The following is a 72,089-nucleotide window of genomic DNA, read 5'->3' as shown; positions in this document are numbered from 1 at the left end:
TCACAGCGGTAAGCTGAAGCAGGCTGTGTCCAGCCCGCAGCGGCCCCTTGTCTGCCGACCCGACGGCTGCCATCAAGATTTGTTATTGGCTGTCTCGTGTCACAGCCCAGGTGACTTGTTGAGACCTGACACACCGTATTCAGCCAGCGACATACTGCTCCAGGCGACAGCTGGGGGGCTACCGGCTGTCCGAGACAGCCAAGTACCTACTGACGCATGCACGAATTCGTGGGCAAGAAATTTGCGTAACATACGAGAAGCAATACAACCTGCCTGCTGCACGTGGATTTTCCTACCTAGAGTGGCAGCATTTTGATTTAACGTCACAGGATCATAATATATAATACTTCGTAGTTATACTTGCTAAGCTGCAGTGCCCTTCTAGTGAATCGACTAGTGCGGCCCGTCAGATTTAAGAAGCATGACTGCAAAACTATCAGAAATTACTGTTAAACATGTTCGCTCTAAGGGCATCAAAAGCACACCGGATATTAGAGTTAATGAACATTTCCCTGCAGTATACTAATTTCTGCTTTTTAATTTGAGGAGATGCGCAACAAATTATTTATCCTGTTTTTATCGCTGACTCAAAACACACTATAGCATAACTGATGGCGATGCGTGACACTCTCCTTGGTAATACAGAAGAAATAAAGAATGAATGGAAGAATGAAAAAACAGTGAAAAGAACAATTTCGGTTCTGTAAGACGAGAACATACGGCGACGGTGAACGGCTTACGGCAGCACGACGTCACGATCTCACTGGGACAACTGAACTCCCTCCCCGAGTCAGCCGTTTCTCGCCACAGCGCGGCCGACGCGCTCTCTGCCGTTGTCACTCGGCGGCTCATTTCCCAACTGCCGTCCCTCAGGCAAAACACGCGATACACTAATCGACAGCCAAGTCCCAGTCGATTATTCGAAGAATCGTGCCAAACGACACAACGCAAATCTGACCGGCATTGAATACTCGATCACATAAAATACAATACAAAAACTTGCAAGACAATAGCCCTGTTTAACCCGATGTGCACACTATTACTATCCTGAGCGCAGAAGGACAAGCGCACTATCTGCTGTTCTCTCGAGTACCTGACCTCGTCTGAAACATCCCAGTTTCCCAACTGCCTATGCTCTCTTTGGTAGCATGTTGTTTCTAATTTTACAATCACGCTGCTTCTAGCCTCTGCACCATTCTTCCCATCCCATTACCGCCTCCGTAGTGCACACTCCGATTTCTCCATGATCGTTACTAGGATTGACCCTTCTCGTAAACTCATCTTCTATCCCGTTTCCGTCATCTTTAGTTCTCCCTTCGGATACTATGGTTGGGAGAACATCCAGTTTCCTGGCTGCTGCCGCTTATTACTCCTATCCTGCTGCCCACTACATTGCCTGTTACTTCCCGCCGCCTCCTTGCTAGGCTAATTTCCACGGTTGAGGGAATTAGCCTGAAAATTATTAATATCACACTCGACTCACTCCCGGTCGGCTCTCTGCCAGCTCCTATCTTCTCTTCAATTCCTCTGTTCTGTTAGCAAGTTGCACCATCCATCCGTTCCACGTACTGAAGAAAGCTCTCCGTAGTTACCGTGCGACAATAGACCAAACGCCACAGAAATAGTTTATTTTGTGGCTTGTTATGAAACCGTAGTGCTTCCCTGACTGCTCAATGTGACCTCAACAAATGCCCTGGGCCGGTGCAGCGGCGACCGCGTGGGCTGCGCTTCCACGTGTTTGTCGGCGCGGCGCGCAGCTGCGGGTCTCACCCTGTAGTCCTCGCCTGCCGGTCTGGCTGGTCAGCAGACCAGGTCCCGGAACCGAGCCCGCCACTGCGACGGTGCGGGAAAATAATATTGCAAATGTCGTTGGGCAATATACAGAAATACTGTGGCTCTCACACCACATGCCTCTAATACTACATATGGGCGAAACACTGCAGGACACAGAACCACGCAGGCTAGTGAACGGCAAGCACGCGAATTGGACGTTGTTGAAGGAAACGCTTGATAGTCGTATTCCGGACACCTACGATATTATAAACACGCAACAGATTGGTGGTGAGGCAGTGGAGGCTCTTACTACTGCCGTCCAAGAAACAATGACTGACGCCATTCCACGTACAATACCAAAACACTCTACGGCCCTGCCCCAGCAAATCCTGGGCCTCATCTCAACGAGGAACCGCCTCAGGAGATACTGGCAGCGTACCAGGCGCCCGTTCTATAATGTCTGACTCCAGGGTATAATACGGGACAAAATACAAATATTTCGAAACAATGGAGACAAACTCGCAGATCTAGATGCCACACGTCCTGTTGTGTGGAAGCTAGCCACACGCTTCACCAGGAAGTAACATTACATTCCCACTCTACAAGGACCACACGGTCCAGCTTACTCCGCGACGGAGAAGGCAGAGCTTATGGCCACAACACGAGCAGCGTCTTTGATGCCGAATCTGGCTTCTTCCGATCCAATATTCACAGTTGAAACGGACCAGGAGGTTACACGACTCTTAGCCCCGCCCACGCGTGACGAAATTACACGCACTAGCACAAATGAAATTACACTGGTTATCAAGCATACCAACGCTAGGAAAGCGTGTGTTCTGATGGCATTCAAAACCGTAGCCTCCAGGAGTTCACGGATAGAGCCGTAGAATACCTTGCACACAACGAATGCCATCCTGAAACACCAACTCTTCCCTGACTTTTCGAAGGCGGCCAAGGTCCTGATGTTGAAGAAGCCAAGGAAAGACCACTCCCTCCCACAAAATTACCGACTCATCAGTCTGCTGTGCTCGCTCAGCAAGATTGTTAAGAATGTAGCATTAAAACATCACCAGGCACTGCATCGCCAATGACACCCTAAGACCGGAGCAATTCGGTTCTAGGAATCCCCACTCAACACACCTCCTCCGCGTATTCGAACGTATACCACACGGCTACAACGCGAACAAAGCCACAGGGGCCGTGTTCCAGGACGTCGAAAAAGCTTTCCACCGTCTTTGGCACAAAGGATATGCGCAAACTAAGCAAAGCTGGTTTCCCGGACGGACTCATACCACTCATATCTCACGAACAGGTGTTTCAACGCAGACGCGCAGGGCAAACAAACGACAACACTATATCCAAGCTGGAGTACCCCAGGGAAGCATCCTAGGGCCCATCTTGTTCAACTTGTACGTTAACGACTTCCCAGCAACGTTACCCATCTACGCGGATGGCACAGCCATCCTTGCGCAAGATTAGAAATAGTCGAACATTAATGCACAAATACAGACGGTGCTCAGAATGCCGAGCCGTGGTTGGAACTAGGGCGTATTAAAGTAAACGCCGACAAGCGTGAAGCAGTTCCTTTCACACGCAGACCGAAACTACAGTGCAAACAACACTGTAGACATAACACTACATACTCTCCTAATACGTTTCCGAGAGAAAGATACCTCTGTCTGGCTGGACCGGAAACTTACATGGGTGGACCACATCGAATTCGTTGGCAACGGAGCGCACTCGAGGCTCAAACAAATGTACTCAATGCTCAACAGGGAATGTACACTGAATAGGAGGGTGTCGAGGTCCATATACACGACTCTGATTTGACCTATGATGTACGCAGCTCCGTCTGGGGATAGGCAGCTCCTACACATCTGCGCCGCCTGCATATCTTTCAGAACAAAGTGCTACGCATCATTAGCAAAGCTCCACGCTACACACGCACCGTGGATCTTCACAAAAATACCACCTTGGAATCCTCAAGGAAGTATTTAAAAAAAACACGCCCTACGAGTATACAAGAACTCTAGCTGTTTTATCCTTACTCTGGGAAACTATGATCACAACCATAGGTGGAAGCATAAGCGGCCAAATCTAGGGCATAACCACCTATGTCAAGGTAACTACACCAACAAGCGACTAACGTCCGGAAGCCCCTGCATATCAGCAACGTCGACTGGATATGACAGCTGCCACTGAATCCGACCAACTGGCTACAGCAGAGAAACCGACGAGCTCACCCACTGACGCACAAACAAATAGCCAACATCGCCCTACACTCTGAATCTGATATATGACCTATCGGACACAAAACGGTAATGAACCTAACTGTTACAGATATGCTGACGCTGACCGAGAGATCAACACCGGCACCCAGCGGCAGCCGCCGAGTAACAGCACCGCACAACGTCACAGGTATCGACATGCATGATACCCACTACTAACAAAGTCTACCCTTGCATGACCGAGATTTTTTCCCTTGGCTCTTGCCTTGGCCTTTACCTTTCCTCTGCCCTTCAAACCGCTACCCTTCGTTCGATCCAATCTGTCTCCAGATGAACGCATACAAATGGTTAACCTCAACCAGACGTACCCAAACATCGCAGTACCCACATCCTGCGACACCTCACTTTAGTGGAAACTAATTCTTCTGCAGAGATGGCAGGTTGACCAATCGCTTTTCACATTACAGACGAACTGCCTGCCAAAATGGAATTTTCTCAGGGCGTCTTCCTCTGCACAAACGGGATATAGCGAAGGTAAATTTGAAATTACTAAACTGCAAGAGCATCCAAATGAATGTCCCATTATTAGGATCGCTTGACGAAGATAATTATGTTCAGATAGTTTTAGCAACAGGAGTTACTTGATACCAAATGTGAAAAGCAGCGACATCCCAGGTTCACGTGGAACATCTATGTGGTCGTTCCTCGTTTCTAGCCGTAAACCACTTCATAATATCTATCCTGACCATCACAGACCCCGGACATGAACTTTAGCAGGGGCAGGACTTTTAGTGTTAGATCGCTTCAGGAAATATTGTTTAATACCGTTATCGATTTTCCTAATTATGCTGTTGTAATGGGGTGGTAGTCGCTTCCACTTCAAGGCACAGATGGGGAGAGTGGTGGCATCAAAACTGCTACCGGAGACAGGGATTCATATCGAACTATCTTGAGCATCTTGCACAAAAATTTCCTTGCACAGGTAAGTAGAGAAGTAACCCGTGAAGGTAATGTCTTAGACCTAGCAACGAACAGACCCAAACCAATCAATTAACGTAGAGGGCGGTATCAGTGATCATAAAGCTAGGACTACGGGTTTTGCAAAGGATGTTAAGAAGGATAGGAAGAAATCTTTGCTCCGCAGGAGAGACAAGATACAAATAGTGGTGTATCTCAGCACGCAGCACCTATATTCAATGATGAGCACCAAGATCTGGATAAAGGTAGGAATCCGAAAGAATCTTCCAAGGACTTCAGGCACAAGAGACAATCACCGCCTTTTAATATTCGTGACAGTGAAGTGCCCTTGAACGAAGAGAGCATCTGCGATTCGAGAAAAGTCAAACCCTACCTGACAAAATCGGAACAAATCCAAAACCACGTTAAGGAGAGCAATGGGAGAAGCAGTCTATCTTGAAACTAAAAATTTCAAGAGATGATCCAAGAAGAAACCCTAAGACATTTTGGTACTACATAATGTAAGTAAGCGGTACCAAATTGTTCACACCCACAGTGGCCACAAAGACAACCAAACGGATTGCTTACACGGCGCCTGAGTATTGCATAGATACTCGAATATCTCCACGGCAGATGTTACAGGAGAGGCGGTGTGCACCAAGCAGCACCCTGTTACTGAAATTCCGAGGAAGCACCGTCCGGGAAAAGTCCGTCAAAACGTACTACCTCCCCCACATACAGGTTGCGTCGAAGACAGCGACGTGAAAATTCCAGGAAATACAGCAACCAGTTCAGCTTACCGTAATCATCGTGCACGCCAATCGCTAGTGGAACAGGGTGAGGTGGAATCACTGCGATTTACGTAGTGCCTTCCGTCGAAAACTATTAGGTGGTTTGCGGAAAATTTTTTAGGTTTCGATGATTGCCATAGAACGCACTTTTAGGATTCCACCGATTTACTTCAACGTTACAGATCTCGAAGCTACAATCACCTAACATTTAATATTGTATATGCACTGAAGGGAATAGCGATTTACATCACATCCGAATGTTTGCAGCAGCACTACGCACAATATCACGAGATATCAATTCACATAACATGTTCACGGTATCAGAACTTGGGAAGTGAACACGCTCATCCATACTAATTCTGAAAGTAGCAAATATTGTAGTAAAAAGAAAGATATATAATCAATCGCTGCAGCAACTATTTCAGCACTATTCACAAAATATAAGGAAAGGCAATCACATGTACATACCGTTCGTCACAGGACAATGACGTGATATATCCAAAGCGCCACACTAACGATACAAGATTGATGATACGCGTCAACGACAAACCATTCACACCACTAGCAGAAACTTCCTACGAAACACAATGCATACCCTTACAGTCCACGAAGTAAATTTACGATCGCCGCTGGAACTACAACAACGTAAATCAAGATAAAATTTGCTTGACTTTATTCTACGATTAACCGTTGGCAATGTAGCCATATATGCACCGCGAAACTCGCTGACCACGTAGAGCGGACCAACGTATCATCCAAGCAATGTTTGCGATCACAGTGTCCAAATCTAAAAAAAGCAAGGCTTACATTTACGCATTTCAAGACGAAAATTACAATCACGCTGTAATTATTTTTCCAAAATGTCCTGGGATCCAGAGGAACGCCACATATATGGCCCCCAAGTGGAGCATTGTAAGTTAATCACGGAGACCTCAGAATTGTGGTTAATATTACATCTTTCTGTGCCACACTCTGAAGATGGTGGGAGGGTGAAGGGGTGTTACAATGTGGCAATACATGCCTTTACCCTTGCTTCATGGAGCTTCGGATACAGCCCATCTACACGGTGGACGAGTTTTGTGTGTGTGTCTGTGTGTGTGTGTGTGCATTTCCTTAATTTTACATTGTTTTAGAAGCACAATGACAGTGATTAGGAATTAACTGCGAGAAGTAATTAGAACAGCGTTTTTCCTGTGAACAGTATTTCTATGGAAGAGAGATAGTTACCGAGTAATGCCATAACAGAGCCAAAAGTCAGCGAACGTGGAATGGTTAGCAAGATGGAAGATAATCGTGAAGTACAGATAAATGAGAACATTTCAATGAATTCTGAAATTGCTAGGCTGGAAAGTGACCCAGAAAAAAGAAACAGTGGAATTAGTGGAGAGTCGACTATGTACACGTCGGTGATCAGAGGTCATCATGAACTAATAATAGATGATAATGGTCACGGAAACACATTGGAAATTCTACATCCTGTTGAAGGTAGTAAGCGTTACTAACCATAAATTTGACAATAATCGTTGCAAACTGAGCTAGTGTCATTGTAAGTTAAGCAATTTAATTCAACAGGTGAAAACAATGTGAGAGTTTCCTCGTGGGAGTTCTTACGATTTTTAAGATAGAACATCGAGGATTGTTTAGAGGAATACACAAAAAGGATAAGCTATAGGGAACATAAGTATAATGATGAGCAAGACGTATGGCCAAAGGTTTATTTGACACGTGGAGAAGTGTCATGGAAACGCTGAATAATCCCAAGTATATGAAACGTCCCCTTAGAAAAATTAATGAATTACTGTGCTGATAAACCTCTTACATTATTTGATTTTCAAACAGTTGAGCAGAACTGAACGTACTCAGACAATTTGCTCTTTACCTATTCTGATCAACACTAAACTGACACACAATATTTTTAGCACAACGCAATCTCACTTTCAATAATCTCTACAAGAGAATGGCCCTGACCAACATTAACCTATGCCTTTCACAAATCATTTACTTCACAAAAATCTTCGTTAATCGAACTACTGCAACAAAGTGAGCGCCAATACTGCCAGCTAAATAAAGGATTCTAACTACTGAAGGAACTAACTACTGATAGGAATAGTTAGCAAATGAAAGATTTTGATACAGAACAAACAATGTATTTATCTTAATATTGTTCAAAAGTCATAATATATATAGCAGTTCATGACATCCATTCTTACAAATGTACTGTTTCTGATGGACGCACGTCCAGATCATCCGCTCTCAAAAACACTATCAGTCCCTACTTCTCATATATTGTCCATATACTATGACCAACAAAAACGTGTGCAGTGAAATGTAACTTACAAGTTAATAATTTGATGAACTGGTGTCAATTACCATTTTATAACGTAATACAGTAACAAAAGTACAAAATACATCGTTAAAGAACATAACAATACAGATAACATTTGAAGTAGTACAGGCTTTACAAAAGAATAGAAATAAACAGATACATCAGTGTTACAGGATTTATGACATAAGTAAATAAAATAATGAGAATAGATTCGAAACATTAATATCACACATGAGCATTAAAACAAAACAGAATAAACAATGTCTAAACATCTTCACAAAGTAAATAACATAGTATTAGAAAATTTCTATAACATAACTGTTATCAGCTAAACATATAGAGGCAGGAAGAACACAAATACACAAGGGTACACAAACACATAGTGGAATGACACAAAAGGACAGGACAGGTTTGTTTTCAGTGTGACATTTGGTACTGCAGTCCATCCCAAAACTTCATTCCATATATCTTTCCTCTTATTTCAACATTTGTTTCCACCAACAAAATCCTATCCAAGCATGCTTTCTGTATTTATATGTTCATATTTTTCTTACCTCATTATTTATTATCTTACTTCATCATTTATTTCCAAGAAAATCCTCCCTACACCTGTTGTCCGCATTCCCCACATTTTTGTTCATATCCTCTTTCAAAATCCTTTTTGGCCAAACCATTTTCTTATAGATTCTCAATGCATTTCTTCCAATTCATCACAACTCGTTCTCTTATATAGCCTACCCCATCTTAAGCTAACTTACATCTACTGAGCTGAGATGCTAAACTAAGGGACGAGGCAATGCAGCAGCACAAAACAATTAACACAAACAACAATGACAAAAAATGGAAATTGGCAAAGCAAGCAGCAATATATATAAATTAGCAGAGCAATTGCAATATTAAAACTAATATAAGGCGATGTGCAGCAAACAAGAAAAATAAATCAGTAGTAAAACTGGCTTAAAAGAGTAATACAAAGTCAAATTCAGTAACATTATGCCTGGCAAACAGCAACAGCAAATGCTATAACTTACACCTAAGCATGACAAACCCACAAGCAGAAAAAATATTACAGTAAAGATGGCCATGTCTAATACCTATGTCACATCTTAGTGTCTATGTAATTAAAGTGGTGCACCACAACAACTTATTGTAAAAAAAATATTACCATGTACTTGAAAAGAAAATTATGTATGCAGTTACTGTTACTAGTCCCTTCTTATTGTTCTTTCCATTCCAAATGCTCCTTTTTTGAATAATGTGGATCATAAAATTATTATTTAGCAGATATGTTGACAGAAAGTTTTCACATTAGCAAATGCGTTTAATTTTATTCTATAAAACCAATGCTGTAACAGCTAGAAAACAGATATCAAATGAAATAAGCAACTATGAAAAGCGAAACATAAAAATATCATTCAATAGTCATATTGCATTTCATAAGTTAGTAGAAATTCTCTCAACTCTCATTGAAAGACACTTGTCATAATCAGGTGTGCAGATGTAAGAATATCTCCCATCAATTCATAAGCATTTCAGTAAGTAGCACAAAGTACGTGCTCCACAGTATAATCATATGTTTCCAAGTAATAGCGTGTCATATTTGCGATGCTTTCTACAAAGGAATGTTAACAGTGAGGTTAATGGCCTCTTTCTTCTCCACTCATGGCTTTTTCTCAAGGCGGCTGGCACACCTGGCCGCTCACAACGCATTATGTCACAGTCACTTCCATTTCTTGCCGAAATATTTACGACAGCAGTTTCCGCTACAGTGACAGTTTGATACAAATAAGATTTCGCAGATCGAAACATTTGCGTTACAGATCTGTAGAAACAAAATCTTATAAATATAACAGTGTCCAAAAAATTTTCGCCGGCACTGTGATACATTCACGCATTTACACACATTTCTTTACTCTTAAAGTACGATTCTTGGTTTGCAATATCCTTTATCACAAACCAGAGTCCCTAACCACTACTCATTATTCCTTACCTTATTACACATACACCTATTCGTCGACACTTCAATATTTCATCATAAAAAATACATAGCATAATCAAATTCCTCATATAGCATCAGCTTATTGATCATGAACATACCTCAACAGCATAATACACATTGTCATCGTAACAATAACATCATAAAAACTCAGCCAAATCTCAAAAACGTCGTAGCTTTCTGCAATAATTTCAAAACCCAATGAAAATTCTCTGCTCATTTCAATAGTGTCATCTACCTAAAACGTACTTTAAAAATCATGATCCCATACCAAATACATCATTCAAAGCTCTCACAGTATCACAATGGTTACGAAAAAGTATGAACAGTTCACACAGTACAGACAAAATACAGTTTCATTAGTGCGAAGTTATCCAACTGTGTAATTGCGTAAACATGTGTCACTGATGTAGTAAAAACAATGTTTGTCTCTCAGTTAAATGATCAGATAGCTGTGTAATTTGTGTGTTAGAGAAATATGGTACCGATGTGTAAAGTTGTATAAGCAAATGCCATATTAGCTAGGGCTCCTTGTGCTTGCCAAACACATGGTACACAAAGTAAGCGTGTACCCCCCTGAGGATTAATGTAATTATACCCTCAGGTGTTACAGATTACAACGATGGAATGAAATGTATCACGAAAAACTTTCTTTGTAATTAAAAAATCTTCAAAAATAAATGTTTTAAGTACAAGATTAATCACTCAAATGCGTGTCCTATAGCGCTAAATTGTGCGTCATGTTGTATCATAATCTCTGTCATTACTTAAGGGTAAAAAATGTGCCAAGTTTCGTAATTATCGTCGTCCGTAAGCGAAGTTCTGTGGAAGTCAATGTACTTACCTCGTAATAAACAAAAGCGAAATGCTATGCGCATAGATATCGTTGTTATTACGTACAGTACCGTGATCAAGAAAGTACTGCACTGTAACATATTGTTGTGCTACAAAAAAGGTTGTCTTATTGTAGCTATACCACAAAAATGCTACTAAAACATGTTTTACTTTCCAGAAGAATTCAGAAAAACTGTGCAGATATAAAGCAGATACAGCACAAAAGCAACAATGTAAATTGTGTCACACATTAGTAGCGTCGTGATATAATCGTGTAGCTGTCAAAGAAACCTAATGCTAAGTCATCTTTAATCCCACAGAAAGTACTTCAGATAAAGAATGTCTTTTCAAGTAAACCAAAACGTTGCATGAAAATCTCATTAGCAGTGTCGGTATATGTTCTAAGTATGTGAGCCTTATAGTCGTTACGTGATCGTGCAACTAACAAGCAACAGTGTACAAATCACAACACTGTGTCGTCTGTTCACTATAACAATGCATTCGTAATTTCTGTTTGAACAAGTTCTCTTGGTTCTTGACTGCATATTTAACTTCAAACATTGCAGATTATCTTTCAATAAACGGTTTTACATGTGAAATGTGGTGTAAAGCTTTACTCTTCCTAGTACGCAGAGTTTCAACTTCAACACAATTATCATGTGGTATACGTCGGATTCTGTAAGGTCCATTGTAAACTAAAAGAATTTGTGACTCAAGTGTTTCTTCTTACGTGACAGTGAATGAGCTTTCATGAGAACTTTCTAACCAATATACAATTTCTTTGCATTTGATTTACCGTGTATTTTTCTTCTTTTGTCTGATGCAGATTTTATATTTTTACTAGCCAAATCAATTATGTTTTTGTGTCGAAGTTTACGTGTATTCGGAAAAGGTACAAGCTCTCAGATTCTGTTCGGTGGTTCTTCATTCTTTAGTACAAGAATAGGTGGTAGAGCAGTGGAGTCATGAGGCATTTCATTCAGCACGGTTTGAAATAAGTGTAAATATCTGTCCCAGTGCTGATGCTTTCTGTGACAAAGTCTGCAAAGCTTATTGATTTCTTTCATAATCCGTTCAGACGGGTTACAATGTGGTGAGTACAATGAAATAAAAACAGGTTTGATTTTATGATTCTGAAGCATGCGTGACCAAACAGCAGATCTGAATTGCGGTCCATCATCTGAAATTACTTTACTAACGTGTCCAACTTCACGTAAGAAATTTTTAACAAAGGCGTTGGATACAGACCGTCAAGTGGCTTTACATAACGGAGTGAAAGAAACAAATTTTGAAGTCAGTTCAACAGCGACTAGAACTTACGAAAATCCATTCGATGTTCTGACAAGGGGTCCCAAGAGATCAACAGCAGCAAATTCTTTTAATTTAGAAGGAATGATAGGAAACAACAGAGCACTATGTGAGATAGTAGATGGTTTAGCATTTTGACAAAGTTTTCAAATAGACAAGACTCTTCGAATTCTCTTTTCCATATTGTTAAAATAACAAGTCGTTCGAAAAATATGATAACATTTTCGTGGACCAAAATGTGCATAGCTGAAATAAATGTACCAAATGAGCTTATTAACAAAATCGTCTTGAATGCAAAGTACCCATAGCTTGTCATCAACAGTGCAGCGTTTGAAGAGTATGTTGATTCTAACCAGTGCCGAATCTGAGTGTGTCTTTTTTCATGCCATTTACTTTTGGTGTCTTTCCAAATCGGATCTTTATCTTGTTCATGAGCAATGTCCTTTAAAGATGTGGTTATGAAGTTTTCAAAGGCGACTTTCTGAATGTAAAGAATACTGAAATTTTTCTCGAGGTTGCCTTCTGTGTTACTTTTCTCAAGCCCAGCCGGCGCGCGTAACAGTGCGACCGCAACAACGTTCTCCTTGCCGGGAATGTAGACTATTGTGAAGTGGAATTCTTGCAGAAACAATGCCCAACGTTTTAACCTGTCATGATTTAATTTTGAAGACATAAGAAATTGTAATGCACGATGATCACTGTATACTTTTACGTGCGTACCAGAAAGAAAGAAACGGAATTTGTTAAATGCCCAAACGATAGCTAAAGCTTCTAATTCAGTAATGGAATAATTTTTTTCAGAATTTGTTAGCACTCGGCTAGCAAAAGCAATGGTTTTCTAAACAGTAGTGTCATTTTCTATGGCTTCTTGAAATAAATGGGCACCAAGACCGACTTTAGAAGAATCCGTGCCAAGGCAGAAATCTTGTGACAGATCTGGGTGAGCTAGTATTGGCGCGTTAAGTAGCGATTCTTTCAAAGAATTGAATTCCAACTGTGCTTGTTCGTCCCAGTTCCAAATAGTATTTTTTCCAGTGAGAGAACAAAGTTATGGAGTCACTAGAATTTGCATATTCAGAAAACGACGGTAAAAATTTACGAGACCTAGACAACTGCGGTCTTGTCCTTTTGTGGATGGAACTGGAATGGCTCTGATTACTTCTAACTTTTCAGGATCCGGCTGAATGCCTTCAGAAGAAATAATATGTCCCAGAAACCTCACCTTTGACCTACCGAATTCAGACTTTTCCAAGTTAACTGTAATTCCAGATTCTGCAAAAATATGTAACACGCTGTTGAGGATGCGATTATGTTGTTCCCATGAGGCTTCTGCTATCAGAATATCTTCCACATATAAGGTGAGGTGACGTTTTAAGGAATCAGGTAATATGGAATTTAGCCCACAAATAAATGCTGCCGAAAAAATGTTCAAACCAAAAGGAAGTTTCCGAAACTGATAAACGCCGAAACAAAGAAAAGCTGTGTATTTTCTTCATTCTGGATGAAGTTCGATCTGATAAAAGCTGGATCTGAGATGAATACAAGACAACACTTTTACACCATTAAAATTTTGAAGACGTTCTTCCATCGTTCGCGGCCTGTCTGTTTCAGGAATGATGACAGTATTGACTTGGCTCAAATCTAAGACAACTTTGATCGATCCATTTTTCTTCTCGACAACATGTAATGGATTGTTGTATGAGCTTACTGCAGGCTCAATAATGCCCTCGTCAAGCATAGGTTGTATTTCTGTTCTAACACCGTCCCTATAATGTGCTGGTATTATGTATGGTCTAACACAAAATTTAGTATGCTCACGAACACGAAATTGGTATTGAAATCCCTTGATTGTTCCTGTTTTGTGAGTAAAAACTGTGGAATATGCTTGTAAAATCTCAAAAAGGTCCTGCCTATCAATGTCATTACAGTTCTCAATTGTTTGGATTTTATGCTTAGTTAACTCATTAGTATCAAATACGCCATCGACATCATCCCTGTCAGTACTTGCAGAGAGATTGTTAGTGTCAAGTTCCGTTTAACAGAAGGTCAAGCCGATTAATTTCCTCATCATGGTTTTAGAGCCAATCTTCAAATTTCAAAGCAATTGACTTACTTTCTTTCTCCAAACTTACTTCAGCATTGTGAAAGTTTAAGATTGCTTTGTATTCATTCAAAAAGTCTACTCCCAATATAATTTCCGTCGACAATTATGGAACAATCAGAAAGTTCATAGAGAAGCTGTGGCTTTGACAAAAGAGTTCTAAGCTGGTTTGTTGGCGTACATCTACACTTTTCCAAAAATTGCGCCTTGTAATTTAATCTTACGTAAAGGAAGTGTGGGGCAATCGTTCGATTTGTTGCATTTGCTAAAAGCTGTTTCATTAATTACTGAAATGGGACTGCCAGAGTCAAGTACTGCTGTAAATTTTCGTCATTTACTGTAATGTGAATCACAGGATATGCTATGTTTTTATGTTTTACGTTGTGTTCCTGGAGTAAGATGTCCCTAATGTCTTCCATTTTTACGTAATTACTAGCCACGGCAGCCACGTCGTCAGCTTCATAAGTACATATTGTGGCTGCCAGCGGTGTGAGTCATTGCCTACTGTCTCTTTGTTTGCGCGCATCGTTATTGGCATTAGGAGGCCTAACTTCTACAAATTCACCTTGTCGAAAGGGCCCTGTCCTGTTTGAATCCCGCCAGTTCTGATGCAATTCAGGTCTATCGTGACGATCATATCGTCTGTCATGTCGGTAGATTCCATAGTTTCTTTCTTGTCGGTCACGTGGTGAATTTCTACCTGAATCGTAACTGTGCTCTGGACTGTTGCGTCTGAAGTTATTCTGTCTCCCTTGATAATAATTATTTTGGTTCCCATATTCTCTGTTTCTCTGATTGTCTTTGTGGTAGTCATTACCACGGAGAGGTGATCTTTCCCTGTAATTATTACTACTCTGCCAGCGGTTGTCATACGGATGGTGTCTGTTTTAGTCACGATTTACGTGGTAAGAATAGCCTTGTCGTGTCCATTTATTATTTCTGTCATCGCGGAATTGTGACAGATGTGACCTGTAATTGTTGTATTCCTGTTTTCGCGTTCCGCGATTTTCAGTGTCAGTTTCCAGTTCTTGTAACAGTCCCTGAAAAGCTTCAATGTCGTCTTTGCAACGTCCTGCCAAAATAACTTGTTGTGAATGTTCAGGCAATTTGATTAAGCAAATGCGGATGATTTCTGATTGGCTGTAAGGGTTTGACAGGTATTGATTCTTGTGCAACATGTCTTCAAAATATTTCACAAGACTGGAAAATTCAGATTGTTCGAAATGTTTCATCATTATGATGCAATGTTTTACTCGGTCTTGTGTAGCTTGAGACCAATATGCTGAGAGGAAGGCATGATAAAATTCTCCTTCACTGTGACAATCGTGAATAACCGATCGCATTCTTTCAGCTGGTTCATTCTCTAAGTAGCCACACATAAATTCCAATCTGTGCTCTAATGACCAGTTGGGAGGAAAACAATGAGAGAATTGATGGAGCCACGCTTGTGGATGAATGTCGTTGCCAGAATTCTTAAATGTTTTGAATTTACGTGTGGTAATGAACAGCTTATAGTCAAAATCATCGTGTCGGCGAGTCGCATATCGGTCATTGTTACGTCGTGTCGGCGGTTCCATCTCAAAATTCTGTGCACCTTGCCAATTTCTTTCATAATTTCCGAAATGCCCTGTGTTATTATTTTGCGGCTTTTCCGTATTTCCAAGTCCCTCTTCCCGAGTTGGAGCGCGAGTGTCCCCTGAAATATGTAATTTTTGTATTACTTGTGCCAACTGGTCTTATACTTCCCGGATTTCTCTTTTGTGTTGCGTATTTATTTGATTCTGATTTTGTTTGAATTTCTTAATTTGTTCATACTCTACTGTGTCAGTGATGGCTACAGGTCTTGGGTCACTCAGATCATCATCTACCTTTGTAGATAAGTTAGTGAACTGATCCAAAAGTTCGGTTACTTTCTCCGATAGTGTACTTTTTTCCTCAGCGTGTTTTTCTGAACCAAGTTTCAGAGTGTCCATTTGTGTTGAAATCTTATCTACTGCGTCCTTTAAGTTTTCCTGAGTTTTTGCAAGTTGCGTAACCGAATCGGTAGATGCAACTGAGTCAATTTTAGCTTGCAAGGTCTCACGATTTTCATGAACAACAGTTTGCAGTTCTTTTATGGCTGCTTCGTGATCCTGTCAAGAACCAAGAGAACTTATTTAAACAGAAATTACGACTGCATTGTTATAGTGAACAGATGACACAGTGTTATTGTGTGTGTACATTCTTGCTTGTTAGTTGTATGATTACGTAATGACTATAAGGCTCACATACTTACAGCATATACCAGTACTGCTGACGAGATTTTAATGCAAAATTTTGGTTTATCTGAGAATACATTCTGGATTTAAAGTACTTTCTGTGAGATTAAAGATGACTTAGTATTTGGTTTCTTTGACAGCTACACGATTATATCACGATGCTACTAATGTGACAATTTACATTGTTGCTTTTGCGGTGTATCTGTTTTATATCTGCACAGTTTTTCTAAAATCTTCTGGAAAGTAAAACATGTTTTAGTAGTAACTTTTGTGGTATAGCTACAATGAGACAGCCTTTTCCGTAGCACAACAATACGTTACAGTACAGTACTTTCTTCCTCACGGCAATAAGCATAATAACTAAGATACCTATACGCAAAGCATTTCACTTTTGTTTATGACGAGGTGGGTACATTGATTTCAGCAGAACGTTGCTTACGGAGGACGATAACTACGACAGTTCCACAGAATTATCTTACAGCAAGACGCACATTTAGCGCTACAGGACACGCATTTGAGTGATTAATTTTGTACTTAAAACAATTATGTTTAAAGATTTTGGAATTACAATGATACAAAGGTTTTCCATGAAACATTTCATTCCATTGCTGTAAACTGTAACACCTGAGGGTATAATTACATTAATCCTCAGGGGGGTACACGCTTACTTTGTGTACTGTCTGTTTGGCAAGCATAAACAAAAGTGAAATGCTTTGCGTATAGGTATCTTGGCAAGCACAAGGAGCCGTAGCTAATATGGAATTTGCTTATACAACTTTACACATCGGTACCATATTTCTCTAACACACAAATTACACAGCTATCTGATCATTTAACTGAGAGACAAACATTTTTTTTTACTACATCAGTGACATGTTTACGCATTACACAGTTGTATAACTTCGCACTAATGAAACTGGGTTTTGTCTGTAATGTGTGAACTGTTCATACGTTTTCGGAACCATTGTGATACTATGAGAGCTTTGAATGATGTATTTGGTATGGGATCATGATTTTTAAAGTACGTTGGAGGTAGATGACACTATTGAAATGAGGAGAGAATTTTTTTGAGGTTTCGAAATTATTGCAGAAACCTACGACGTTTTAGAGATTTGACTGAGGTGTTATGATATTATTACGATGACGATGTATATTATGCTGTTGAGGAATGTTTATTATGATATGTATTTATTATGATGAAATATTGAAGTGTCAACGAATAGGTACATGTGTAATAAGGTAATCAATAGTGAGTAGTGGTTAGGGACTCTGGTTTGTGAAACCAAGAGTCGTACTTTAAGAGTTATGAAATTAGTGTGTATGTGTAATGCATCAAAATGCCTGCAAAAATTTTTGGATGCTGTTATATTTATAGGTTTTTGCTTCTACACATCCCTAACGCAAATTTTTTTTATATGACACTGTCACTGCTGTCGTAAATATTTCGGTAAGAAAGTTAAGTGACCTTCACGTAGTGCGTCGTGGACGCCCAGCTGTGCCACCTGCCTGGAGAAAAAGCCATTAGGTGGAGAAAGAAAGAGAGACCATTAACTTCAGTATTCACATTCCTTTGTAGAAAGCATCACAAATACGACACGCTCATTACTTGGAAACATATGGTTATACTGTGGAGCACGTACTTTCTGCTACTTACTGAAATGCTTATGAATTAATGGGAAATATTCTCACATCTGCACACCTGATTATGACAAGTGTCTTTCAACGAGAGTTGAGAGAATTTCTACTAACTTATGAAATGCCACCTGACTACTGAATGATATTTTTATGCTTCGCTTTTCATAGTTGCTTATTTCATTTGATATCTGGTTTCCAGCTGTGTTGCAGCATTGGTTTTATAAAATAAAATTAAATGTATTTGCTACTGTGAACACTTTCTGTCAACAGATCTATTAAATAATAATTTTATGATCCACATGCTTCGAAAAAGGAGCACTTGGAAAGGAAGGTACAATAAGAAGGGATTAATAACAGTTACTGCATACATAATTTTCTTTTCAACTACTTGCTAATTTTTTTCGTAGAATAACTTCTTGTGGTGCACCACTTTAATTACATAGACATTAGGATGTGAATAGACATGGCCATCTTTACTGTAATATTTTTTCTGCTTGAGCTTTGTCATGTTTAGGTATAAGTTATAGCATTTGCTGCTGCTGTTGAACAGGCATAGTGCTACTGAATTTCACTTCGTATTACTCTTTAAGCCAGTTTTACTACTGATTTATTTTTCTTGTTGCTGCACAGTGGCTTTTATTAGTTCTAATGTTGCATTTGCTTTGCTAATTTATATTTATTACTGCTTACTTCGCCAATTTGCATTTTTTGTCATTGCTGTTTGTGTTAATTGTTTTGTGCTGCTGCATTGCCTCATCCCTTAGTTTTGCATCTGAGCTCATTAGATTTAAGATAGCTTAAGAGGGGATATGCTATATGGGAGAATGAGTTATGATGAATTGGAAGAAATGCATTGAGAAGTTATACGAAAAATTCCAGAATGAGATTTTCACTCTGCAGCGGAGTGTGCGCGGATATGAAACTTCCTGGCAGATCAAAACTGTGTGCCCGACTGAGACTCGAACTCAAGACCTTTGCCTTTCGCAGGCAAGTGCTCTACCATCTGAGCTACCGCAGAAGTAAAGCTGTGAGGACCGGGCGTGAGTCGTGCTTTGGTAGCTCAGATGGTAGAGCACTTGCCCGCAAAAGGCAAAGTCCACGTATACGAAAAATGTTTGTAAAAGAAAAGGTACTGTACAATGAAGAATAATTATTTTAAAAGAGGATGAATGGAATAGCGAGAGCAGGCTTAGATAGGACTTTTTGGGAATAATGATGAACAAAGGGAGACCTCCATGCAAAATACTGCAGTAAAACAAACCCTGTCCATTCCTTTTGTGTTATCCCTCTATGCGTTTGTGTACCTTATGTACTTGTATTCTTGCTGCCTTTGTGTGTTTAGTTAATAAGATTTATGTTGTAGAATTTTTCTAGTACTAAGCTAGATTCACTATGATGAGGAATACTGTTATCCTCAAATATAATTTGCATTTATAATACGTTATTTTCTTTGTAAAGATGTTTAGACATATTTTATTCTGTTCTGTTTTAATGCTCATGTGTGGAATCAATGTTTCGAAAACTATTCTCATTATTTTATGTATTTACCTATATCATAATTTCTGTAACACTGATGTATATGTTACTTCGATTCTTTTGTAAAGCCCATATCACTATAAATGTTATCTGTATTGTTATATTCTTTAATGATGTATTTTGTACCTTTGTTTATTGTATTCTCATGTTATAAAATTGTAATTGACACCAGTTTACCAAATTAAGTAACTTTAAAGCATTAATTTCACTGCACACATTTCTGTTGATCATAGTATATGCACAATATGTGAGAAGTTGGGACTGTTCCTGTTTGCACGTGTGTTAATAATTCAGCAAGGGACTGGTTGACAGCATTGCTGGTTCTAAGGACAATTCCAAAAACTTTGTGAGTGCACAAGTGGTGGTTTATGGACTTGCTATATTGTCCGCAAGACTCTTCGATGGTGATTGCGCACCTGCACAGTCGCAACAGATGGCTGCTGGCCGTCTCTACTAGGCCTACAATGGGTCTACATCTTTTATGACTCACCAATACCATTATTTCTACAAGGAGTGCAGTGGGTCTGCACCTCTGGTGGCCCACCAATACCGTAATCTCTACCAGGACTACAGTGGGTCTGCTCTGTGATGACCTACCTACCAATATTCTTCAAAACTTCGACTGACTCTGCTGTGGGTTTGCTCTGTTGTGGCCCATTACCTGTGTGCATGTCAAGAGTCAGCACTGTCTTTCCGTTGGAAGGACAACACTACTACTTCAAGACTGCATGGAAATCCACTACTTCCGTGTGCATTCTCATTTACTGCTCAGAATTTGAGGAAAAGAAAACACTGCAGTTTTACTGTGATGAATGATCAGGACTGTCTTTATGGACTGTGAGAAAATTTTAGCTTTTGACCAACATTGTACCGATAAGCGTGTACATTTCTTTTCTTTGTTATTGTAATTATGAAGTTTTTTTTCAAATCTGTATTGGCCACTGCCCAAAACCATTTGTAGAATTTTTTGTGGGGAGCATGGGGGCTATGTAAGTAGGCTGTTTAGGTTCTTATATTGGTAACGCCACTGTCACCTAGCGCTCTGTATGAAAATCACTGGCTGTGCTGTGTGCAGTCTGTGGCTGGTTTGCATTGTTGTTGGCTATCGTAGTGTTGGGCAGTTTGCTGTTAACAGCGCATAGCGTTGTGCAGTTGGAGGGGAGCTGCCAGCAGTGGTGGATGGGGGTGGGGGGTGGGGTGGGAGATGGTGGAATTTTGAGAGCGGATGATCTGGACGTGTGTCCATCAGAGACAGTACATTTGTAAGACTGGATGTCATGAACTACTATATATATTATGGCTTTTGAACACTGTTAAGGTAAATACATTATTTGTTCTCTATCAAAATCTTTCATTTGCTAACTACGCCTATCAGTAGTTAGTTCCTTCAGTAGTCAGAATCTTTTATTTAGCTGGCAGCAGTGGCGCTCGCTGTATTGCAGTAGTTCGAGTAACGAAGATTTTTGTGAGGTAAGTGATTCATGAAATGTATAGGTTATTGTTAGGCAGGGCCATTCACTTGTACAGATTATTGAAAGTCAGATTGCGTTGCGCTAAAAATATTGCGTGTCAGTTTAGTGTTGATCAGAATAAGTAAAGAGAGAAATGTCTGAGTACATTCAGTTCTGCTCAGCTGTTTGAAGATCGAATAATGTAAGAGGTTTATCAGCACAGTAATTCAATAATTTTTGTAAGGGGACGTTTCATATTTGGTATTGGTCAAATTAAGCTTAGCTTCTCTTCCGTGGTATATGTACCCCTAACTAGTGAGAGTCAAGTGTGTGTGAAAACTTTATTAGTAATGTTGGAACGAGTGCAGGTATGATTACAAACTGACAAACTTCTACGTTTCCACACTAAAACATCACAAGTAAAACCAATTTTGACCATAGTGGGCACCTAATATTTAGTTTTAATACATAATATTTCTTATCAAACTAAGCAATTTCAGCAGATTTTTATGCCTGCAGTATCCCACTTGCAGTATGTTACACTAATTAAAAATTAGCTATTTTAGAAAAATTTAAGTGACATCTTGTTTATCAAGAATTCTGTGTTCTAGGTATGTCTTTCAATACAGAAATACATGTTTTCTCAAACGAGAATTAGCAGTCCTGGCAGCACATCCAGTCAGTCATCGGTGTTAGTGACAGATACAGTTTCATGCTCAGGGTTTGTAAAAGCAACATTAAATATTGAGAATTAGAGAATGAAGATTATAAATGAAATACACTCCTGGAAATGGAAAAAAGAACACATTGACACCGGTGTGTCAGACCCACCATACTTGCTCCGGACACTGCGAGAGGGCTGTACAAGCAATGATCACACGCACAGCACAGCGGACACACCAGGAACCGCGGTGTTGGCCGTCGAATGGCGCTAGCTGCGCAGCATTTGTGCACCGCCGCCGTCAGTGTCAGCCAGTTTGCCGTGGCATACGGAGCTCCATCGCAGTCTTTAACACTGGTAGCATGCCGCGACAGCGTGGACGTGAACCGTATGTGCAGTTGACGGACTTTGAGCGAGGGCGTATAGTGGGCATGCGGGAGGCCGGGTAGACGTACCGCCGAATTGCTCAACACGTGGGGCGTGAGGTCTCCACAGTACATCGATGTTGTCGCCAGTGGTCGGCGGAAGGTGCACGTGCCCGTCGACCTGGGACCGGACCGCAGCGACGCACGGATGCACGCCAAGACCGTAGGATCCTACGCAGTGCCGTAGGGCACCGCACCGCCACTTCCCAGCAAATTAGGGACACTGTTGCTCCTGGGGTATCGGCGAGGACCATTCGCAACCGTCTCCATGAAGCTGGGCTACGGTCCCGCACACCGTTAGGCCGTCTTCCGCTCACGCCCCAACATCGTGCAGCCCGCCTCCAGTGGTGTCGCGACAGGCGTGAATGGAGGGACGAATGGAGACGTGTCGTCTTCAGCGATGAGAGTCGCTTCTGCCTTGGTGCCAATGATGGTCGTATGCGTGTTTGGCGCCGTGCAGGTGAGCGCCACAATCAGGACTGCATACGACCGAGGCACACAGGGCCAACACCCGGCATCATGGTGTGGGGAGCGATCTCCTACACTGGCCGTACACCACTGGTGATCGTCGAGGGGACACTGAATAGTGCACGGTACATCCAAACCGTCATCGAACCCATCGTTCTGCCATTCCTAGACCGGCAATGGAACTTGCTGTTCCAACAGGACAATGCATGTCCGCATGCATCCCGTGCCACCCAACGTGCTCTAGAAGGTGTAAGTCAACTACCCTGGCCAGCAAGATCTCCGGATCTGTCCCCCATTGAGCATGTTTGGGACTGGATGAAGCGTCGTCTCACGCGGTCTGCACGTCCAGCACGAACGCTGGTCCAACTGAGGCGCCAGGTGGAAATGGCATGGCAAGCCGTTCCTCAGGACTACATCCAGCATCTCTACGATCGTCTCCATGGGAGAATAGCAGCCTGCATTGCTGCGAAAGGTACTGTACACTGTACTAGTGCCGACATTGTGGATGCTCTGTTGCCTGTGTCTATGTGCCTGTGGTTCTGTCAGTGTGATCATGTGATGTATCTGACCCCAGGAATGTGTCAATAAAGTTTCCCCTTCCTGGGACAATGAATTCACGGTGTTCTTATTTCAATTTCCAGGAGTGTATAAAAACGAAAAACTCAATCGTGATTACTCACATGGATTTACAGAAGACAATCCTGTACTGCAGCTCATACAGGCGCACTTTTATACGTGACTTCAATTAATACTAATAATTTAAGTGGGGAAAGTAGCCAAGCCATTAAAGATTTCTAAATGCTCTGAGCGCATTCAATGTTAAAATGATGAATTTGTATTCCAGTTGAATAGAAACGGGTATACTTGACGGTATTTATATTTTTTATTTACGAAACTTGGATTTCCACATCACCATAGAGGTACCAAGCATGATGCGTTACTCATTGTTTTACATGGCGAGTATCCCCAGTAGGCCTATAAACCATGGTGCATGCAACTACATGCACAAACATTATGAGCAGATCAATTTCCCTACGTTATGTTTATAACATACTCACCACACCTTCAGTTTTTGAATGCTATACAATCTGGAACATTTAAGCCAGCGTTACAAAAAGACAAAAGATGTTATGATTGAAGAAAAGGACATCATCATTGCCCCTGTAACAAATTTAGGTGTCCTATCAGTGTTTCTTAAGAATTTGTAATTTACCATCTTGTTCCCGGTCGTCATTATGTTTTCTAACCGAAGAGAAGTTGTCAGCAGCTTCTAGTGTCACAATGACTGCACTGTGAACATTGTACCATAATGTAAAAAATAATTCACTGAGGTAACAATCACTCATCACATCGAATAGTTGTGATGTCGCACTCTCCTCAGTTTCACCTGTCACAATTTACTTATTAGCTAACTGCCAACACATCAAATCAATGCAACTGTGTGTATCTCGCTTTATTTGTAATTGTGGCAAACCATATTGTGGGGACAGAGGTTATGAAATTTTGTTTGTATGTTTACTTTACATCTGGGTAAAAGATACAGGGAGTACTACTACGTGACTTAACCTCAGTGTGTTGTGTTTGGTTACCGTACGTCCTCCAGTCTGCTAAGTTTATAATACGACTTGAGCAGTAGAACACTACCTGGAAGAGAAGATTGGGCAAGGCTGAGGTGCCAGCAAGACATAGTTACTACAGGATGGCCACAATGAAACGTTTTGGAATTTGGCGACGACAGTTTGATAATTTATGCACAATATCAGTATCAATTGTTCCAAGTTACAACTTGTTCATATTTCGTTTCAGTCTCATACTTTCCTTGTTGGTTTTATTTTCAACATCCTTTTTCCCCATGACCTACAGTGTGTCCAGGTTACAGATGTAATAATGTAAAATGTTATGAGACGAACTTGAGATATTTATAGGTTGCTGGCCTCTACAATTAAGTTAACTTGAAATATTTCCTGTGCTCCCTTGTGACATTTCGTAACGCCTTAGTTCAGATAAATGAGTGTCAGTAGCAATGTGGTTTATATAGCAGAAAGTGTTCTTTGTGCTCTCTCACGGAGCTATAGTTTGTTACACGGCTACAGCATGGTTTTCGGGCTAAGTATGGATTACAACCAACTGACGACGTTCCCAGTCATACAACAATCAAGAAATGAGACAACTGGCTGTCGGCCACCACACAAAACACGCAGTTCCTGACGCTATTGTTGAAGTGGCCTCTACACAATTCCAGCGAAGCCCTCTGAACTCAGTCTGACGAGCAGGTAGATAGATAGTCACCTTCGACAGCACCTTATGTCGCCCATCAAAGATTGCACCTGGAATGGTCCGAAACAGTGGAGTGAAGTAGTATACAGAGTAGATACCTGTTGCGTCACTGAACGTGCGCACATCGGGTTGTATTAAGTGTGTGAAAGAAAACTGAGTTACCATAATAGCACAAAGATACGGCCAATAAATACCACTATTACTTCCCAGCTAATTATGTTTTATACTACGGTTCATTTAACCCAGACACGCCGTATTTTGGAGGGAAAAGTGTTTTGCCTTTCGTGACTAGCGTAATATTGTGTCTTGGATAAGGAGTTGGGGCTCAATGTACCACGATGATCATAGCTGTTTTACTTGCCTGTTTTGATGGAACTTAAGCAGTTGTGTATTAAAGTAACATTTGCCCATCACATTTATTCGTATAACCAACTACTTCCACAACACAAAATAACGATCTACTGATTATTTCACTGTTTATTTTAGTTGTGTAAGCAAGTAACTATGGTGACCACTAAATACTAAGGAAACACAGCAGCAACAAGAATTTTGAGCTACTCTACTCTCTTACTGTTGAAATACGATAAAGGATTGTGCAACAGTTTGAGGAGAAACATTAAGCCGGCAAGCCTGCTCTGGCACATTTTGCTACAGTATCTCAACCCAAATTAAAAACTACTTATTTGCTCAATAGTTGGAATATTACTGCATGATGTAAGTAATGACGTAGAATGGATGTAGATGCGTTATATAAAATTCATCTGGTCTGTCTCACCTTAGATACTTGCTAGTCTGATCAGTCATTCAAAATACTTGATCCTATTGTGCTGGAGAGGGTAAAAAGCTTCACATAAGTGACAATAACTGCCTATATGTTATAACTGCCACACCCCCACGCAAGACGAATCTAGATCGTAATCAGGGACTGGGAGGAAAATGGACAAACTCACTACAGCCAATGAGACCGAATTTCCCATGGTCTCCGGTTTTCACATCGCGTGTAAAGCATCGACCGAGTTCTAATTCTTCATACCGTTTTTCGATTGGCATTATGCTCACAATTCACTGAAATGGTAACCTTTTACGAAAGAATGATATGCATTACATGGCCTGCACATCATCGCTTTGTCTCAAACTACTGTGCCCAAGTGTACGACTGAGGTTTTCTAAATTCATTTTACTTTGACCATTACTCCATAAAAGAATTACCAAAATACAGGAAATTTATATGACCTAAAATACGTATTATTTGCGATTTTAAGACTGTATTTGTAATTATTTTTACAAAATCTTTAAAATAATGCTCTGTTTATTCCCCTACTGTTTTTTGTATACTGTGTTATGGATCTTGTGAGTTAAGCACCGCCTGTCTCTGATGTTTCATAATTTCTTTCAACTGGTATCTTTTACTCCATCGTCTCATTAACTGAACTAGATATCTTTCAGATGGTATATCATAGTATCATCTACTTGAATTTTTTTCAGCTTGATTATAGGTCGCCGGATTGGGAATGTGTTCCATGTGCAGACTCTGCCCGTGTCAGTCACTTCTGGCTGGAGCTGATCACCTCATCTTCCTCCATCCGTCGTTCTGAATCTGTGCCAATCACTGTGTATCTGGCACATTACGGCTGGGTTCGTCTACAGTATTTCACACCAGGCACTTTAAACCCCTGCTCTGTGCAGAACTTGTGGGTGAACTGAAAAAAACAAATACGCCTTCACAGACAGACCATTGGTTAGTTTTCTTATAGTGAATGTACTTTACCTAACACCACATTCCAAAAGGCGAAATGGCTAACTGCCTTACCCACACAGTGTTTAGCCACTTTTTGGGTTGTTATTCCTCGAATTACTTATCGTCTTCCTGTTGGTTTGCTAAGTTCACTAGAATACACCACTGTCCCCCAGTTGAGTCTACATACATCCATGTCTGAATGACAGACATTTGAATTAGGAAATTGAAGTGATGAAACCACTTACCTTGCACAAAGTACTCTCACTCAACCCATTGCTCATCCATATGTTGCATATGCTCTTCACACCTCACTGAAGCTCAGCTATACTGAGCATATTATGCATTGGGAGAAAGTACTTTTGATTCTGGTGTTAAGCCCTCAGGAAGTACAATGTTTCTACTATTAATATTATGTCCCTTTCGTCTCAGCCAAATACAAGATGAAATGGGAAACTATTCACCCTGAGCACACTTCTCACATTTCCAATTGTTGACTTCCATACAACTTTTCCTCTTTAAAGCTAAGCTGGGTATAAATAATACTTGTGGCATCATCTCGAAGTTGACGTTAAATCAACACATTGGAGACAATACCGTGTCTTCTGATGAGGTGCCCTAGAAACTTGGATATTTAAATCAAGAAGTAAATCATGATCACGTCATAAAACAATTTACATATCACTAAAGTACACAGACATAAAGGTGAAAACAATCCATTCATAAGGATATGTATTTTAGTTGGACACATTGCTATAAAAACACCTGCAATCACAAGATTACAAATCGGGGGGAACAAATCTGAACAGGTTTCAAATGAGGCAAATGCCATCTTAACATTTGATAGTTTAATATGTAGAGGACATAAATAAACTGAACACAACTGGTTATAATTCTTGTTATGAACTGTTCACTACACAACTGGTAAATTAAAAACAAAGTTGACTTCATTATGAATAATGCTGTATGTATATATTTCGATGACGTTCCGGTATGTCGATCATGATGCGAGACTATTTCATTTTAACTGCAGTCTTTTGGTGCTCAAACATTCTCTGCATAATACACTTTAATTTGGTGGTATGGTTGTAAGTACGTTATGCCCGGATACAGAAATGGAAAATTAGGAATGCCTTCTAATCTACCGACAGTTCACTCAGTTTTTAGGTTGTTGATTCACCAGCGATGCACCATCTTTAAATCTCTTAGCAACCTTGCAGTACATGTTGCATAATTACATATATGCTTTGGGCAACATGTCTTGATTGTAGTACAAGGATATTAACATTTTGAGTTGTAGATCCTCCACACAGGTGTACAATACTCACGAAAACTGGCAATGGCAGTGAAATGAACCCGCACATGGAATGTACAGGGCGTTTCGCGCCAATAGGAAGGACTACTGGAAGCGTCCAGAGGGTGAGAAACTGGCTGGCAAGTGAGGGACCCACTGTTGTGGCCGCTACCTCGCCGACACCCTTGCCCACCCCGCGTGACAACTTCTGGACCTGTCATTGGTGGTTTGTCGAAGAAAGTTGGTGTCTCTCACTCAGCGATACCACAGCAGCAACCGTAGGTCAGTGCAAGAGCGTGGGAGCTAGCGAAGTACTGCAGGTTACTTCACACAACTGCTCACGCTACTGCCTGACGCTAGGTTAAAATGATGGAAATAAAATATAATAAAACAATTTACAATTACTCGTTACCAGGTACAATTCATTACCACTACCACGCGAGCTGGTTACAGGTCAGTGAATGTGACAATGGTTGGAGCTAATCACTCTTAATGACCAATTCAAAACCCATTTTTCTTTTCACGTACATGGTAGGCGACCGACATTGTTTTTTTCTTATTAGATGTCTTAAACCTAATGGAGGCTTCCAAAGCTGGTTACAAAATCTGCGGTAGCTGCAGGAGATATAGTGTTTGATATTTTATCTTACAGTATCATTATCCACTGGTGTCACTTTACTCGTCCATAATTTGGAGTCTCTGTTACTAAGACTGTCTGTTTTTTACTCTTCGAGGTCGGTGCAACAGCTGATAGTCGATATCATGGGCAGAGCCAAGGTGTTGCTGGTGGGCGTAGTGGCTGACACCAGCTGGGCTGCAGCTGAGCCAAAGTGCTGTGGGAATTGTGTCGGAGGAGGCTCAGAGTGATTCGTCTAACTGTGCGTAAACTAACAGTGAGTGACAGATACGGTTAGTGAATGAGCCTGTGAGAGGCGTAATTAGCAACTGAACAAACCAAGTATCAATCATTTTCATTACAAATAGTTTTTACTCCTGGCATCCGGAAACTACTTTCCTAATAAACTGCTTTTACCATACTTCCTTAAAACTTGAGTATAAAATTATACAAAACTCTATTGGGAGAGCCACGCCTGTGAATTAGGGTGTCTCATCAGACGTTACCCACAGTATTCACCGTCTAACCAGGGATGTGGCACAACCTGCCCTGGAGGCTCGCGGGATTTATAGTAGGGAGTTTTATAAAAAATTCATACAGTATAGCGAACGACCAATTGAGCTACAGGCAGAGACGTGACACTGATAATGTCGACTATTTGGGAAGAATTCCGAATGTGCCATCCAGCAATAGTCTCAGTACCAAACGGAGTGGTGAAGGAACACAGTTCGCGATAATCGACAAGCAGCAAGCAGCAAGCAGCAAGCAGCAACAGTTGCCTTGCAGTTCTACCCCTAAAGGTCTGGCATTCATTACTCAAGTGTGAAGCATTTGACACCTTCCTAAATCTTTGCCTTAAGTAGGACGCTGTTGACGCCTGACAAAGACCTTAGTAAAGCGAAACGGATCACAGCATCAAGGTAGGAGCGGTATATCGGTATAATGTGGCTGGAAAAGAATGTGGTAGTTTTGGTACTGTCTAAGGCTTTAGTCCCGATTAACCCCGCTAGCTGCTCATCAACAGAAGCAAGAAACGCGGAATGGAGCTGACAACTTGTCAATGGGCTAAGTGATGAAAGCGGGAGGGTCAAAACATTAACTGCAGCAGTATGCGGTCATGGGCACCCACTGCCAATTTCAGCAGATCGGACGCAGGTACACTGCGCCCCGTCGGTAGCGTAAATAACGTCATCAGAATCGATTAAATCTTACTCTGTTTACCGCAGAAATCAGCACGTGCCTAGCCTCGTCAATAGACAGATAAGAAGTTTCGCGTTTCTGTTTCACTAAGCGCGTAGTAACGTGCCCACCTAGGCTGTGCCTTATTGTGGCATACACGACAGAGGTCGTGGCGACGCTGGTAGTGATTTATTCAGAATGCATGTAAGTGCAGGTAACTCCTATTGGTTCTCATGGTCTAAGCTTTGCTATCTCGCATTCTATTGGGGGTTTTTGCTGTACCTAAACTATTGGAGTAACAGGCGGTGCACACATTGTACTTGTATTCAGTATGGAAAGTATTTGTTTCATGCAGTGCATTGCGAACAAATATCTCAGTGAGAGCAAATAATTGTTTACAGCACTTCGAGAACGAAGTATATCCTCGTATTTGGAATGTTTCCTTCAATTGTTTTTTTCTAATGAACAAAGTTGCAATAATATGAATTATCTGTGTCTGCTGTTTCGCAATAGCTCAGCCAGTGTCCTCTTTAACAGCATTAAACCCTTTTTATATATTACGCCATGTAATAAAAAGACACCTCAAAATATGTAAACAGGCTCAGAGACAGCTATGCCCACTGTCATAAAATACATAATAAAGCATAAAGGCAGAGATCCAAACTCTTATGCTGAATACGAACATTGCCATATACGTTCTTTTATTAGCTAGAACAGGGGCTTTTTCGGTAACTTTTCTCGTGTTTTTTCTGTTATTTACTTCCAGTTCTCAAGATACGATGTATCTTAATTTGCGTTATCTGCTTAGTTTGAAAGTTCTGCATGGATTAAGTTCACTTGGGCACTTTCTGACTATACTGACATAGTATGTTGTCTCTTTCCCACGTAGCAAGGTTTTCCACGAAAATGCATATCGTAGCGGGCCCTTGCTAAAATATGAATCTCCGTTAATCACCCATGCTACAGTGACAGATAGGACGGCCAAGTCTGCTGGGAAGTGTTAACTGAAATTCCTAACGGCGGGACTGGTGTACTCGCGTTTCCTCAAAACTACGCCCATTATTGTTCTTCTTCTTCTTCCTCCATCACACGGTTGAGTCAGGTTGCGTGAGAAACTAGAAATATTTCCCTTTATCTACAGAAAGCTACTAGCTTGAGCTTTCATTGTGTGTGTGATTAACATGAACGGAAACCATCTTCCAGTAGTACAGACACGTACGTGAAAAGCAAGCGGGCACTGAGCCAGAGTGATGGCCGTCGTGTGCCGCCAGAGGAGTGCGGGGGAAGCCACGTGGGTGGCGGTGTGGCGGCGCTACCCACAGCGGATCACTTCGTTCGCATTTCCCAACAGGAGGATGGAAAGACGTTTACCCGTCAGTAGGTGTATGATCCTACAGTGTAGAAATCTTTAGCAGCATACTTCTGGCCCAATGGCCTCTAATCTGACGAAAATAGGGTGATCTTTATTAGTTTCCTGTTTTATAATAAATTCTCCTTACTACAAGATAATAAGTAGCCCCTCGAATCTAGAAGGAATTCAACTGCTGCCTCTGTGTGAGAAATCTAAGCGTAAAGTAATACTCATCGCTTTGTTTGCAAGTATGGTTCGAACACAACTTGTTTGAGTTTACGTTGTTGTCTAGAACGTTAGCTGCTTTGATGCAATATTTCATCTTCATGTAAATAACAGTAGCTGCCATCGAAAGTAATAGCAATGGGTAACGTGTTTTACAGATACAAACGAACAGTTGAATGATTCGTGTATTTCTTTTCCTATTTTGATACATCACTACATCTTTATCATTTCTTAAAGCATAGCTAAGATGTGCTGATATCACTCTATCTTTCTTGTTTTCCTGCTTTGTCGTACTGCTTCAGGCAGCACAGTTGAGCCACAATACGGCTTCAGCCAAGCAAGATGTACTAGCGTGGTACCGTCAGGTAACTGCCTTTGGCATTCACGGGGCTGGTGATCCTCAGTAGCGGGTAGGGGCCCTCGTACCGAGGACTCAACAACTTGGTTCATCCATTTCTTTATCACAGTATTTTGGAGCAATACAAAATCCCTGGGTTTATGTTTAGAAAATGTAGTGCCTCTGTTGCCTTGTTCTAGCTCTTTTGTGTGGCTTTGAAATTACTGTGTTGAACTTGGTTCCATATGGCATTGAGACGGCGAGCTGTATTAGCGTCAAGGGGCAATTTGTCAATGTCTGATGGTTAATTCATCGATATCCCATTCACTGGTTCGTATGGGGAGTTTCCGCTATGTAACTGTGCCTCAAACTCAGTGGTTTACCTCTGTGGTCTCTATCCTTTTTATAGGGTCGGGGACTAAAGTGGGTGGCAGTGGAGTAGTACTTCTGTTTCAACATTGTTTTCGTTGCCTGCTGGCACGCTAGTCTTGGGGGAATTCGGCCACTTAGTTTGCGGACAACGATTCTGTATGGTATTTCTCCACATGAAGCCCAGCAGCGCTCCGAAAACTTCAGCTGAGCGGCATTTGACAAAAAATGGTCTCGCCATGCCCATGTACATCCCACTTCCCTGGCGTTTGGGAATTGTTACTTTCTCGCCTGGCTTTCCAGCAAAATAAGGTACAAAAGTTATGGCTGGAAGCGTAATGTTGTGTCTGGCACTAATTTTTCTGTTTCATGTATAGGGGCTCTTGAAAGCCTGGAGTTGTTACCGCACTCATGGCAGCTCCGGCTTCACATTCGAGAGTTATCGCGTTAAGCCGTTCCTGTAGCTCTATTTTTTCAATTGACTGACTGCTTACCTGCTATTGCAGTAAAGTAATGAGATCAGGCTCGTTTGGGGCTGCAGTTGTAGCATCCGAAGCCTTTTGGGGAGGACGTGAATCAGGCATGGCTACAAAACTGGAACTGAGACCGAAAAGATGTATCCAATAAAGGTATCACTATTCTGGGTGATGGTAAGATCCAAATGGCCCTAAGCACTATGGGACCTAACATGTCAGGTCACCAGTCCCCTACACTTAGAACTACTCGAACCTAACTTGAAACGCCCGCCTAACCCGCAGGGCAGAACAGGTGACTAGGATTGTGGAAAGTGCCAAATAAGGATGGCGGTCAGTTTCACTTCAAAATTGTAATTTATTGTAATTTAATAACATATTTAAAACAAAACGGCACACAACCGAACCTTTACGAGTTCCAAAATCCAATTCTTTCACGGCTGAAGGCTTCCAAACAAGAAATCTTATAAACCAAGAAGATAAATTTCAAGTGACTGAAGACACGCAGCTAAAATTGCAAATAAAATATTACAATCACAGCTAGGCTGAAAGCCTCAAGGCAAAAGTGGGTACAACAACCATATACAAGGTGCAATACAATTGTCTGAAGGCCACAACTAAATTTCAAAATTATAAAATGTATTACCTTAACCCTTTAAGGCTGAAGGCCAGAATGATTTCCCTTAAGGGGAATTTTGAGAATAAGGCTTTAAGCGGCTAAGGCTTACAGTTGATCTTCCAAAAATTCGAAAAATACCTTAAACCCCTAAGTGGCTAACAGCACACTAAATGAAAAGGTAGCACAACAATAATAACTTTCGGCAAAATATCCACTTGTCAGAATTCCAACTTACTTATACAGGCTGAAGGCCCTTGATTTACACAAAACACAATAAAATTATGTATTTTTTATTTGCTCCAGACACGTTCCAACTGACTAGCAGTCCGAACTCGCTACCCGAACTTGCTTACGACAGACAACGACCAGGAAGTAATAGCAGTCGAGCAAAGATACGCGCTGCTAACGCATGTCACCGTCAGGCAAAATAGCAACTCGGTGAAAGCAGTAATTTAATTTAACGTAATGAGGTGAAAGTACGTTAAAAACAGGAAGTAAAATAGATGGGGGGAAGATGGGCCACGCACAGCTCATAACTAACCTAAGGGCATCACACACATCCATGCCCGAGGCAGGATTCGAACCTGCGACCGTAGCAGTATCGCAGTTCCAGACTGAAGCGCCTAGAACCGCTGGGTCACAAAGGCCGGCTGCTAAGATTCCTCGGCGGAAGTTGGCTGGAGTTGTTAGCAAGCAGACTTCATTGCAGCGACACTCGCATCACATGGAGGTGGCTTCGGCGACGGCGGCCGTGCGAGAGGCGGATGATCCGTCACAGCAGCCAGCGGCAGCGCGAGGTGCTGCGCGGCACGCGACCACTCCTGTAGTGGCGGCGGGGGACGAGGTGTAGCGGCGCGTGGCCGTATAGCGCGCTCTCACTTGCCGTCACGGCCCGACACGTCGAGGTCGGCCCCAGACGCGTCCACCGAAGGAAGGTAACCGTTAGGCATTTCTGTGGTTGCCAGCACATAGGAACGGCAGGAGAATACCGAGTCGGATCGAACTGTGATAAAGATCCCACTCGATGACACCACTTTGTACATGTCAGGGCTCTATCAGGAGCTGCAGTGGCCAACAGGGGTGGTTTTCCTACACGCGAAGTGAGAAAGGTTATGAAATGGGTTTTATTCTCAAAAACTACTACTAAAGCTAGCGTCCCTACCTCAGCGTAATAGCGTGGGAGCCGGCCACGAGTACTACAGATTTGTTCACACAACTGCTCACCATACAGCCTTAGGCTACACAGTGTACAATATCCACAACCAAAAGTACTCAGTTTCCCGAAAAGGAAAGAACACGATACCTAACCTAGGAAGCTAAGTGAAAATGTTTCAGTATTGTGATAGGCTTCTGCTGACAATCCGTTCTCCCTATACCATATTGCCTCATACGTATGCACTTCAATTACAACAAAGTTTTTTTTTTTACATGCTTATCACCAGATTGCGTATGTGCCGGAAAAATTTTTAGCGTTCACCCCTTTGAATGTTGTAAAAGTAAATATGCTTTAGTTCAATGTGTGCAGGATGTCCCAGGAGCAAAGTTCGACATTCATCGATAGCCCTTTTCCGACTTCAGTATTGCGGAACAAATCTCTCCTACTGCAATTCCTTTGCTTCCCATATTTTGAGAGCTTATTGTATGGGCCAAAACAAGAAAACAGTTACTGGTAAACAATTACTAGTGGGCTCTAAATGCTGATCTAAGGGCTATCAGTACTTTTTCAATCTCTTGCGCTGAAGAAATGCTGATTGTCCGTAAGGAGTGCCGATGCTTGCTATACAGTGTTGCTTCGATTGTTCGTCCCCACCATGCATTTAAATACTGACCATTCCTGCTGGGACAGGCAACTGCATAGAGAAAAAATAATTGAAAGAACTTGGCACACATCCTGCGTGAACTTCAACTGGTACTAACAACAGAACTTCAATGTAAATACATGTAAGATCAATTTTCATCGTTTGAGTTACGTACTACTTCACATTAATTCCATTGTGCGTCGTCCAGATTGTAACAATGTCGATGCAGGCTTGCTCCTTCGCTGCTCGCGCAAATTCCTCTTGTCTCCTCCGAACCTCCCGATGCAGGATTATCGGCGCGGATGAAAAAAAAACAGACAGGTGTGGTCGATGTGAATATATGAATAAAAATTTACCTTCCCAATAAATTTTTTGATGACACCTTTTAATGTACGCATGGGATATTCGTTTTTGAACAATTCAGGTATGGTGGATGTCGTTATACGCCCGCTCGTTACCACTCATAGAAACAAGGAGATGAAGATACAGAAATTAATCAAATGAACAGCGCATCTCTTCCTTCTTGTATCAAAACATCTCTGCCACGAAGTAACTTTGTGATTTACCTTTGCCTTAGCGTATATACAGCTTACTTGTACAAAAGGAAAAGAACGAAGAAAGAAGAAGTTATTCGAATGATGAGGGGGTATTGAAGCGGTCACGTTTAACGTAATTAACACACCTAAACACAGTAAATAAGGTAAGTATGGAACCAACTGTTACAGACAGAGAGTACTTACATGTTGTCAGTACAAGCACAGAGACTAAGTAGGCATGAAGAAAATCCAAGTGACATTTCACGCGTTTTTAGCGACATATACCCTGTTTTAGACTGTTGTGATTTCCTTAAGTACAAACGTCCTAAAGGGTCATTAAAGAGTTCGCTGGTTTCGTATCAAATAGGGCTCCGATGAAATATTTCACCTAAAACATTCAGAAACAAACTGTCTTTTCGTTGATGATCATCCATTACACAAAAAATGAAAGGTAACGCTTTGATGCGCTACACCGAACAAGTCGGCTGGCCGTAAATTTAACTAATTACATTACGTACAACCAAAATTGGAAACGAGACAGTTAAAACGTTGTGGGGAAGGCGAACCGAAGACTGCGTTTTACTGTCAGAACACTTACAAGATGCAACAGATCTACTAAACCTACCTACACTACACTTGTCCATCCTCTTTTTGAGTACTGCTGTGCGATGTTTCATCTTTGCCAGATAGGACTGACTGAGTAAATCGAGAAAGTCCTAAGGCAAGCACATTTTGTACTATCGAAAAATATGGGGAGTGACATGGACATGGTACAGGGTTTGTGTGGACATGGTTAAAAGAAATGGGTTTCTGGCTGCGGCGGGAGCTTCGCACCTAATTTCAAGCACCAGCTATCTCTTCCTACTGACAATATTTCACGCGTTGCGCCCGAGTGGAGTAACACCATTATTGTTAAGGTGGTTCGATTAACCCTCTGCCAGGAACTTAAATGTGAGTTGCAGTGTAGCCATGTAGATGTCGACACGAAGTGTGGGGTGTGCTATCATTTATTAGCGCAATACAAACTAAGGGAAGGCAAAATCCATTCTTACTGTGCAGCTTTGCAAGAGCAAACGTATCCGCCGAAAAACTGGCAAATCTTTTATCCCGATCATTTTTAGAAATGTACACACATCATATCCCGAATATCAGCACAATAACTAAAATTATATGCACATTTATGGGAAGAAATATTTATAATTACCAGTTTACACGTGCTCCTCTTTAAAAAACCGTAATCTTTTTTAATTTTTTCACATTGCGTCAGAGAACTGTCTATTTGACCTTGTGAAGTTCTTGAAAGAATATCTGAGTTGAATGGACTTCAAGCAATGTCGAATTTTATGAAGGTAATCGAACTCCTCTCAATTTAGTCATTTACGCATTAGGTGAAATTCGAAAGATCTTGGAAAACTCAAAAGATTAGGGTTTCTGTTGACGGAACGACTGACTGTTTTAGTTTATGTTGGTATTTTGTTAGCCAAAAATTTAATTGAGGACAGCTCGGATCACCTTCATATATTGTGTTGCAAATCTGCAAGGCAATTTCTAATTTAAAGAAGGAACGTAATCGCAAACGAAAACATGTTGTTTCGGCCAGGTGCCATGGCTACATTCGGCAGACGTCTATAGACTTTCTGGCTACTGACTTATCCGAAACTATTTGGAAATGTTCTTACAGGTTTAGTTTAATCTCCCACTTCAGAGGGTAGATGAAATGGATGCTGCAGCGAAAGGCAAGCCGAACAAAGTTACCGTTTCGAATCCTGACACTCTCTCTGGAACCCACAGAGAGAACTTTCTGGGGGAAACGCAAAAGATTTTAAATTTTAACAGTTTTTGTTTGGAATTTCTTGAATTAAGTATGCACCTGTCTCTTCTTGTGATGTCGAAATGGTTTCCATGCGCATGAACGTTCTTTCAGGTAAATGCGTGAGGTGTTAGAAATCTAGGGAAATTGATTTTCCTGTTCTGTTTTAGAAGGGACTACAGCTAAGCACCTACCTCCTGGAGCAAGTGAACTACCATCCACGAAATATCTTGAGGCATCCGATTGTTTTACAAATTAGTCAATGTGCTACATATTCGACGGTAAGCATGTAAGCGAGAAAAATTTTAATAGTCACTAAGTGCCCTTATTCTCAAATGCTGAATGGATTTAGTCTAGGCTATTTATACCTCCTGATGCTGCCTCAACAAATATGCAGTTTCTAAATGTCATGATTGTCTTACTGTGTGTGACTTAACATACGAGGCCTGTTCAGAAAGTAAGCTCCGATTGATTGCCAAATTGAAACCACAGTGAACATCAGAAATGTTTTACTTGTAACAATTAGCTACACCTTTCAGCTACTTCTCTACATAGTCGCCGTTCTGACTTAGACTTTTGTCATAGCGTTGTACCAACTTTTCAATAGCCTCATCATAGAAAGCAGCCGCCAGTGCTTTCCGCCAATTCTCCACGCTGGCCTACACCTCGTTGTCTGTGTCAAAATGTTGTCTTCAAAGACAGCGGTTCATGTGACCAGAGATGAAACTCAGGGGGAGACAATTGCGGACTGTATTGTGGGTAATCTCACATTTCCGTTTGAAAACGATGCAGGAGCATCTTCATTGCCCCTGCAGAATGCGGCTGAGAATTGTCTTAAAGAAGAAACAGCACGACACAGTTATGTAATGTTAGCTCCATAGCTTCAGGCGAAATTTCTCACCAGGCCCTCGTACTTGGCGGCAGACACTATTTTCTAGACATCTTTACGCACTCACTGCGAGCTCAGAAATGAGAAGAGCGACGTGACGCTAACTGGGGTTATACTAGAGACACTACCCAACACACCTGTGCAAAGCTTTATCGGATTTTCATAGTCGTTTCCATTTCGCGACCGATCGGAGCTTACTTTCTGAACGCCCCTCGTAATACTGAACTTCAGACACGGCATTTTATGTTTTTAAATACCATCAATAATTTCATGAAATACTAAAAAACGAATTTCTCCTCCTGGAACCAGACAGGCAGGCAGCCTGCACTTGTGTTCGTTCACCATGAACCGTGAACCAGGTTAGCCATTTAGAAATGCAGATCTTATTTTACCCAGCTATCTTTGGATAGTTCATCCAAAGCATCTTTTGTAGCTGGCACATCTGCTGCGCTCCACCCCAGAATCTAACGTACCTCCTTTTCAGCAAGTACTGGTTTTTTTCTTCTGTATCGATTCCGTTCTAAAGTGGCTTTTATGGACACACTATCGAAAAAGGAGTGCATCACATTTGGATAAAATTGAAGTTATTGAAAGTGGTGTAGTTCCTTACATGAATCACTGTCCCAAAAAAAAAAAAGGCTTTCTCTAAGTTATTAGACGAATCTGCGTCCTACATTCCCAAAAATTAGGTAACAGTACTTTCTTCTTGCCTGTTTGCACTTGTTGGCTTCGGCTTAAGCAATTTTATCCCAGGTTCTTCCGATTTATTGGTGCAGATTTAAAATTCTCCTCGCTTATTATAGAGGCCATCTTTGCAATTTTTGGTAGTTTTAATCATCGAACTATGTCAGCTTTGAAATTCTCCCTGCACTACGTCTGTGGCTATGGTTGGGTGTTAGGGTGTTCCATTTGTGCATTTGGTTGTACTGGGGCTCTGCAATTCACACACTATCTTTACCAGTGTGGAAAAGAATATTGTAGGAAGCTGGGTTCCCAGCAGCAAAGTCTAGTAGGTAACAACACGGTGCATCACGTGCACAAATGGAAATAGCTGAACTGGTCCTGCTTGTGCAAGAAAGAAAAAACTGGTTTATGTCAACTGTTAAACAGCTGTTTACAGTCCAGAAGGCCACGGCTTTTACCAGGAAGCTCCTTCACAAGGGTTCCAGTGAAACTCCCCTTCTGCATGCAAACACGACCGTCAGCGACAGCGTACTGCAAGGTGGCCGGCTCACCCTGCGAGTACACTGTGCCGTAGACAATCTTGCTTCAGGGGCAGCTGGGGCTTTCACCGAAGATTCCTCGTGAGTGGCAACAGCGGAATGACCAGCAAAGAAATTGGGAGACGGACCATGGTGCCACATGATTCAAGAAATGATGAGAAGGTAACAGGTGGTCAATCCAATACAGAGCTTAAGAGTAGTAACTGCAGTACACTGTACTATCATGTATTGACATTTCTTATTACGCACACACATACTGAGCTGATCTCTTCTGAAAGAGATAAGGCGACAAAGGTTAAACAGACGTGAGACGTATTGAACTAGTAAAGTAGATATGAATAAGAATAATACTGACTAACTGAGCGTAGCTTGCTGACGAGAGAAAGGAGCATAGAAAGTATGATGTAAAACTGCATATATATTATGTATTTTCATTAGGAAAACATTATCAGTTGACGCGTAGGTACCATAACACATGAAGAGCTCGGCATACCAATTGCGCACAGTACAACTAATGTAACATGAATGTGGGACAAATTGATGATTTCATGCAGTCCGAACATTAGGTTGGTACGTGAGGTCAGGTAGCATATTCTGTGGCACAGACGACCATAAATGAACTCAAACGTGAATACTAATTTGAGAAATGTATTGTGACTGAGTAGAAGGCCTTCACCACTGCAAAGTAACTGCTAGGCTTAATTATTGCCTGCAGGAATGGTACTGTGCTAGAGTGAAAAACTTGTAGCAATAGGGAATCTCTGGAAAGGAGTATTCAGAATCCCCTACGCAAGTTAAAGATGGAGAGTAACATATGAGAATTGGTCATAATAAAAAAAGTTATGTGAAGGACTGCCGCTATAGGCCTTGGCTCTCCATGATCGGGTCATGAACCGTAATAGTGAGGTCCTGGAGGATCTCCATCGCCAGCTCCAAGTCCTCAATTGAAGAGCCAAATAGGACACTACAACGAAGGCTGAGGAATCAGGTCTCTGACTGGGAACTGTATCCATCGACCAAAATCTCTCTTCAGACTCAAAAGAGAAAATCTATTGACGCCACAGGTGGCCGCTATTTTTGTGGATTCTTCTTCTGCTTAGTATCCAGCCTAGCACTACGTACCTCAAAAGCAACTGCGATGGCTGGTGTAGTTTTATTCCCTGGTACAGCTTCAACCTGTCGAAAAGAGGCTACATTACTGTCACCTAACTGCCATTGAACATCAAGAGCTTGTATTAAATGTAGAATACGATGAGGTCGCTAGTAAGCGACGACTTTCTTGTAGTTATTTTGTATATTGGCAGCTTTCTTAATACAAGCTCGTCTCCCAACTGGTAAGGTAGCAATCTGAGCCTTCGTTAACTCTTTCTATATATCTTAGACTTTATTAACTTCTTCTCTGCATACGGTCACCGTTCTTTTATTCTCTCGTGTATCTTTTTCTGTATGGATTCCCTCTTCTCACTACACCACAGACTTCTCCCAGCTCGAAATCTACAGCCATCATTTGCAGTACAAATTGGGAACTCGTCCGTCTGCACGGTGTGTCGCCTGCTGACTCACATTTCAGTACCACCGGCAGAGATGATTCATAGCAATTATTTGTCCACAGCCGACAGCCACGCCCTCACTGGCAACATGGTGACGCGGCAGCGGAAGCTCGCATTCAACAGCAGAGGGAACCACAGTGGGGAATCTCCACCATTTTCAACGCGTTGCCCACTAACGACTGCAAACCTGACTCAGTAAAGCGGTAATTCTAACATAATCGGTCCTTCTTCCGCTATAGTACACATACTACCTCAGCAGAGGATCCTAGCCCGCACAAAGCTATCACAGCTATCCTGTCACAGATCGAGCGAGGTGGCGCAGTGGCTAGCACAGTGGACTCGCATTCGGGAGGACGACGGTTCAATCCCGCGTCTGGCCATCCTGATTTAGGTTTCCCGTCGTTCCCCTAAATCGCTCCAGGCAAATTTCGGGATGGTTCCTTTGAAAGGGCACCACCGGCTTCCTTCCCCATCCTTCCCTCATTCCACGAGACCGGTGAACTCGCTATCTGGTCTCCTCTCCCTAACAACCCAACGCCCCCATTCTGTCATAACCAGTGGGTCTGAAACTTTTGTCAGTGCAAAAATGCTGTAAAATAAATTGGGGTTTGATCCATACAAAACAAGACGCACTACTAATAACTTATCACATAGAGCTACTCACAATTCACGTGAACCAAATCATTTGCACACTGTATTCCACACTTAATAAACTGAAATGCTCCAAACTAATACCATACTAAATTTTATCTGGAGGCCCCTGTCCTTGCAAGCGTGTCTCTTGAAATACGAGAGCAATACATACTTGCCTTTCATTTGAAATAAAATTCAGTCACTGTGGGAAGCAACTTATTTCTCCGAGCTTTAAATGAATGGCGCAAAAGTAAACTTGGTGCAATCGACAACGTAGTTCAGGGAAGCAGTGTGGAGATACGGGATATAAAGGATAAATTAGCTACAAATGGGGTGCAAACTAAGTATTCTACATTTCATCCATTCTTAATATTCTGTTAAGTTAATGGATACATAATCTCACGCTTTACTTAGCTGTCATGTTCAACAAACCGTGTGTCTATATTATCATCAGCTAAGGGCATCAAATTCACACAGGATATTAGAGTTAGTGGCCATTTCCCTGCTGTATACTAATTTCTGCTGCATAAGCAATTATTTATCCTGTGTTTTTGTAGCTCACTCAAAACACACACGATAGCATAACTTTTGGCGATGCGTGACACTACCTCTGGTAGAAGAAATAAAGAAGGAAAAAGCAATGAAAGGAACAATTTCCGTTCTGTAACACGAGAACATACGGCGACGGAGAACGGCTTACGGCAGCACGACGTCACGATCTCACGGGGACAACTGAACTCCCTCCCCCAGTCCGCCGTTTCTCGCCACAGCGCGGCCGACGCGCTCTCTGCCGTTGTCACTCGGCGGCTCCTTTCCCAACTGCCGTCCCTCAGGCAAAACACGCGATACACTAATCGACAGCCAAGTCCCAGTCGATTATTCGAAGAATCGTGCTAAACGACACAACGCAAATCTGACCGGCATTGAATACTCGATCACATAAAATACAATACAAAAACTTGCAAGACAATAGCCCTGTTTAACCCGATGTGCACACATTACTATCCTGAGCGCAGAAGGTCAAGCGCACTATCTGCTGTTCTCTCGAGTACCTGACCTCGTCTGAAACATCCCAGTTTCCTAACTGCCTATGCTCTTTGGTAGCATGTTTCTAATTTTACTATCACGCTGCTTCCAGCCTCTGCACCATTCTTCCCATCCCATTATCGCCTCCGTATTGGACACTCCCATTTCTCCATGATCTTTACTATGATCGATCCTTCTCGTAAACTCATCTTCGATCCTGTTTACGTTATCTTTAGTCCTCCCTTCGCAGACTACGGTTGGGAGAACATCCAGTTTCCTGGCTGCTGCTAATCATTACTCCTATTCTGCTGCCCACTACTGCATTGCCTTTTACTTCCCGCCGCCTCCCTGTTACGCTGATTTCCACGGTTTAAGGAATTAGTCTGAAAATTATTAATATCACACTGGAAGCACACCCGGTCGGCTCTCTGCCAGCTCCTACCTTCTCTACAATTCCCGTAATTGCTTGCATTACCGGCAACTCTGTTCTGTTAGCAAGTTGCACCATCCGTCCGTTCCACGAACTGAAGAAAGCTCTCCGTAGTTACCGTGCAACAATAGGGCAAACCCCACAGTAAAGAATTTGGCGTACTTCAGGAACGCTTTCGGCACATGTATTTGTTTTCCCACACCCCAATATTTATTTAGCAGTAGCGTCTCAGATGCGGCGGGTCAGGAAATGCTGCTACATTTCGATTTGCCCACTTATGCCACACCTCCATCAAGTTGTATTTCACGAACTTTGTCTTCGCTTCGTTGGACATGCCCTCCACAATGGAATCTTGAAACGACGTCAAGGAATTTACCACATGGGATTTTCCTTCCCTACTGAAATAGTTTATTTTGTGACTTGTTATGAAACCGTAGTCCTTCCCTGACTGCTCAATGCAGGAACGGCCACGAACGCGGCACGTGTGCATGCACGCGTGCTGAGCTTTCACACGCGTGCGGATCGCTCCCTTCCGACGTCACACGTCCCCCACTACCACACCAGCTGACCGCGCGCATTCGCGGAACTACGAACACGCCGCATGCAACAGTGCATTCGCGTAAGGAACACTGCCCTGCTAGCATGTGGCTTAGTTTCATATTACGATATTTGATAATATTAAGCTCTGTGCAAATCATCATGTTGAGCAATACTGAATCTTTGTTGGCTGTCGGTACACCTACAGAAAAATAACGATTACGCTGGGTTTGAAACTGCATTACATCAACAATATCTTGTTTCTCACATCGTCACTCGTAAAATTCTTACAACATTTAAGCTGAGATATATAAACGGACGTAAAAGTAGTCTACAGTATGCAGTATGATGTCAAATAAGTGATTCCAACTATATGTGAAACAAGCAAATTTTATCATCTGGAACTACTGTACAGAATTTGCAATAAACACGATTCTCAACAAAACATGACAAATACAACAAAATTTCACCATTAATTTAATTATTTTTGGTTCGCTGTAGACATAATAAAGTTCATATCCGGCACAAACTCTACGGCACACGGACAAACGCAGACAGTTTCTAGTATTTTCGACATTCAGATTGCCACGTAATCGTGACCTATTTACTTTCATAATCGAAAAAATCTTTCGCTCACGTATGTCGATCCAAACATTGATATAACTTTTGCAGCCTCATTGTGGAGACAGGGAAACTCTTCCAGAGGAAAACCTTCGTAAAATTCCTTGACAGTTTTTACGTAAAAAAAATTGTCCTTTAAACGGGAATTACACTGCAGATCGATCAATTCCATTTGAAAATGCACTGGAGCACTTGTAACTGAAACGGCAAAGGGTCTAGAAAATAGTTCAAAAACAGATGTCAGACTGACAGTGTCCTGGAAACGTTTAGAAAATTGTGCCTGTAGTTCCTCCAACACAGAAACGAATTTGTCAGAAGTTGCGTTTTCTCTGACTTTAGAGAGCGTAGGGAAATGGGCGGTATTCTTTGTCATGAGCTGATCCTTCCACAACGCGAGTTTCTTATTAAATGCATCCACTTTTTCCATCAGATCAGTAATAAGCTGCTTCTCACCTTGCAAAGTCTTATTGAGAGCGTTCAAGTGTGCAGTCAGATCAACTGAAAAGGCGAGGTCTACAATTCATTTTGGATCTTCTAATTTTGGCTCTGCCTTTCGTTTTTCCTTCAGGAACTCAACAATAGCGAGTCTTAAATTGAAAAATCTTTCGAGGCATGCCCCTCGACTTAACCAACATATTTCGCAGTGGTAGATAACATCTGCGTACTCTTCGTTCAGTTCCATGAGAAACTGTTAAAACTGACAATGTACTAAGCCATGCGACTTCAAAAAATTTACTACGGTGACTACCAACTTCATCACGTGCTCCAAATTTGCATATTTGCACGAAGAGCTTCTTGGTGTACAAAACAATGAATTCCATACAAATCTTCTGTCGATCGTCCTAGTTTTTTTACGCAACAATGCTACAAGCCCATTTTGAGCCCCTCGCACTGCTGGCGCTCCATCTGTGGTGAGTGAAACTAACATTTTCCAGTTCAGGCCAACGGCTTCAACTCCCTCTTCAAGTGCTTCTAGCAAGTCGGTACCCCTCGTCGTGTCTTTCATTGGCACTAAATCCAACAGCTCTTCGGTCACGTGTCGACTCCACGAACATAAATCGCTAGTTGTGCTGTGTCCGAAATGTCGGTCGACTCGTCCAAAGCAATCGAGAATGCAATAAACTTGCAGGCACTATCAATTAGCTGCCTGTAGACATCCGCTGCCATACCATCTATGCGGCGAGCTAGTGTGTCTGGAAAGACTAATATCACCAAACTTCTTTACTTCCAGTGGCATCAGGAGTTCCGCCGCCTCAGCAATAGACTCCTTGATGAAATCGCCATCACTGAAAGGCTTATTCACTCTTGCAATTTTGAGCGCTATTTTGTAGCTTGCTCTTACAGACAGGTCACTACGTTCAGTCGCAGGTTCGAATCCGGCCTTGGGCATGGATGTGTGTGATGTCCTTAGGTTAGTTAGGTTTAAGTAGGTCTAAGTTCTAGGGGACTGATGACCTCAGAAGTTGAGTCCCATAGTGCTCAGAGCCACTAAGTTCGGTTGCAGGCTAAAAAAGGAAACAACAATTGAGTGAACTCTAAATTCGAATTGTAAGGACAATTATGTACAAATACAAACACCAGAAACACAAATATTTGTAAGGGGTTCCCATGTTCGATCCGACTCGCTGCATAACACTTCGTTTTCTTAATTCCGCAAACTTCTTTGATCTATCAGCCCCAACTAAATCATTACGTTCTTTGTGTGTGGTATTATAAGGCCGTTCTATTGCAAATTTGTGGTGCCCGCTGAGTATGCGACTGCATAATAGACATTAAGAATTTTGATCCTTCTCTTCGAAAAAATATTACAATTCCCATTCAGCTATGAAGGCTCGTGACGTTGTCTCACTACCCCGCCCCTTTTGTGTGCGTCTGTCCCATTGCAACAACCACTGCACAGTACCTATAAACTTCCAACGAATCGCTAACAAATAGCGAGGAATAAACACAGCTGCCACTACGAGTCAACTAACGCACCATATGCCGGATGAAAGGATGTCGCGCCGTGCCGAGCAGTGCCGCGAAACACTGAGGAAAGCCGAGTAGTGGCGAGGCGTACCGAGCCCTGGACGGCACACGTGCAGCACATCGGTACACGCGTGCAGTTCGGCACGCCGTGGCCGTCCCTGGCCTAATGTGACCTCAACAGACGCCCTGGGCCGGTGCAGCGGCGACCTCGCGGCGCTGCGCTGCCACGTGTTTGTCGGAGCGCCGTGCAACTGCGGGTCTCACCCAGCAGTCCTCGCCTTCCAGTCTGGCTGGTCAGCAGACCAGGCCCCGGAACCGAGCCCGCGACTGCGACGGTGCGGGAAGACATAAATTTCGTTGGGCAATATACTGAAATATTTGGGCTCTCGTTATCATTGGGAACGATAAATTCAGCATCCCTTCCCGAGCGCATTAGTAACCGAAATGGTGAAATGAAATTGTTCATGATGCTATTAATCAGCAAGCAGATTAATCACTGGGATTATAAAGGTGCAAATAACGTGCCATGACACTCAAATACAGCCTCAATTTGCATTAATAAAAGTTTTTCTTCGAAATTTTTACACAAACTCAAAGACTGGTGAAACCAACTATTTCAATAAGTGGTTAAAAGCGACTCGAGCCCCCAATATAGTAGCGGGTAACCTCGCTGTATAAATTTATATGAACTGAAAAACTGCTACAAAGTCTTCACCACTAATCGTTAAACGAGAACAAACCGCAGGCTAGCTTGCACCTAATTGAAGTCTGACATACGATCCTCAGTTCTAAGAGCCAAATTGTAGCAAAATACGTCAGTTCCTCACAGGTAAAACTGAGATGAAGTCCACCTTTAGCGTTCAGAAAGAGAATCCTCCCAGAAACGTAGTAACACGCGATGTCAGCACAATTCTGAACATCGCACGGCGGGTAATCACCGCTGGAGATCTGAACGCAAAACATCCCGTCTGGAACTCACGAATATGTACCTACAAGGGCAAGGAACTATACAAACACGCACTATGCCGAAGCCTACACAGGCTCAACACAAGCCAGACGTGCTAGGCATAGCCCGCAACATAGGTATCGCGTGCACTCTCAACCTTATGGCTGAAAACAATCTAAACTCAGACCACATGCCTGTAATACTGCACATGGGCGAAACACTGCAGGACACAGAACCACGCAGGCTAGTGAACCGCAAGGACGCGTATTGGACACTGCTCAAGGAAACGCTTGATAGTCGTATTCCAGACACCTACGATATTATAAACACGCAACAAATTGGTGAGGCAGTGGAGGCCTTTACTACTGCCGTCCAAGAGGCAATGACTGACGCCATTCCACGTACAATACCAAAACACTCTACAGCCCTGCCCCAGCAAATCCTGGGCCTCATCTCAACGAGGTACCGCCTCAGGAGATACTGGCAGCGTACCAGGCGCCGTTCTATAAACTGCATGTCTGACTCCAGGCTATAATGCGGGACAAAATACAAACATTTCGAAACAATGGAGAAACTCTCAGAGCTAGACACCACACGTCCCGGCGTATGGAAGCTAGCCACACACTTCACCAGGGAGGAACATTGCATTCCCACTCTAAAAGGACCACACGGTCCAGCTTACTCCGCGACGGAGAAGGCAGAGCTTATGGCCACAACACGCGCAGCGTCTTTGATGCCGAATCTGGCTCCTTCCGATCCAATATTCACAGTTGAAACGTACTAAGAGGTTAGACGACTCGTAGACGAGCCCACTCGTGACGAAATTACACGCACTAGCACAAATGAAATTACATTAGTCATCAAGCATACCAATGATAGGAAAGTGCGGGTTCTGATGGTATTCAAAACCGTGGCCTCCAGGAATTCACGGATAGTGCCGTAGAATACCTTGCACACAACGAATGCCATTCTCAAACACCAATACTCCCTGACTTTAGGAAGGCAGCCAAGGTCCTGAAGCCATGAAACACCACTCCCTCCCACAAAATTACTGACTCATCAGTCTGCTGTGCTCGCTGAGCAAGATTGTTGAGAATGTAGCACTAAAACACAGCACCAGCCACTGCATCGGCAATAAACATTAAGACCGGAGTAATTTGGCTTAAGGAATCGCTACTCAAGAACACAACTCCTCCACGTATTCGAACGTATACCACACGGCTACAACTTGAAAAAACACAGGGGCCATGTTCCGGGACATCGAAAAAGCTTTCAACCGTCTTTGGCACAACGGCCTTATACGCAAACTAAGCGAAGCTGGTTGCCCGAACGGACTTGTATCTCTGATACACTCATATCTCACGAACAGGTGTTTCAACACTGATGTGCAGGGCAAACAATCCACACAACACTGTATCCAAACTGGAGTACCCTAGGGAAGCATCCTAGGGACCATCTTGTTCAACCTGTACGTTAACGACTTCCCAGCAACGTTACCCATCTACGCGGGTGACACAGCCATCCTTGCGCAAGATTAGAAACAGTCCAACATTAATGCACAAATACAGACGGTGCTCAAAACTGCCGAGCCGTGGTTGTAACTAGGGCGTATTAAACGAAACGTTTACACGTGCGAAGCAGTTCCTTTCACACGCAGACCGAAACTGCTGCGCAAACAACATGGTAGACATAACACTACATACACGCCCAATACGTTTCCGAGAGAAAGATACCTCTGTGTGGCTGGACCGGAAACGTACATGGGTGGACCACATCGAATTCGTTGGCAACGGAGCGCACTCGAGGCTCAAACAAATGTACTTAATGCTCAGCAGGGAATGTACACTGAATTGGAGGGTGTCCAGGTCCATATACACGACTCTGATTTGACCTATGATGTACGCAGCTCCGTCTGGGGATAGGCAGCTCCTACACATCTGCGCCGCCCGCATTTCATACAGAACAAAGTGCTACGCATCATTAGTAACGCTCCACGCTACACACGTAGGTCTTCACAAAAATACCACCTTGAAACCCTCAAGGAAGAATTCAAAAACACGGCACACGAGTATGCAACAACTAGACATGTTTCATCCTTACTCTGGGAAACAATGATCACAACCATAGGTGGAAGCATAAGCTGCCAAATCTAAGGCATAACCACCTATGTCAAGGTAACATACACCAACAAGCGGCTAACGTCGGGAAGCCCCTGCATATCAACAACATCGATATGACAGCTGCCATTGAATCCGACCAACCGGCTACAGCGGAGAAACCGACGAGCTCGCCCACTGACGCACAAACAAATCGCCAAAATCGCCCTACACTCTGAATCTGATATATGACCTATCGGACACAAAACGGTAATGAATCTAACTGTTACAGGTATGCTGACGCTAACCGAGAGATCAACACCGGCACCCAGCGGCAGCCGCAGAGTAAAAGCACAGCACAACGTCGAAGGTATCGGTACGCATGATACCCAATACTAACAAAGCCTACCCTTGCATGACCTGTCGCAGGCAGCAAGACATCTCTACTGCTCATACTATCCGACCTAACTATCGCCGAGATATTTTCCCTTGGCTCTTGCCTTGGCAGTTTTCTTTCCTCTGACCTTCAAACCGCTACCCTTCGTTCGGCCTTCGAACCAATCTGTCTCCAGATGAACGCATACAAATGGTTAATTTAACCAGACGTACCCAGACATCGCAGTACCCACATCCTGCGACACCAAACTTTAGTGGAAGCTAATTCTTATGCAGAGATGGCAGCAAACATCTTGAGTTGGCCATCATGCCGGAGTGGGCGTGGAGGGGCTCCTCTTCTTATAAAAATAAAGCCCTCTTCTTGCGGTAAACAATATCTATCCAGACCATCACAGATCCCGGACATGAATCTTTAACTTTAGTACGGGTCAGAAATGTTAGTTTTAGATCGCTTCAGTAAATGTTCTTTAATACCGTTATCGATTTTCCTAATGATCCTGTTGTAATGAGGTGGTAATAGCTTACACTTCAATGTACAGATGGGGAGAGTTGTGGTATCAAAACCTGCTACCAGAGACAGGGATTCATATTAAATTCCCCAGAGTATCTCGCACAAAAATTTCTTTGCACAGGTAAGTAGAGAAGTAACCCGTTAAGGTAATGTCTTAGACCTAGCAACAAACAGACCCAAACCAATCGAGCAACGTAGAGGGAGGTATCAGTTATCATAAAGCAAGGACTACGGGCTTTGAAAGGGATATTAAGAAGAGTAGGAAGAAATTTTTGCTCAGCAGGAGTGACAAGATACAAATAGCGGAGTAACTCAGCACGCAGCACCCATATTCAATGATGAGCACCGAGATGTGGATAAAGGTAGGAATCCAAAAGTATTGTCCAAGTAAGGACTTCAGGCAGAAGATAGATTCACCGCCTTTTGATATTCGTGACAGTGAAGTGCCCTTGAACGAAGAGAGCACCTGCGATTCGAGGAAAATATAACCGTAGCTGACAAAATCGGGACAAATCCAAAACCACGTTAAGGAGAGCAATGGGCGAAGCAATCAGTGACCTCGAAATTAAAAATTTCGCCAGATGATCTAAGGAGAGCTCGTACTACATTTTGGTATTACATAATGTAAGTAAGCGGTACGAAATTGTCTGTTCACACCCACGGTGACCACAATGGCAGCCAAACGAATTGCACAGATGCTCGAATATTTCTACGGCATATGTTACAGGAGGGGCGTTGTGCTCCGAGCAGCGCCCTGTTACTGAAATTCCAAGCAAGCACCGTCCGGGAAAAGTCCGCCGCCAAAACGTACTACTTCCCCCTCATACAGGTTGCATGAAAGACCGCGACGTGAAAATTCGTTGAAATACAGCAGCCAGTTCAGAGGCTTACCATGATCATCCCACACGCCACTCGCTAGTGAGCAGGGTAAGGTGGAACCAGTGTGATATACGTAGTACCTTCCGTCGGACACTATTAGGTGGTTTGCGGAAAACTATGCAGGTTTCGATGATTGCCATAGAATGCACTTTCAGGATTCTACCGGTTCACTTCATCCGACGTTCGGGTCTCTAAGCTACAATCATGGAACACTCTATATTGAATATGCACTGAAGGGAATAGCGATTTACATCACATCCGAATGTTTGCAGCATCACTACGTACAATATCACGAGATATCAATTCACATAACATGTTCACGGTATCAGAATCTTTGAAGTAAACACGCTCATCCATACTAATTCTGAAAGTAGCAAAAATTATAGTAAAAAGAAATATATATGTAATCAAAAGCTGCAGCAACTATTTTAGCACTATTCACGAAATATAAGGAAAGGCAATCAGATCTATATACCGTTCGTCAAAGGGCAACGAGGTGATGTATCCTAAGCGCCAAACTGACGATACGAGTTGGATGATATGCATCAACGAGAAACCATTCACTCTATTAGCACACTTTTCCTACAAAAAGCAATGCGTAGCATAACACTGGATGAATTAAATTAACAATCGCCGCTGGAACTATTCTAAGGTAATTCAACAAACGAAGAAAATTGCTACAGTTTTTCCACCACTTATCATTGGACAATATAGTCATCTACGCAACGGGAAACTCAGTGTCCACGTAGAGCGGATGAACTTATCAGACAAGCAGTTTTTTCGACCATAGTGCCCAAAACTTTAAAAACCAAGACTTCTAATTACGCAGTGAAAGAAGAAAATTGCAGAACATAGCCCCAGATATAGAAACAAATCAACGCTTATAGATACAGAATACACACCGAACATCAGTGATGCTACAACTAATTTAGCGCAATTCACAAAACAGAAAGAAATGCATTTTCTGTGCCTACCATTTGAAAACAGACCGCGTAGCAATATACGCAAGGTGTGGCTTACTCAAGAAACACTGATCTGCATGCAACAGCGAAATATCTCCTAGGAATGTAGCCTAAGATACAGTAACAAATCAACGCTTATACAGGGTGTTTCAAAGTGACCGGTATATTTGAAACGGCAATAAAAACTAAACGAGCAGCGATAGAAATACACCGTTTGTTGCAATATGCTTGGGACAACAATACATTTTCAGGCAGACAAACTTTCGAAATTTCAGTAGTTGCAATTTTCAACAACAGATGGTGCTGCGGTCTGGGAAACTCTATAGTACGATATTTTCCACATATCCACCATTTGTAGCAATGATATGGCGTAGTCTCTGAATGAAATTACCCGAAAACTTTGACAACGTGTCTTGCGGAATGGCTTCACATGCATATGAGATGTACTGCTTCAGCTGTTCAATTGTTTCTGGATTCTGGCGGTACACCTGGTCTTTCAAGTGTCCCCACAGAAAGAAGTCACAGGGGTTCATGTCTGGCGAATGGGGAGGCCAATCCACGCCGCCTCCTGTATGTTTCGGATAGCCCAAAGCAATCACACGATCATCGAAATATTCATTCAGGAAATTAAAGACGTCGGCCGTGCGATGTGGCCGGGCACCATCTAGCCTAAACCACGAGGTGTTCGCAGTGTCGTCTACGGCAATTTGTACCGCCACAAATTCACGAAGAATGTCCAGATAGCGTGATGCAGTAATCGTTTCGGATCTGAAAAATGGGCCAATGATTCCTTTGGAAGAAATGGCGGCCCAGACCAGTAGTTTTTGAGGATGCAGGGACCATGGGACTGCAAAATGGGGCTTTTCGGTTCCCCATATGCGCCAGTTCTGTTTATTGACGAAGCCGTCCAGGTAAAAATAAGTTTCGTCAGTAAACCAAATGCTGCCCACATGCATATCGCCGTCATCAATCCTGTGCACTATATCGTTAGCTAATGTCTCTCGTGCAGCAACGGTAGCGGCGCTGAGGGGTTGCCGCGTTTGAATTTTGTATGGATAGAGGTGTAAACTCTGGAGCATGAGACGATATGTGGACGTTGGCGTCATGTGGACCGCAGCAGCAACACGGCGGACGGAAACCCGAGGCGGCTGTTGGATCACCTGCTGCACTAGCTGCGCGTTGCCCTCTGTGGTTGCCGTACGCGGTCGCCCTACCTTTCCAGCACGTTCATCCATCACGTTCCCAGACTGTTGAAATTTTTCAAACAGATCCTTTATTGTATCGCTTTTCGGTCCTTTGGTTACATTAAACCTCCGTTGAAAACTTCGTCTTGTTGCAACAACACTGTGTTCTAGGCGGTGGAATTCCAACACCAGAAAAATCCTCTGTTCTAAGGAATAAACCATGTTGTCTACAGCACACTTGCACATTGTGAACAGCACACGCTATACCACCTCATACACATGGTACACAAAGTAAGCGTGTACCCCCCTGAGGATTAATGTAATTATACCCTCAGGTGTTACAGATTACAACGATGGAATGAAATGTATCACGAAAAACTTTCTTTGTAATTAAAAAATATTCAAAAATAAATGTTTTAAGTACAAGATTAATCACTCAAATGCGTGTCCTATAGCGCTAAATTGTGCGTCATGTTGTATCATAATCACTGTCATTACTTAAGGGTAAAATATGTGCCAAGTTTCGTAATTATCGTCGTCCGTATGCAAAGTTCTGTGAAAGTCCATGTACTTACCTCATAATAAACAAAAGCGAAATGCTATGCGTATAGATATCGTAGTTAATACGTACAGTAACGTGATCAAGAAAGTACTGCACTGTAATGTATTGTTGTGCTACAAAAAAGGCTGTCTTATTGTAGCTATACCACAAAAATGCTACTAAAACATGATTTACTTTCCAGAAGAATTCAGAAAAACTGTGCAGATATAAAGCAGACACAGCACAAAAGCAACAATGTAAATTGTGTCACACATTAGTAGCGTCGTGATATAATCGTGTAGCTGTCAAAGAAACCTAATGCTAAGTCATCTTTAATCCTACAGAAAGTACTTTAAATAAAGAATGTCTTTTCAAGTAAACCAAAACGTTGCATGAAAATCTTATTAGCAGTGTCGGTATATGTTCTAAGTATGTGAGCCTTATAGTCGTTACGTGATCGTGCAACTAACAAGCAACAGTGTACAAATCACAACACTGTGTCGTCTGTTCACTATAACAATGCATTCGTAATTTCTGTTTGAACAAGTTCTCTTGGTTCTTGACTGCATATTTAACTTCAAACATTGCAGATTATCTTTCAATAAACGGTTTTACATGTGAAATGTGGTGTAAAGCTTTACTCTTCCTAGTACGCAGAGTTTCAACTTCAACACAATTATCATGTGGTATACATCGGATTCTGTAAGGTCCATTGTAAACTAAAAATTTGTGACTCAAGTGTTTCTTCTTACGTGACAGTGAATGAGCTTTCATGAGAACTTTCTAACCAATATATAATTTCTTTGCATATGATTTACCGTGTATTTTTCTTCTTTTGTCTGATGCAGATTTTATATTTTTACTAGCCAAATCAATTATGTTTTTGTGTCGAAGTTTACGTGTATTCGGAAAAGGTACAAGCTCTCAGATTCTGTTCGGTGGTTCTTCATTCTTTAGTACAAGAATAGGTGGTAGAGCAGTGGAGTCATGAGGCATTTCATTCAGCACGGTTTGAAATAAGTGTAAATATCTGTCCCAGTGCTGATGCTTTCTGTGACAAAGTCTGCAAAGCTTATTAATTTCTTTCATAATCCGTTCAGATGGGTTACAATGTGGTGAGTACAATGAAATAAAAACAGGTTTGATTTTATGGTTCCGAAGCATGCATGAACAAACAGCAGATCTGAATTGCGGTCCATTATCTGAAATGACTTTACTAACGTGTCCAACTTCACGTAAGAAAATTTTAACAAAGGCGTTGGATACAGACCGTCCAGTGGCTTTACATAACGGAGTGAAAGAAACAAATTTTGAAGTCAGTTCAACAGCGACTAGAACTTACGAAAATCCATTCGATGTTCTGACAAGGGGTCCCAAGAGATCAACAGCAGCAAATTCTTTTAATTTAGAAGGAATGATAGGAAACAACAGAGCACTATGTGAGATAGTAGATGGTTTAGCTTTTTGACAAACTTTTCAAATAGACAAGACTCTTCGAATTCTCTTTTCCATATTGTTAAAATAACAAGTCGTTCGAAAAATATGATAACATTTTCGTGGACCAAAATGTGCGTAGCTGAAATAAATGTACCAAATTAGCTTATTAACAAAATCATCTGGAATGCAAAGTACCCATAGCTTGTCATCAACAGTGCAGCGTTTGAAGAGTATGTTGTTTCTAAACAGATAATAGTGCCGAATCTGAGTGTGTCTTTTTTCATGCCATTTACTTTTGGTGTCTTTCCAAATCGGATCTTTATCTTGTTCATGAGCAATGTCCTTTAAAGATGTGGTTATGAAGTTTTCAAAGGCGACTTTCTGAATGTAAAGAATACTGAAATTTTTCTCGAGGTTGCCTTCTGTGTTACTTTTCTCAAGCCCAGCCGGCGCGCGTAACAGTGCGACCGCAACAATGTTCTCCTTGCCGGGAATGTAGACTATTGTGAAGTGGAATTCTTGCAGAAACAATGCCCAACGTTTTAACCTGTCATGATTTAATTTTGAAGACATAAGAAATTGTAATGCACGATGATCACTGTATACTTTTACGTGCTTACCAGAAAGAAAGAAACGGAATTTGTTAAATGCCCAAACGATAGCTAAAGCTTCTAATTCAGTAACGGAATAATTTTTTTCAGAATTTGTTAGCACTCGGCTAGCAAAAGCAATGGTTTTCTAAACAGTAGTGTCATTTTCTATGGCTTCTTGAAATAAATGGGCACCAAGACCGACTTTAGAAGAATCCGTGCTAAGGCAGAAATTTTGTGACAGATCTGGATGAGCTAGTATTGGCGCGTTAAGTAGCGATTCTTTCAAAGAATTGAATTTCAACTGTGCTTGTTCGTCCCAGTTCCAAATAGTATTTTTTCCAGTGAGAGAACAAAGTTTTGGAGTCACTAGAATTTGCATATTCAGAAAACGACGGTAAAAATTTACGAGACCGAGAAAACTGCGGTCTTGGCCTTTTGTGGATGGAACTGGAATGGCTCTGACTGTTTCTAACTTTTTAGGATCCGGCTGAATGCCTTCAGAAGAAATAATATGTCCCAAAAACCTCACCTTTGACCTACCGAATTCAGACTTTTCCAAGTTAACTGTAATTCCAGATTCTGCAAAAATATGTAACACGCTGTTGAGGATGATTATGTTGTTCCCATGAGGTTTCTGCTATCAGAATATCTTCCACATATAAGGTGAGGTGACGTTTTAAGGAATCAGGTAATATGGAATTTAGCCCGCGAATGAATGCTGCCGAAGAAATGTTCAAACCAAAAGGAAGTTTCCGAAACTGATAAACGCCGAAACAAAGAAAAGCTGTGTATTTTCTTCATTCTGGATGAAGTTCGATCTGATAAAAGCTGGATCTGAGATGAATACGAGACAACACTTTTACACCATTAAAATTTTGAAGAAGTTCTTCCATCGTTCGCGGCCTGTCTGTTTCAGGAATGATGACAGTATTGACTTGGCTCGAATCTAAGACAAGTGTGATCGATCCATTTTTCTTCTCGACAACATGTAATGGTTTGTTGTATGAGCTTACTGCAGGCTCAATAATGCCCTCGTCAAGCACAGGTTGTATTTCTGTTCTAACACCGTCCCTATAATGTGCTGGTATTACGTATGGTCTAACACAAAATTTAGTATGCTCACGAACACGAAATTGGTATTGAAATCCCTTGATTGTTCCTGTTTTCTGAGTAAAAACTGTGGAATATCCTTGTAAAATCTCAAAAAGGTCCTGCCTACCAATGTCATTACAGTTCTAAATTGTTTGGATTTTATGCTTAGTTAACTCATTAGTATCAAAGACGCCATCGATATCATCCCTGTCAGTACTTGCAGAGAGATTGTTAGTGTCAAGTTCCGTTTAACAGAAGGTCAAGCCGATTAATTTCCTCATCATGGTTTGAGAGCCAATCTTCAAATTTCAAAGCAATTGACTTACTTTCTTTCTCCAAACTTACTTCAGCATTGAGAAAGTTTAAGATTGCTTTGTATTCATTCAAAAAGTCTACTCCCAATATAATTTCCGTCGACAATAATGGAACAATCAGAAAGTTCATAGAGAAGTTGTGGCTTTGACAAAAGAATTCTAAGCTGGTTTGTTGGCGTACATCTACACTTTTCCAAAAATTGCGCCTTGTAATTTAATCTTACGTAAAGGAAGTGTAGGGCAATCGTTCGATTTGTTGCATTTGCTAAAAGCTGTTTCATTAATTACTGAAATGGGACTGCCAGAGTCAAGTACTGCTGTAAATTTTCGTCATTTACTGTAATGTGAATCACAGGATATGCTATGTTTTTATGTTTTACGTTGTGTTCCTGGAGTAAGATGTCCCTAATTTCTTCCATTTTTACGTAATTACTAGCCACGGCAGCCACGTCGTCAGCTTCATAAGTACATATTGTGGCTGCCAGCGGTGTGAGTCATTGCCTACTGTCTCTTTGTTTGCGCGCATCGTTATTGGCATTAGGAGGCCTAACTTCTACAAATTCACCTTGTCGAAAGGGCCCTGTCCTGTTTGAATCTCGCCAGTTCTGATGCAATTCAGGTCTGTCGTGACGATCATATCGTCTGTCATGTCGGTAGATTCCATAGTCTCTCTTGTCGGTCACGTGGTGAATTTCTCCCTGAATCGTAACTGTGCTCTGGACTGTTGCGTCTGAAGTTATTCTGTCTCCCTTGATTATAATTATTTTGGTTCTCAAATTCTCTGTTTCTCTGATTGTCTTTGTGGTAGTCATTACCACGGAGAGGTGATCTTTCCCTGTAATTATTACTACTCTGCCAGCGGTTGTCATACGGATGGTGTCTGTTTTAGTCACGATTTACGTGGTAAGAATAGCCTTGTCGTGTCCATTTATTATTTCTATCATCGCGGAATTGTGACAGATGTGACCTGTAATTGTTGTTTTCCTGTTTTCGCGTTCCGCGATTTTCAGTGTCAGTTTCCAGTTCTTGTAACAGTCCCTGAAAAGCTTCAATGTCGTCTTTGCAACGTCCTGCCAAAATAACTTCTTGTGAATGTTCAGGCAATTTGATTAAGCAAATGCGGATGATTTCTGATTGGCTGTAAGGGTTTGACAGGTATTGATTCTAGTGCAACATGTCTTCAAAATATTTCACAAGACTGGAAAATTCAGATTGTTCGAAATGTTTAATCATTATGATGCAATGTTTTACTCGGTCTTGTGTAGCTTGAGACCAATATGCGGAGAGGAAGGCATGATAAAATTCTCCTTCACTGTGACAATCGTGAATAACCGATCGCATTCTTTCAGCTGGTTCATTCTCTAAGTAGCCACACATAAATTCCAATATGTGCTCTAATGACCAGTTGGGAGGAAAACAACGAGAGAATTGATGGAGCCACGCTTGTGGATGAATGTCGTTGCCAGAATTCTTAAATGTTTTGAATTTACGTGTGGTAATGAACAGCTTATAGTCAAAATCATCGTATCGGCGAGCCGCATATCGGTCACTGTTACGTCGTGTCGGCGGTTCCATCTCAAAATTCTGTGCACCTTGCCAATTTCTTTCATAATTTCCGAAATGCCCTGTGTTATTATTTTGCGGCTTCTCCGTATTTCCAAGTCCCTCTTCCCGTGTTGGAGCGCGAGTGTCCCCTGAAATACGTAATTTTTGTATTACTTGTGCCAACTGGTCTTATACTTCCCGGATTTCTCTTTTGTGTTGCGTATTTATTTGATTCTGATTTTGCTTGAATTTCGTAATTTGTTCATACTCTGTGTCAGTGATGGCTACAGGTCTTGGGTCACTCAGATCATCATCTACCTTTGTAGATAAGTTAGTGAACTGATCCGAAAGTTCGGTTACTTTCTCCGATAGTGTACTTTTTTCCTCAGCGTGTTTTTCTGAACCAAGTTTCAAGGTGTCCATTTGTGTTGAAATCTTATCTACTGCGTCCTTTAAGTTTTCCTGAGTTTTTGAAGTTGCGTAACCGAATCGGTAGATGCAACTGAGTCAATTTTAGCTTGCAAGGTCTCACGATTTTCATCAACAACAGTTTGCAGTTCTTTTATGGCTGCTTCGTGATCCTGTCAAGAACCAAGAGAACTTATTTAAACAGAAATTACGAATGCATTGTTATAGTGAACAGATGACACAGTGTTGTTGTGTGTGTACATTCTTACTTGTTAGTTGTATGATTACGTAATGACTAAGGCTCACATACTTACAGCATTTACCAGTACGGCTGACGAGATTTTAATGCAAAATTTTGGTTTATTTGAGAACACATTCTGGATTTAAAGTACTTTCTGTGAGATTAAAGATGACTTAGTATTTGGTTTCTTTGACAGCTAAACGATTATATCACGATGCTACTAATGTGACAATTTACATTGTTGCTTTTGCGGTGTATCTGTTTTATATCTGCACAGTTTTTCTGAAATCTTCTGGAAAGTAAAACATGTTTTAGTAGTAACTTTTGTGGTATAGCTACAATGAGACAGCCTTTTCCGTAGCACAACAATACGTTACAGTACAGTACTTTCTTCCTCACGGCAATAAGCATAATAACTAAGATACCTATACGCAAAGCATTTCACTTTTGTTTATTGAGGAGGTGGGTACATTGATTTCAGCAGAACGTTGCTTACGGAGGACGATAACTACGACAGTTACACAGAATTATCCTACAGCAAGACGCACATTTAGCGCTACAGGACACGCATTTGAGTGATTAATTTTGTACTTACAACAATTATGTTTAAAGATTTTGGAATTACAATGATACAAAGGTTTTCCGTGAAACATTTCATTCCATTGCTGTAACCTGTAACACTTGAGGGTATAATTACATTAATCCTCAGGGGGGTACACGCTTACTTTGTGTACCCTGTGTTTGGCAAGCACAAGGAGCCCTAGCTAATATGGCATTTGCTTATACAATTTTACACATCGGTACCATATTTCTCTAACACACAAATTACACAGCTATCTGATCATTTAACTGAGAGACGAACATGTTTTTTTACTACATCAGTGACATGTTTACGCAATTACACAGTTGTATAACTTCGCACTAATGAAACTGGGTTTTGTCTGTAATGTGTGAACTGTTCATACGTTTTCGGAACCATTGTGATACTATGAGAGCTTTGAATGATGTATTTGGTATGGGATCATGATTTTTAAAGTACGTTGGAGGTAGATGACACTATTGAAATGAGGAGAGAATTTTTTTGAGGTTTCGAAATTATTGCAGAAACCTACGACGTTTTAGAGATTTGACTGAGGTGTTATGATATTATTACGATGACGATGTATATTATGCTGTTGAGGAATGTTTATTATGATATGTATTTATTATGATGAAATATTGAAGTGTCGACAAATAGGTACATGTGTAATAAGGTAAGGAATAGTGAGTAGTGGTTAGGGACTCTGGTTTGTGAAACCAAGAATCGTACTTTAAGAGTTATGAAATGTGTGTGTATGTGTAATATATCACAATGCCTGCAAAAATTTTTTGGAAGCTGTTATATTTATAGCTTTTTGTTTCTACGCATCAGTAACGCAGATTCTCGACCTGTGAAATTTTTTTTATTTGAGACTGTCACTGCTGTCGTAAATATTTCGGTAAGAAAGTTAAGTGACCTTCACGTAATGCGCCGTGGACGCCCAGCTGTGCCACCTGCCTGGATAAAAAGCCATTAGGTGGAGAAAGAGAGACCATTAACATCAGTATTCACATTCCTTTGTAGAAAGCATCACAAATACGACACGCTCATTACTTGGAAACATATGGTTGTACTGTGGACCACGTACTTTGTGCTACTTACTGAAATGCTTATGAATTGATGGGAAATATTCCCACATCTGCACACCTGATTATTACAAGTGTCTTTCAACGAGAGTTGAGAGAATTTCTACTAACTTATGAAATGCCACATGACTATTGAATGATATTTTTATGCTTCGCTTTTTGTAGTTGCTTATTTCATTTGATATCTGGTTTCCAGCTGTGTTGCAGCATTGGTTTTATAAAATAAAATTAAATGCATTTGCTACTGTGAACACTTTCTGTCAACAGATCTATTAAATAATAATTTTATGATCCACATACTTCGAAAAAGGAGCACTTGGAAAGGAAAGTACAATCATAAGGGATAAATAACAGTTACTGCATACATAATTTTCTTTTCAACTACTTGCTAATTTTTTTCGTAGAATAACTTCTTGTGGTGCACCCCTTTAATTACATAGACATTAGGATGTGAATAGACATGGCCATCTTTGCTGTAATATTTTTTCTGCTTGAGCTTTGTCATGTTTAGGTATAAGTTGTAGCATTTGCTGCTGCTGCTGGTCAGGCATAGTGCTACTGAATTTCACTTTGTATTACTCTGTTAAGCCAGTTTTACTACTGATTTATTTTTCTTGTTGCTGTACAGTGGCTTTTATTAGTTCTAATGTTGCATTTGCTTTGCTAATTTATATTTATTACTGCTTGCTTTGCCAATTTGTATTTTTTGTCATTGCTGTTGTGTTAATTGTTTTGTGCTGCTGCATTGCCTCATCCCTTAGTTTTGCATCTGAGCTCATTAGATTTAAGTTAGCTTAAGAGGGGATATGCTATATGGGAGAATGAGTTATGATGAATTGGAAGAAATGCATTGAGAAGTTATACGAAAAATTCCAGAATGAGATTTTCACTCTGCAGCGGAGTGTGCGCGGATATGAAACTTCCTGGCAGATCAAAACTGTGTGCCCGACTGAGACTCGAACTCGAGACCTTTGCTTTCGCAGGCAAGTGCTCTACCATCTGAGCTACCGCAGAAGTAAAGCTGTGAGGACCGGGCGTGAGTCGTGCTTTGGTAGCTCAGATGGTAGAGCACTTGCCCGCAAAAGGTAAAGTCCCCGTATACGAAAAATGTTTGTAAAAGAAAAGGTACTGTACAATGAAGAATAATTATTTTAAAAGAGGATGAATGGAATAGCGAGAGCAGGCTTAGATAGGACTTTTTGGGAATAATGATGAACAAAGGGAGACCTCCATGCAAAATACTGCAGTAAAACAAACCCTGCCTTTCCTTTTGTGTTATCCCTCTATGTGTTTGTGTACCCTTATGTATTTGTGTTCTTGCTGCCTTTGTTTGTTTAGTAAATAAGATTTATAGTGTAGAATTTTTCTAGTACTAAGCTACATTCACTATGATGAGGAATACTGTTATCCTCAAATATAATTTGCATTTATAATATGTTATTTTCTTTGTAAAGATGTTTAGACATTATTTATTCTGTTCTGTTTTAATGCTCATGTGTGGAATCAATGTTTCGAAAACTATTCTCATTATTTTATGTATTTACTTATATCATAATTCCTGTAACACTGATGTATATGTTACTTCGATTCTTTTGTAAAGCCCATATCACTATAAATGTTATCTGTATTGCTATATTCTTTAATGATGTATTTTGTACCTTTGTTTATTGTATTCTTATGTTATAAAATTGTAATTGACACCAGTTTATCAAGTTAAGTAACTTTTAAGCATTCATTTCACTGCACACATTTCTGTTGATCATAGTATATGCACAATATGTGAGAAGTTGGGACTGTTCCTGTTTGCACGTGTGTTAATATTTCAGCAAGGGACTGGTTGACAGCCTTGCTGGTTCTAAGAACAATTCCAAAAACTTTTTGAGTGCACAAGTGGTGCTTTATGGACTTGCTATATTCTCCGCAAGACTCTTCGATGGAGATTGCGCACCTGCACAGTCGCAACAGATGGCTGCTGGCTGTCTCTACAAGGCCTACAGTGGGTCTACATCTTTTATGACTCACCAATACCATTATTTCTACAATGGGTGCAGTGGGTCTGCACCTCTGGTGGCCCACCAATACCGTAATCTCTACCAGGACTACAGTGGGTCTGCTCTGTGATGACCTACCTACCAATATTCTTCAAAACTTCGACTGACTCTGCTGTGGGTTTGCTCTGTTGTGTTCTTATATTGGTAACGCCACTGTCACCTAGCGCTCTGTATGAAAATCACTGGCTGTGCTGTGTGCAGTCTGTGGCTGGTTTGCATTGTTGTTGGCTATCGTAGTGTTGGGCAGTTTGCTGTTAACAGCGCGTAGCGTTGTGCAGTTGGAGGGGAGCTGCCAGCAGTGGTGGATGGGAGGGGGGGGGGGGAGATGGCGGAATTTTGAGAGCAGATGATCTGGACGTGTGTCCATTAGAGACAGTACATTTGTAAGACTGGATGTCATGAACTGCTATATATATTATGGCTTTTGAACACTGTTAAGGTAAATACATTATTTGTTCTCTATCAAAATCTTTCATTTGCTAACTATGCCTATCAGTAGTTAGTTCCTTCAGTAGTTAGAATCTTTTATTTAGCTGGCAGTAGTGGCGCTCGCTGTATTGCAGTAGTTCGAGTAACGGAGATTTTTGTGAGGTAAGTGATTCATGAAATGTATAGGTTATTGTTAGGCAGGGCCATTCACTTGTACAGATTATTGAAAGTCAGATTGCGTTGCGCTAAAAATATTGCGTGTCAGTTTAGTGTTTATCAGAATAAGTAAAGAGAGAAATGTCTGAGTACATTCAGTTCTGCTCAGCTGTTTGAAGATCAAATAATGTAAGAGGTTTATCAGCACAGTAATTCAATAATTTTTGTATGGGGACGTTTCATATTTGGTATTGGTCAAATTAAGCTTAGCTTTTCTTCCGTGGTATATGTACCCCTAACTAGTGAGAGTCAAGTGTGTGTAAAAACTTTATTAGTAATGTTGGAACGAGTGCAGGTATGACTACAAATTTGCCATGAACTACTGCCGCACAAGATTTTCCCTCGAATGCTTTTAAAGCCTCTGCAGGCTAGTTATCGTCGGGTTTTGCTTTACCTTTGGCACAACAGTACGGTTTTGTACGCTGCACTATAGGATTCGACTCACTGCATGCAACAGAGCGAACTTGCCATGTTTTCGTTCGGCACATGTCTTGCTGCCATGTCAGGCGCTGTTGCCTGTATTATTAATATAGCTCTGCGAAATTGTGTGTGTGCAAAAAGCAGTATGTTACTTACACATTGTTATGTAACTGACAGACTTCAACGTTTCCACACTAAAACATCACAAGTAAAACCAATTTTGACCATAGTGGGCACCTAATATTTAGTTTTAATACATAAAATTTCTTATCAAACTAAGCAATTTTAGCAGATTTTTTATGCCTGCAATATCCTGCTTCCGGTATATTATACTAATTAAAAACACTAGATCTTTTAGAAAAATTTAAGTGACCTCTTGTTTATCAAGAATTCAGTGTTCTAGGTATGTCTTTCAATACAGAAATACATGTTTTCTCCAACGAGAATTAGCAGTCCTGGCAGCACATCCAGTCAGTCATCGGTGCTACTGACAGATACAGTTTCATGCTCAGGGCTTGTAAAAGCAACATTAAATGTTGAGAATTAGAGAATGAAGGTTAGAAATGAAATACAAAAACGAAAAACTCAATCGTAATTACTCACATGGATTTACAGAAGGCAATCCTGTACTACAGCTCACACAAGCGCAATTTTATACGTGACTTCAATTAATACTAATACTTTATGTGGGGAAAGTAGCCAAGCCATTAAAGATTTCTAAATGCAAAGAGCGCATTCAATGTTAAAATGATGAATTTGTATTCCAGTTTAACAGAAACAGGTATACTTGACGGTATTTATATTTTTTATTTACGAAACTTGGATTTCCACATCACCATAGAGGTACCAAGCATGATGCGTTACTCATTGTTTTACATGGCGAGTATCCCCAGTAGGCCTATAAACCATGGTGCATGCAACTACATGCACAAACATTATGAGCAGATCAATTTCCCTACGTTATGTTTATTACATACTCACCACACCTTCAGTTTTTGAATGCTATACAATCTGGAACATTTAAGCCAGCGTTACAAAAAGACAAAAGATGTTATGATTGAAGAAAAGGACATCATCATTGCCCCTGTAACAAATTCAGGTGTCCTATCTGTGTTTCTTAAGAATTTGTAATTTACCATCTTGTTCCCGGTCGTCATTATGTTTTCGAACTGAAGAGAAGTTGTCAGCAGCTTCTTGTGTCACGATGACTGCACTGTGAACATTGTACCATAATGTAAAAAATAATTCACTGAGGTAACAATCACTCATCACATCGAATAGTTGTGATGTCGTACTCTCCTCAGTTTCACCTGTCACAATTTACTTACTAGCTAACTGCCAACACATCAAATCAATGCAACTGTGTGTATCTCGCTTTATTTGTAATTGTGGCAAACCATATTGTGGGGACAGAGGTTAAGAAATTTTGTTTGTATGTTTACTTTACATCTGGGTAAAAGATACAGGGAGTGCTACTACGTGACTTAACCTCAGTGTGTTGTGTTTGGTTACCATACGTCCTCCAGTCTGCTAAGTTTATAATACGACTTGAGCAGTAGAACACTACCTGGAAGAGAAGATTGGGCAAGGCTGAGGTGCCAGCAAGATATAGTTACTACAGGGTGGCCACGATGAAACGATTTGGAATTTGGCGACGACAGTTTGATAATTTATGCACAATATCAGTATCAATTGTTCCAAGTTACAACTTGTTCATATTTCGTTTCAGTCTCATACTTTCCTCGGTTTTATTTTCAACATCCTTTTTTCCCATGACCTACAGTGTGTCCAGGTTACAGATGTAATAATGTAAAATGTTATGAGGCGAATTTGAGATATTTATAGGTTGCTGGCCTCTACAATTAAGCTAACTTGAAATATTTCCTGTGCTCCCTTGTGACGTTTCGTAACGCCTTAGTTCACATAAATGAGTGTCAGTAGCAATGTGGTTTATATAGCAGAAAGTGTTCTTTGTGCTCTCTCACGGAGCTATAGTTTGTTACGCGGCTACAGCATGGTTTTCGGGCCAAGTATGGATTACAACCAACTGACGACGTTCCCAGTCATACAACAATCAAGAAATGAGACAAATGGCTGTCGGCCACCACACAAAACACGCAGTTCCTGACGCTATTGTTGAAGTGGTCTCTACACAATTCCAGCGAAGCCCTCTAAATTCAGTCTGACGAGCAGGTAGATAGATAGTCACCTTCGACAGCACCTTATGTCGCCCATCAAAGATTGCAGCTGAAATGGTCCGAAACAGTGGAGTGAACTAGTATACAGAGTAGATACCTGTTGCGTCACTGAACGTGCGCACATCGGGTTGTATTAAGTGTGTGAAAGAAAACACACCGTATTTTGGAGGGAAAAGTGTTTTGCCTTTCGTGACTAGCATAATATTGTGTCTTGGATAAGGAGTTGGGGCTCAATGTACCACGATGATCATAGCTGTTTTACTTGCCTGTTTTGATGGAACTTAAGCAGTTGTGTATTAAAGTAACATTTGCCCATCACATTTATTCGTATAACCAACTACTTCCACAACACAAAATAACGATCTACTGATTATTTCACTGTTTATTTTAGTTGTGTAAGCAAGTAACTATGGTGACCACTAAATACTAAGGAAACAGCAGCAACAAGAATTTTGAGCTACTCTAATCTCTTACTGTTAGAATACGATAAAGGATTGTGCAACAGTTTGAGGAGAAACATTAAGCCAGCAAGCCTGCTCTGGCACATTTTGCTACAGTATCTCAACCCAAATTAAAAACCACTTATTTGCTCAATAGTTGGAATATTACTGTATGATGTAAGTAATGACGTAGAATGGATGTAGATGCGGTATATAAAATTTATCTGGTCTGTCTCACCTTAGATACTTGCTAGTCTGATCAGTCATTCAAAATACTTGATCCTATTGTGCTGGAGAGGGTAAAAAGCTTCACATAAGTGACAATAACTGTCTATATGTTATAACTGCCACACCCCCACGCAAGACGAATCTAGATCGTAATCAGGGACTGGGAGGAAAATGGACAAACTCACTACAACCAATGAGACCGAATTTCCCATGGTCTCCGGTTTTCACATGGCGTGTAAAGCATCGACCGAGTTCTAATTCTTCATACCGTTTTTCGATTGGCATTATGCTCACAATTCACTGAAATGGTAACCTTTTACGAAGGAACGATATGCATTACATGGCCTGCACATCATCGCTTTGTCTCAAACTACTGTGCCCAAGTGTACGACTGAGGTTTTCTAAATTCATTTTACTTTGACCATTACTCCATAAAAGAATTACCAAAATACAGGAAATTTATATGACCTAAAATACGTATTATTTGCGATTTTAAGACTGTATTTGTAATTATTTTTACAAAATCTTTAAAATAATGCTCTGTTTATTCCCCTACTGTTTTTTGTATACTGTGTTATGGATCTTGTGAGTTAAGCACCGCCTGTCTCTGATGTTTCATAATTTCTTTCAACTGGTATCTTTTACTCCATCGTCTCATTAACTGAACTAGATATCTTTCAGATGGTATATCATAGTATCATCTACTTGAATTTTTTTCAGCTTGCTTATAGGTCGCCGGATTGGGAATGTGTTCCATGTGCAGACTCTGCCCGTGTCAGTCACTTCTGGCTGGAGCTGATCACCTCATCTTCCTCCATCCGTCGTTCTGAATCTGTGCCAATCACTGTGTATCTGGCACATTACGGCTGGGTTCGTCTACAGTATTTCACACCAGGCACTTTAAACCCCTGCTCTGTGCAGAACTTGTGGGTGAACTGAAAAAAACAAATACGCCTTCACAGACAGACCATTGGTTAGTTTACTTATAGTGAATGTACTCTACCTAACACCACATTCCAAAAGGCGAAATGGCTAACTGCCTTACCCACACAGTGTTTAGCCACTTTTTGGGTTGTTATTCCTCGAATTACTTATCGTCTTCCTGTTGGTTTGCTAAGTTCACTAGAATGCACCACTGCCCCCCAGTTGAGTCTACATACATCCATGTCTGAATGACAGACATTTGAATTAGGAAATTGAAGTGATGAAACCACTTACCTTGCACAAAGTACTCTCACTCAACCCATTGCTCATCCATATGTTGCATATGCTCTTCACACCTCACTGAAGCTCAGCTATACTGAGCATATTATGCATTGGGATAAAGTACTTTTGATTCTGGTGTTAAGCCCTCAGGAAGTACAATGTTTCTACTATTAATATTATGTCCCTTTCGTCCCAGCCAAATACAAGATGAAATGGGAAACTATTCACCCTGAGCACACTTCTCACATTTCCAATTGTTGACTTCCATACAACTTTTCCTCTTTAAAGCTAAGCTGGGTATAAATAATACTTGTGGCATCATCTCGAAGTTGACGTTAAATCAACACATTGGAGACAATACCGTGTCTTCTGATGAGGTGCCCTAGAAACTTGGATATTTAAATCAAGAAGTAAATCATGATCACGTCATAAAACAATTTACATATCACTAAAGTACACAGACATAAAGGTGAAAACAATCCATTCATAAGGATATGTATTTTAGTTGGACACATTGCTATAAAAACACCTGCAATCACAAGATTACAAATCGGGGGGGACAAATCTGAACAGGTTTCAAATGAGGCAAATGCCATCTGAACATTTGATAGTTTAATATGTAGAGGACATAAATAAACTGAACACAACTGGTTATAATTCTTGTTATGAACTGTTCACTACACAACTGGTAAATTAAAAACAAAGTTGACTTCATTATGAATAATGCTGTATGTATATATTTCGATGACGTTCCGGTATGTCGATCATGATGCGAGACAATTTCATTTTAACTGCAGTCTTTTGGTGCTCAAACATTCTCTGCACAATACACTTTAATTTGGTGGTATGGTTGTAAGTATGTTATGCCTGGATACAGAAATGGAAAATTAGGAATGCCTTCTAATCTACCGACAGTTCACTCAGTTTTTAGGTTGTTGATTCACCAGCGATGCACCATCTTTAAATCTCTTAGCAACCTTGCAGTACATGTTACATAATTACATATATGCTTTGGGCAACTCGTCTTGATTGTAGTACAAGGATATTAACATTTTGAGTTGTAGATCCTCCACACAGGTGTACAATACTCACGAAAACTGGCAATGGCAGTGAAATGAACCCGCACATGGAATGTACAGGGCGTTTCGCGCCAATAGGAAGGACTACTGGAAGCGTCCAGAGGGTGAGAAACTGGCTGGCAAGTGAGGGACCCACTGTTGTGGCCGCTACCTCGCCGACCCCCTTGCCCACCCCGCGTGACAACTTCTGGACCTGTCATTGGTGGTTTGTCGAAGAAAGTTGGTGTCTCTCACTCAGCGATACCACAGCAGCAACCGTAGGTCAGTGCAAGAGCGTGGGAGCTGGCGAAGTACTGCAGGTTACTTCACACAACTGCTCACGCTACTGCCTGACGCTAGGTTAAAATGATGGAAATAAAATATAATAAAACAATTTACAATTACTCGTTACCAGGTACAATTCATTACCACTACCACGCGAGCTGGTTACAGGTCAGTGAATGTGACAATGGTTGGAGCTAATCACTCTTAATGACCAATTCAAAACCCATTTTTCTTTTCACGTACATGGTAGGCGACCGACATTGTTTTTTTCTTATTAGATGTCTTAAACCTAATGGAGGCTTCCAAAGCTGGTTACAAAATCTGCGGTAGCTGCAGGAGATATAGTGTTTGATATTTTATCTTACAGTATCATTATCCACTGGTGTCACTTTACTCGTCCATAATTTGGAGTCTCTGTTACTAAGACTGTCTGTTTTTTACTCTTCGAGGTCGGTGCAACAGCTGATAGTCGATATCATGGGCAGAGCCAAGGTGTTGCTGGTGGGCGTAGTGGCTGACACCAGCTGGGCTGCAGCTGAGCCAAAGTGCTGTGGGAATTGTGTCGGAGGAGGCTCAGAGTGATTCGTCTAACTGTGCGTAAACTAACAGTGAGTGACAGATACGGTTAGTGAATGAGCCTGTGAGAGGCGTAATTAGCAACTGAACAAACCAAGTATCAATCATTTTCATTACAAATAGTTTTTACTCCTGGCATCCGGAAACTACTTTCCTAATAAACTGCTTTTACCATACTTCCTTAAAACTTGAGTATACAATTATACAAAACTCTATTCGGAGAGCCACGCCTGTGAATTAGGTTGTCTCATCAGACGTTACCCACAGTATTCACCGCCTAGCCAGGGATGTGGCACAACCTGCCCTGGATGCTCGCGGGATTTACAGTAGGGAGATTTATACAAATTCCATACAGTATAGTGAACGACCAATTGAGCTACAGGCACAGACGTGACACTGATAATGTCGACTATATGGGAAGAATTCCGAATGTGCCATCCAGCAATATTCGCAGTACCAAACGGAGTGGTGAAGAAACACAGTTCGCAGCAAGCAGCAACAGTTGCCTTGCAGTTCTACCCCTGAAGGTCTGGCATGCATTGCTGAAGTGTGAAGCATTTGACACCTTACTAAATCTTTGCTTTAAGTAGGACGCTGTTGACGCCTGACAAAGACCTTAGTAAAGCGAAAGGATCACAGCACCAAGGTAGGAGCGGTATTTCGGTATAATGTGGCTGGAAAAGAATGTGGTAGCTTTGGTACTGTCTAAGGCTTTAGTCCCGATTAACCCCGCTAGCTGCTCATCAACAGAAGCAAGAAACGCGGAATGGAGCTGACAACTTGTCAATGGGCTAAGTGATGAACGCGGGAGGGTCACAACATTAACTGCAGCAGTATGCGGTCATGGGCGCCCACTGCCAATTTCAGCATATCGGACGCAGGTGCTCTGCGCCCCGTCGGTAGCGTAAATAACGTCATCAGAATCGATTAAATCTTACTCTATCTACCGCAGAAATCAGCACGTTCCTTGCCTCGTGTCAATAGACAGATAAGAAGTTTCGCGTTTCTGTTTCACTAAGCGCGTAGTGACGTGCCCACCTAGGTTGTGCCTTATTGTGGCAAACACGACAGAGGTCGTGGCGACGCTGGTAGTGATTTATTCAGAATGCATGTAAGTGTAGGTAACTCCTATTGGTTCTCATGGTCTAAGCTTTGCTATCTCCCATTCTATTGGGATTTTTGCTGTACCTAAACTATTGGAGTAACAGGCGGTGCACACATTGTACTTGTATTCAGTATGGAAAGTATTTGTTTCATGCAGTGCATTGCGAACAAATATCTCAGTGAGAGCAAATAATTGTTTACAGCACTTCGAGAACGAAGTATATCCTCGTATTTGGAATGTTTCCTTCAATTGTTTTTTTTAATTAACCGTTGGCTGTTTTCTTCTCTGCTGGTATATTACATGTCGAAGTCCTGAGCAGTGTCCGCTTAATGGTTCTCCATACACTTTACAGTGCGTCATGAATTCCTATATTATTTCTGCTTGTCACTAAGACAGCGTATATTTAAGAACTTTTGGCTGTCAAATTCCTTAATACTGGGGATATATTCATTGATCATTTTCTATCATTCCACGATCTCTCTCTTTGTGCCTGCGCTATTCATTACCGTAAGTCATCATTGATGGCATCTGCGCTCATTTATTCAACCTACTTGCAATATCCGATGAATTATTGTAGTTGGAGATTTCTCAGATAAAGACAGTTCATTCTACCAGCGACGAACTTTCATTGGTGTGTGAAAATCTCTGGTCAGAGTGGAAAGTCATGGACAGTAGGTTGTGTTTCCTTTCTGATTTGTAGCGTGAAATTTCTTGTGTGTTTTGTAAGGACAACTATGTCTGGTGAAATCAACACAGTTTTTTAATGTGGAGAGGGGAGACTGCGGCTGTGTTCCAAAGTTTTCTAGCTGCGTTATGTAAAGC

This window comes from Schistocerca piceifrons, chromosome 8, assembly GCF_021461385.2.
Source record: "Schistocerca piceifrons isolate TAMUIC-IGC-003096 chromosome 8, iqSchPice1.1, whole genome shotgun sequence".
NCBI lineage: Eukaryota > Metazoa > Arthropoda > Insecta > Orthoptera > Acrididae > Schistocerca > Schistocerca piceifrons.
Note: the sequence above shows the minus strand (reverse complement) of the source record.